General features: G+C 36.2%; 1 protein-coding gene across 4 annotated transcripts; it reads right to left on the minus strand.

Annotated features, from left to right (window-relative positions):
- Positions 1-6360: 6360 nt before the first annotated feature.
- On the minus strand, positions 6361-49421 carry LOC131077340 (protein SEMI-ROLLED LEAF 2). Of its 4 annotated transcripts, none has more exons than XM_059219884.1 (21): positions 48382-49421; positions 48277-48296; positions 48030-48176; positions 41387-41461; positions 41131-41246; positions 39594-39708; positions 39349-39477; positions 36264-36311; positions 35851-36053; positions 35547-35743; positions 35017-35309; positions 34593-34742; positions 33982-34455; positions 33695-33844; positions 32886-32961; positions 10283-10410; positions 9691-9888; positions 9383-9523; positions 9167-9295; positions 7095-7367; positions 6361-6971 (listed from the first exon to the last, which is right to left on the minus strand). In XM_059219884.1, exons 3-21 carry the CDS (start codon positions 48162-48164, stop codon positions 6795-6797), a joined length of 3207 nt encoding a protein of 1068 aa, XP_059075867.1. In that variant the 5' UTR covers positions 48165-48176; positions 48277-48296; positions 48382-49421; the 3' UTR covers positions 6361-6794. The 4 variants fall into 4 exon arrangements, with proteins under 4 accessions (XP_059075867.1, XP_057870804.2, XP_057870807.2 ...); XM_058014821.2 differs by having other exon boundaries at positions 6361-6578; positions 6762-6971; positions 48277-49421; XM_058014824.2 differs by lacking the exon at positions 48277-48296 and having other exon boundaries at positions 48362-49421.
- Between the last annotated feature and the right edge of the window lie 22668 nt (positions 49422-72089).

Here is a 72089-nt window from a genome sequence, read left to right on the forward strand (position 1 = left end):
TGGGACTTTGAGAAAATATTTTTGTTAGACCAGATTATGAGGCAGAAGGACCCCAATTTTGCAAAAGAGTTCAAAGATCATGGGTCTGGAGTGAGTGTAGCTCTAAAGGCTTTTTCTCTATGGTCAAAGGCCCCTAATGTCCAGAAGCGTATGGTTCTGCAAGGTGGACAACAAAAGATAGGGGATGCAATAATTAGGACCCTTGAAGATACCACTACATCAAAGGTCATAGCAATCACTTCACATGCAGTCCAGTTTGCTCAATTAGTAGTGGATGACCTTGAACAAAAGCATTTGAGATTAAAGGATATGCATGTAGCTCTTAATGCAAATTACATCAAATTATTCATTAAAAATTACGCATTGAAGGAGCAAATAAAGAGGGTGATTGTAGATTCTTCAGGAGGAATTAGGCCTGAAGAATTAGAAAGAATGAATAAAGAGTTACAGAGAGTTAAGGATGAAGCTGAAAATAATTACTTTGAAATCAGCAAAGATTCAATTTTGAGGATTTCAAATAAAATTATTGATAAATTGGATGAAGTTCATACTTCATATTTTTGGCATCTCATCTCTTGAGTCAACTGGATGAAATTATTTCATTCTTCTAACCAATAAGAGTCACTTGGATACCAAAGGGTCAACAATTGAAAGAGGTCATGCTGGTAGTAAAAAATGTGGCCCAACCACCCCAAATTGTAGGGGTCACTTGGAAAAATTATAATTTATTGACTGAGGAGTTGTCCAACATAGAAGAAGAAAAGAAATCATTGTTGGGAATTATCAATTCTTTCCAAGGGCTTAAAAAGTGGCACGTCCCCACAATTATGACAGATGATTGACAGATCAAAGGCCTAGAAGAATGGAGGTAAGGCTTCCAAGATGCAATCAATGTAGTTCTAACATCTTTGGCTACTGATCCAAACCAAGGGGATACCTTTTTTAATATTATTGATAAGATGATGGAGGTGGATTAAGATGTACCATAGATTTGCCTTGGGAATTGCAGTTGTACCCACCCATAAAACAAAGGAGGCAATGAACAAATTGCAAGGATTGAGGAATTTTTCTTGGCCAACTGATGAAATTGAAGCTCTGCACAAAAGGCACTGCTCCTTGGAGGAAGAGCGGCGTGAGGAAGAAGACTAGTCATAGTCTTTCTATTTTGTTGATTGTAAATTTTGTGCAGGTTGCTAATTTTGGGGAGAATTGATAGAAGCATTCAATCATCAAGGACCATTCTCCAAGTTGCCTACTACCAGGCGCCAAGGTGTACTTCAGATCCTGACAGAGGCATGTGTCAAGGTACCAGTTAGAGGCAAATTTTGCGAACTTGTAGTCCAAGGCTTCCAAGATGGTGACTTCCCAGCCACGAAACTAGGAAGATTGCATGCATGTTGACAAGGACAAGAATGGGCCTTATGGCAAATTGTAATGACTTGTACTTTTGACATGTGTCTTCTTGGCCTAAAGCTTATTTTGCTCCCTTGTGTTATAAAGGGAATTCAAGGCCAAGAAGAACAATTCTGAAAATTTTGCTTAGTATGTACTAGGATAGATTTGAAGCAATATATTGACAGATAGTCTTTTACAGATTTTTTTAGCATTACAATTTATCATGAATGTATTAATTTTATATTGAAAATCAATAAAGAGGACATTCATTTTTCTTGCTCAAATCTGTTGTATGGTTTTGTATGAGTTGTTATGTTAATGACATGTTCAATTTGTCTTCTCTAATGGAGAATGTGTATGTCTTGATAGGTTTCATTTCAAGTAAATGAATTAAATTTTGTCTTGAACACTGCAACATTTGTGTGAGAGGTTTTGTAAGGAAGTCGTGAATATATTATCAATCTGAGCATTTTAAGCAAGTCTTGAATGTTTAATATTGGATTCTAATGCTGATACTGTAACATTGTTTATCTTTAGACCTGTTATTTGACTTTGTATCTCCCTTGAACAGGCACTGGTCATACTTTTTTGGGTTTTAGGATCATTTCAACATTCTTATTTCACCTTTTATATTTCATTTTCCAGTTTTTCTGCATTAGGAGTAGAATAGATTAGAACCAGTTTTCAATGCAAGCAAAGTAGTACAAACTAAGGTTCAAGATAGAATTCGTAGTATATCATATGTTTCCTTGGTATATTTTTATTGAAAGCATTTGCTATACACTGCAATGTCTATCCATGTAAAGTTGAAATGTTGTGAAACATTGCAACAGGGGTACCCATCTAGGTCCTGTAGAGCCTAAAGAGTAGAAGATTGCAGCCTTTGTGTTGAATCTTGTTCGTTGGCCAACACCAATCCTAAGTTTGTCTATGAGTCAGTGGTTATTTCTCTAGGATCTAGGATATGTTGATTTGGGAACCAACAAATACAATTTACAAACTCTTACAGTAGATCGAGTTAGAGATCTTTGTACAACTGTCCTGCAGTGAATCTGGTGAAGGACTACTACACTATGCAACACTATCTGTCTTTGTTGTCTGCAACTCACACTTCACACACTGCTTCCTTAACTACTAACTCTCTTTTTCATATCTCATGAACTTCCTTAATCTCTTTCACACACGCATACACATCTTCATACTATGACATGACATGCATCATGCTACTACATGTGTGTGTGTGTGTACCGGAGGGCACAAATACAAAATAGTGTGTCAGCCAAGCCCAACATGTTAGCAAAACACTCATATCAGCCTTTGCAAGATATCTACACACTTCCCTTTACATACCTCATTTGCCAATGCATATGTTGAGATTACCAAAGTGGGGTAAGGTCATCCGAACCCAAGAATACTGACCCATTATAAAAAAGTTAAGCATAATATCTCCAAACTATAGACTCCACACATAACAAGGATACCGCAACACAAAAAATTGAAGAGATACTACCGATATGATCAAAATAGTTAATACTGGGACACATAACTGATACCAGGATCAATGAGAGCTCAAAATTCTGGAACAAGGATCTTCCAAAGACTACCACATTATATTACCTACATCATAACGTTTGTCCATAACAACATCTATCCATAACAAAAGAACTGCACATACTAACTGCATACAACATCCGAACCAATTCGGGCTACATATATTATCCAGTCCAAACCGGATAGCAGATTTGACATCAATGGCAACAATATCAACAATATTCACACAATTCTAATAGATAAGTTAGGAGGATGTGGCATGGGGAGAGAATGGGTGGGGAATTTTAAATTAGAGGAAATGATAGTGACGATTAGGCTTAGATTAATTAGGCTTAATGACAAGGATTAGAGGAAGGATTTGTAGGAATCGGGATATTAGTTAATTAATTGGGCATTAATTAACTAATTTGGATTAGAAGAAATGTCGAAGAGGGTTGGCTAAGGTTAATGATTAAAATGAATTTTTGGACGAATGAGATTTATATAATTAATTGATAAATTAACTATATGACTAAGGGGTAAAATTAATTAAATATAATTTGATTAATTTTAAGAAAAATAAAGACTAACAATATTAATGCAATTAATTATGCAAGAAGGGATAAATTAATTATAAAAAATAATTTAATTAATTTTAGACGTCTACACATTCAAATCCTACCTTGATGTTATCTATAATGAAGGTTTTTGAAAGCTAAATTGCATAAATGGACCAAATCAAATTCACTAATTTTTAATCTACAATAAATTTCCATTTAGTCTAACCTATCACTTTTAAAGTAATTCTTAAAAAGAGAAAATACACTTACATCTAAAGGTGGCAATATAAGGAGATCAATTCCTAAAATTCTTCTCTTGAATTGTGGGAAGCGTCACATGGTTGTCATGACCAGCAAAGATAAACAAATGTCTATTGTTAGGTGAAACTCAGTATAAATCTTGTAAAGTGATGTAACCGATTTGGGAACAATTTTTTTTGTTATCCATGTATGAGGTTTAGCTACTATACAAGTCCCTAGTTCACAATCTACAATGTAATTTTTTGATTGCCCTTGATCTTTAAAAAGGTAGAATCTAGGAATTTTTTGACCTACAACATTAACACAACAAAATAGTGATCCATTCTATACTTTTTGACATTATATATGGCACGGTTCTTAAAAAGAAATTGACATTATAAATTAAAGGTGATAGTACTTGAATAATGCCCAATATAGTTATGAGAGCATTTGAAGATTGAAACTTTTGTATAGTCAATAGTTTTGGACTGGCATATATCATATAGAGAAATGTCAGCAATTAAAATTCTAAACAAATATAATAAAAAAATGTTACTTTTAATATTGAATTTTATAGTATTTTGGGTATTCATTTTCTTTTTTTAATTTGTGAAATTGTTTTTCATCTATTAGTTGTTATGGATTGAGTAGTGTTTCTTCAATTTTGATAGGTTGATTTTTTATTTTGTGTATTTCATTCGATTGTTTAAACTTTTATTTACTTATTTTTATTAAGAATTTTTATTGATTGTCTTTGATCTATGGTGAGTCTTATATGTTGTCTATTGATGAAAGTTCAAATAAACGACATAAATGCACCAATTGAAACAAGTTGGATTTACAAATTGAAAGAGAGCACTGGCATTTATCTATAATTAATATTAATACTTAAAAGTTTGTATTAAAATATTGTGTATACAATCGCCTTTTATTTATATTATAGGATACTTAGATTTGACAAGGACTAGCACCTAGATGTACATTGTTTGATTGTATTAAAAAAAAAGAATGTTGGTTAACTTGTTCAAATTGACATTTTTATTTATATCCTATAATAATTAGATTTGACATGAGTCTAGAATTGTGTATTCTGTTAATGTATTTGAAAATAAACATGGGTTAACTTGTACAAATTGACATGTTTGGGAAATACAAATTAAATCTTAAATTGTAACAATGTCTGTTGGTGTTGTTGGTTGTAACCGTAAAGGGTCTTCTCCGCTTGATCTTTCTTTTGATGGTCCTAATTACAGTATTGTTTGGATTGTGGTTTGTCGCGAGTAGACGGGGAAGTCTTCCCCGCTCCCCCAAACCCCTTCTTGTCAAGGCTCAAGTGTTTCTTCCCATCCTTGATTTGGGTTTTGGGTTGTTGCTAGTTAAACAATTTTTTTCTCTTGGCATGTCCAACCTTGTTTGGTTCGAGGTTTGCACTCTTGTTTGGTTGTCTCTCTTGCCGCCTACAGACTATTGTATTAAAGGTCAACACCCTTGTCTTAATCAAAAAAAAAATGTATTTGTGCACTTTGAGGTGTTGGCGTTGCTGGTTGTAACCGTACAAGGTCTTCTCCGCTTGATCTTTCTTTTGATGGTCCTAATGATAGTATTGTTTGGATTGTGGTTTGTCGCGGGTAGACGAGGAAGTCTTCCCCGCTCCCCCAAACCCCTTCTTGTCAAGGCTCAAGTGTTTCTTCCCATCCTTGATTTGGGTCTTGGGTTGTTGCTAGTTAGACAAGTTTTTTCTCTTGGCCTGTCCGACCTTGTTTGGTTCGAGGTTTGCACTCCTGTTTGGTTGTCTCTCTTGCTGCCTACAGACTGTTGTATTAAAGGTCAACACCCTTGTTTTCTTAATCAAAAAAAAATTGTATTTGTGCACTTTGAGGTTAATATTTATGTATTTTATTTTTAAATGTGATATGCAATAGATACCTTGTTTTTCCATGCTCTTTAATATTTATGAAAAAAAATTATTTTAAAATTGATACACATGTTAAATAGGATTGCAAATTCTAAAGCATACAACTACCAATCCCATATGTCACATACTTGATAATGTTTTAATTGATATATGGAAGAAATATTAGCATTATTCTAAATACTATATGCATAATCACAACTACTATACAACTTATTCCAACACAATCATGCATAACTTTCAGGATAAGTGGATTTTAAAAAACATTGAATCATTTATATAATTAATAAAATCAAAATGGCATCAACTTATCTTGAATGGAACTCTAGAATTTGATCAAAGTAAAACTAACGAAATCTAACAAATATGGTTATACCTCTTGTACATAATAAAATTAGCTAATGTTAATGCTCTTTTATCCCTACTTCAAAACTTCGATACCCTTTATAGATCGTGTCACAACTTAATTAGACCTTGAAGAAGACAATGGGAGAGAATGACCAATAAACAATACTTTTATTTAAGATGTTTTGAGTGCAGAGAATTTAGTTTTACTTAATTGGGATAAAATTAGCTTTACTTCATTGTTTAAGGAATCAAAATAATTCATTCAGTTCAGTAAAAGAATTCACACATCCTATCGGTGTATCCTTTGTAACTAAAGTTGGATATTGTCAATGAGTACTTGCCAAACAAACAAATAAGCTATTGTTAAAGAGATAATTTAAAAAGAATCTTATTTTTTGGTAAGACTGGATTGTTTAGATTTTGGATAAATACAAAATTCCTGCCTTAAAAAGGCAGTGTCAATAAAAGGTGTATTACATTGTTGACACAAATCCTTTAGACTCGAATCAACAAATTCCTTTCATAAAAAATGTGAATAGAGCTTCTTTTCAAACTAAGCACGGTATTGCTTGCTCTCTCTTTTGGATGCTAGCCTGCAATCAATAAAAAAACCCAATAATACAATATATATATATATATATATAATTACAAAAGAATGAGTAACTCTCTGATATTTGCAGGTTTCCTGAAAATTAATACATCTTTCTTCCAATGCTTGAATTTGGATACGGCATGCATTTCCCCTGTAGAAAATTATAAAACACATATCTTTGAACCTGATATATTTGAAACAATACTTCAGGAGAATGTCAACAGCCAGCAGCTTTAAGAAAGTTGTCATATGGGCTAGACGGAGGTAGCCTGAAAGATTGAAAAGATTGCTGATATTCACGAGGCAAAAGTATTGTGCCAGGTGACATATTAAACCATAGTGGCTTGCCAGCATTCATAATAGCCTTCTCTCCAAGGACTGAATCGTTTTTAATCTGCAAACACCTCTAGCACTAATTATTAAAAATCCTTGAGAATGAACTTGACTTCTCATTCTGTTAGAAAGCCCAAGCAAGGACAAAAACTACAGAAGTTAATAATTAATTTCAGCCACCCACCTTAGCGAGTTCTTGAATGGATTCATTCATAGATGGTATACTTGAATCATTATTTTCTGTTAAAGGAAGCAATGGATCTTTGTTTCTCTTGAAGCTCGTGAGAATCGACATCTTCTTTTGCTTGCCTATTACTAGAGCCTCACATTGGCTTGCCATTTCATTGTAAGGTACAGGGGTAGTCGAAACAGAAATACTTGCAACATGGCGTGCAGTGTCAAGAACCTGCCAACAATTCAAACGTGAGGCTGTCTTCCTAATGATAAGCAAGACCACCTGACACAATACAATACTAAAAATTAAGAACTTCCAGTTCACATATATAACAGAGAAGCATACACAATAACTGTAAGTTAAATTTTCTTCTCTCTAGAACTTGTTGAAATCTCTACTTATTAAACCTGTAGTGATTTAAAGTTTATGCATAAAGCAAGCCTACCTTCCTCATGTTTTCCACAATCCATTTTCAACACATATAAGCAATTTATTTCAGTAGTTGGGATCGGCTACATGCAAACATTTATTCTATTTTATTGCCTCTACTGCCACAAATGTGTGAACAGTCAGAGACTTGTCATGATGAAACAATATCATTAACTGACAGCCCCGAACGTTATTCACAAATGGCACATGTCCACTTTACATTCAACAGTAATAGCTTTGGGATTTGGGAATGACCTCAACTCACTAGTTGGTAGCACTAACTTGTCAGTCTTGACCTGACTTTATTGTGCATCTAGACCAAAAATGCCGTTGAAATCCTGTTTCATTCCCACACTCATGCATAAACTCTACGTTTTGCTAGTTAAGATGTGTTTTCTGCATCCCAACTTCAATACTAAGTTACTGGATAATATGTGGATTTCTGTCATGTCCATAGTCAATAATATGTACCCAGGTGTGGATTTCAATCCTTCCTCTTATCCCAAAACAATACCTTAGTTCTTTTGGCCTGCAATAGAATCTGTGTTTTAACCATTTACGACAAAAGCCTTTTCTAAATCTACTTAGCTTAATTCTGCACTGCACTCTTCTTCAAAGAAGAATCAACAGTTGACACCAATGAAAATGAATGCACAGAGGGTACAGGTGTGCATTAGGTGTGTCCATTTTGAGGTGCACCCATATATCTATGAATTTACCCCATGGTCCCCAATGTACCTGGCTTAAAAGCCTGTAAATCCAAACAATATAACAGATGTCATCCAATTTTTTAAAATTATTGTCTACATCAAGTTGTCCTTGAACAGTACATCACACATTCATTAATGGCTGGAAAAGCATGACTAGTCAACAATTTTATGGTCAGAAATTTTAGGCTTCCATAGTCCATAACATTAGAAAAGGAAACACTGGAAAAAAAATGTTAGTTCCAACATTAGGCTACATATATCCTTTGATAAGAACACTTCCGAAAAAATGTTGTCAATTGCTTCATGGATCTGGCTATCTGTATTATATAATATTGACACTTCTTAAGTGCAAAGGGCAAATTGTAAGCTCATGGTTCCTTCACACCATGTCATACATTAGGTTCAAATGATATTTTCCAGTCACATTACTGTCACTGGCAGAGCCATGGATGAAATCAGGTAAACCTCAATTGTAAATTAAAAAATCAAATCATGAATTTGAAAGTTATTTAATCAAATGAGATTCTCTAGTTGTCAGAACAACCGTATCTCTATTTGTCTATATACATTTGCAAATACGAGAAAACATATGCATACAAAAAGCCAAGTTGTCATGCATTAAATCACAGATATTTCATAGGTGAGGTTTGAATGATTCCAGTCAAACACAACTTTCACTGGTAGGGCTATGGATAAATATCAGGTAAACCTTAAATTTGAATAAAAAATCATGATATTGAATTTGAAAGTGATTTAATTAAATGAAATTATCTTTTAAGTTCAAACAACAGTATCTCTATATGTTTATATATTTGCAAATTAGAGAAAAAATATGCACATAAAAAGCCATGTTGTCATACTCAACTTAAAAACAACAGCACTTTCATTTAAACAAAAATCAAACTACTTGTGATCTGAATTACTAGAAGGTATGGAGCATACCGATTCTAGTAGCTGACTAACACTGAGTACGTGTTTACCATCCACAGCGACATGATCTGTAGTCTTCACTTGTGTTCCAAATGATTCATTTACCGTATCTTCCTCAGCCATGAATGTTGATGGAGCTAGCTGATTACACCCAGATCCACATAATGTGTTAGCATGTTTTCAACAACAGTATCTTAAACAGTATACATCCCAAAGAATGGAGACAACCTCATGAAAAGATGAACTTTCGATTGTCTTGAATGGAGAACATGGCCGAGGTGTTTCCATGTATAGCTGAGCTCCTAGAGCAAATGCATCATCAGGTGAAAAGTTCTGTAGGAGTTCTTTCCTCATGCTAGAAGACTCCCCCTGCTTAATTAAAGTTTCATCAATACAAATCGATTCATCCCACATGAGTTGCTATAGAAGGGTTTGAGGAACTTTCATTATGCATATCATCAAAAAAACAGAAATAATCAAACAAAAATGCACGCCAAATGCCATAGTAAATTTGAGTGATTTCCAAACATTCTCACCTCTGACAGTTTTCCTAGATTGCTGATGACCAAGGATACTAAGAATTCTCTTGACTGATCTGAATTCAAAGTTACCACTGAAAGAGACTTCAATGCAGCAGCATTATCCTCATCTGAACCATATGCAGTTTTTATCTCATGGGGAGTGGAATTGGACCTGAGCCTATAATCATCTATCAACTGTAAAAAAGGATCCATCTGGTTCGCAACAAAACAAAGCAGCAAAACAGTAACAAGATTGTTAAAGTGAATTCATGGTTTGACATGATTGTCCCCATTGTTTTTCTAGATTAGTAAAAGTTTAGAACTTCAACACTGTCATGAATACAGCAGTTCAAGTTCAAAATGATATAAAAGATCAAGCAATTCTTGTCTTTGAGGCACATTAAATGGCTTGAGATATGACATGGAATTCAATTTTAAACACACTATCTCCTTATAACACATGAAACACTCTTTCACCTCAGTCCCTGACATGGACTACATAATGCAGTGAAAGAGATTCTACAATAGTTTACTCATCAAACATACAAAACAGACCTTAATATGGGTTGTTTTCAAAAGAAGAATAGTAATGTAAGAGAACACAAACCGTTTTATCTCTGAGTGTTGTCTTTACAGATGTAAGAAGAGAGGGGCAATTGTAGGTTTTGGCTGCAAAAACGAGCATTGATGTAGCCACTGTAAGAAGAGATCTGCGGCAACATGGTCGTAAATAGCCTGCACAAATGACATGCAACAGTAAGTAATCTGCCCCACAAAAAAAATCTAAAATGCCTTACATATTTATAAATTAGATTTGTCCATTTGTAGCAATATTAATCTGCAAAGGCAGATCTGATTTACTATTATGGAATTGTTGTGAAGTTTTCACACATCACCCCATTGCAAATGGGGACCCCCACTTTTTCACTTTTTAGGGTAGGTTTTTTTTGCTTAGGTTGTCTTAGTTTAGCAGTAGTTTCCTAGTTTTAGCCTTTGCTTATGAGAGGGTGTCAGTCAGAATGCAAATGGATGTTAAATTTGCTAAATGATCCTAAGTGTCAAGTCGCCTTAGCTTGTCAGTGTTGAATTTCAATTTTTCCTTAAAGCGAGAGCGAAAATGTTGCAAACTAATGCAAATTTTGTGTGAAAATGCTAAAAGTCCCTATAGGAGTCGTTTTTCCACTCCTAAGAGGTGAGATGAACCCAAAAATGCACAAAGTCCCGATGGACTTCTATTTTCCACCCTTCAAATAGTGGGAAAATTCATAAAGTCCCGATGGAAATACAATTTCCATTGCATAAATTGATGAAATTGGGTAAGTTTGGGCTTTTAAAGTATGAAAATCAACTTAGTCCCAATGGAAAACGTTTTTCCACCAAGCAGTTAAAGCATAAAACATAAAGTCCCGATGGGAGGCATTTTTCCACTAAGCCATGAAGATGAAAATGGACAAAATCTCGATGGAGGTCGTTTTTCCACTCTAGGAATGAGTTCACAAGTGATATTGTGGAAAGTCCGGATGATTCAGGAAATTTCCACTCAGGACAAAACAAAGGGCAAAATGAGTCCCGATGGAGGTTGTTTTTCCACCAGGCTTACAAGAATAAAAATGCATAAGGAAAGTGAATCCCGATGACGCACGTTTTCTCACTTGGAGGTAAAATGACCAAATGAACATTCCACTTGAGGGAAAATGATCAAATAATGCAAAAACAACAAGAACATTGAGTCCAGATGAAGGTCGATTTTCCACCAGGAGGCATTGGACTAAAATTTGTGAGGATTTTGAAAGGACAATCAGTCCCGATGCAGGGTGAATTTCCCCTTGGGGAAAATATGTAAAGGAAAATGAATCAATGATGAAAATCAGGTGTCATGATGGACATCAATTTTCCACTTGGAGTAGGGTTGCAAAGTGACGGTTGAAATTCATTAAAAAACAAAGTCCAGATGGCCATCGATTTTCCCCTTGCAAGGTTAAATGAAATTTTGAAGGCAAAATGAGCATGATTCAAGTGAAAATTAGTCCCTATAAGGAACAATTTTCCACCATTCCATTTGATGGACAAGCAAGGATGAAAATAAAGACAAATTTAATTGTCCCAATGCATAGCGATTTTCCACATGGCTGGTTAATGAGCTTTTTAATCCCACATTCACTATGTGGTGAAATTTAGAGGTAAAATGTTGAATAAAATCACACTTCCAGCCAGCATTATTATATTATTGAGTTGCTGATCGAACTCCAAGTGAGCTGGGAGAGGACATATTGAAGATAACTATAGCTGGAGAGGGGGTGCGATTTTTGCTTGAGGCATGAATTGCGCCACCATTGGAGGTATTTGCAGCATTGAAAGGAGGTGCCATTCCTGGTTGAAGACATCATTGTCAGCTGAGACAACATTTCCAGCTATCATTCCCAAAGGAAAAACATCATTGTTCAGGCTAAAACGTATCATTTTCAGATTCAGCGGACACAAGTTGTTCCAAACTTATGAATTGCACCATGAAGAGGATCACTTCCAGCCATTAAAACACGATTTTCAGAAATCGGACTCAAGACAGCGAACTGGGTTGCAATACCATTCATTTTTTGAGTTTTGAAAGGCATTTTCAGACTTGCACATTCAAATCAGACCTTTCTCAAGTCTGAAAATCAGGTTTTTGTGGGAGGTGAATTTTCCAGAATTATGTTACATAATTTCGAATTTCTGATTTCAGAGAGCTAATAAGTCTGAAAATCAGTTGAAATCAGAACCTAAGTTAATTCTGGAAAATTAATTGTTTGAATTACCTATCACAAGCTAGGACAAGAGTTGGGAGCAAAAGTCCCTATGAGGTTCAAATTTCCACTCCATCAAACGGTGATCAAATCAACACTAAATTTTCAAGGACAATGAGTCCCGATGGGGGTCGGATTTCCACTCGAGGGCAGAATTACAAAGGAAGAGCATAAGTCATGAGGAATGAGGAGTTCCTATGGAGATTGAATCTCCACTCCAAGGGTAAGGCATCAAAATGAAGTGAAATTTGCTAAGAGAAAGGAGTCCCTATGACTTTTGAATTTCCATCATAAGAAAATGATCGTGAAGACAGTGATAAATTTCAAGGACTGAATTAGTCCCTACAAGAATCGATTTCCTACCGAGGTTGGAACAAGGTTTATCTCATAAGTGTTTGATTCAATATTTGTTTGTTTTCCAGGTCTACTACAAGGGAAGCACGATGATCAAGGCTTGAGGTGAAAGAGGATGCAGCTTGCAAGGATACCAAGGGCTCAACACTTTGAAGCAAAAAATGATGAAGAATCAGCTCCAAGAGGGCAAGCAAGAGAAATGCAAGAATGAAGAAACTCAATGCTATAAGGAGGAATCAAGGTTCAAATTCAAGAAGATAAAGGTACGATTTGGAGAAAGACTCTACAAGCATATTGCAAGGACAGCATCACAAATGCGAATGAGGAAGATCAACATTTCAAGGATGGGAAGAGGATTTCAAAAAAGGAAACACGAGGACTAGCTCAAACATGAATAAAACTTCACCATGATGGTGAACAAATGAGGGAAAGACAGATCCAAGACATGAGCGCCAGAGATTCCACATTATGAAGTAGGAATTACATCAATCTTAATTTAGATCAGACTAATAGCAATTAACAAAATTAACACAATGATCACAGAGAACACAAGAATACCCTAGGAAAACCTCCCTCTTGGAGGTGAAAAACCCAGCAATGAATCTTAGATTATATTAGACAGTAATCAGTATGTGTCTTACAGCTTTGCTTCACCACTTGAAGCAATATGAACAGCAGAATAGAAAACTGAATTAGGGCATACCCAGTAGTATGAACAGCAGCATGTAAATCTGATCTAGGGCAAACTTATCTGCAATATCCTTGACTGAAGATGATGTGCTAATCAGAGAAGACAATTTGCTGACATGAAGATCAATTGCAGATCACAGGGATCATTCGCTGATCATGGATTCAGTTCGCTGATAATGAATGTGATTTGCTGGTCATGGAGGAGATTAGATGTCTCAGAATTAGTTTGCTGCCCTTAGGAATTAGTTCGCTGCCCCTTAGACAATAATTTGCTGCTCTTAGAAGATTCGCTGATGCTTTGTAGTAGAATTTGCTGAGTACTTGATTGCTTGAATGTGAAATAAATTGAATTACCTAAATGCATGAGTGAGCTTTGTATATATATGAGCTTTAGCCACCTAATTCTCCTTGGGTCGGCTTCACAAGGTAAACAAACAATAATAATAATATGCTCTTAGAATGGCACCCATTATAGGGTCAGCCCTATATGCATTTACAAGTTACATTGAACATTATAGGGTCAGCCCTATTTACAAGTTACATCGCCCATTATGGGGTCAGCCCAATTTACAAGTTGCATTTTAATTTTGCATATCAATGTGACTAAGGCCGATAGGCCAATTAGTCACCCAATAAGCTAGGTCGGCCCTAGTCGGAATCCAACCTAGCTACAAACATCAACACTCCCTCTTAGCTAGGGAGGAGTCCTTCTCAATATCTGAGTCACATAGTGACAACCACCATGGCTACTCCCAAAGGGTGGGTCCATCATGGCTAATCCCATGGATGGAAAACAAATAAACACAAGTGCCCGTCACGGAATCGTGATGTTGTCATCTCAACATGACGTGCACCATAGCTACTCCCAGAGGGTGAATAAACACAAGTGCTAGGTCATGGAATTTCTCCCATGACATCCACCATGGCTACTCCTAGAGGGTGGATCCACCATACCTACTCGCAGAGGGTGGAACAAGGGCTTTCATCTCAAACTTCTCTCACAGAGAAGAATTCATTAACAAGGGCTTGCACCTCAAACTTCTCTTGCAGAGAAGAATGCATTAAAGTACATCTCAAGAAATCACTGATGTTGAGGCTCCCTCTTAGCTAGGGCTTCATTCTCCACAACTCCAAGCATGTCTCGAAAGTACACAAACTTTACTCGAGCAAGAGGCTTGGTGAGAATATCAGCTGTCTGATCATCAGTGTTGATGTACCTCAACTGAATCACATTCCGTTGCACCATATCTCTAATATAGTGATACTTGATCTCCACATGCTTTGATCTGTCATGAAACACAGGATTGACAGAAAGCTTCACACAGCTTTGGTTATCACAATGAATAACTGTAGGCAACAATGATTGTCCAAACAATCCTGCAAGGAGCTTCCGAAGCCACACTGCTTCATGAAGTGCCACACATGCTGCAATATATTCTGCCTCTACGGTGCTCAATGCTACAGAAGATTGTTTCCTGCTACACTAGGAAATCGTAGCAGATCCCAAACTAAAGCAACAACCAGAGGTTCTCTTTCGATCAGTAACACTCCCTGCCCAATCAGAATCAAAATAGCCTTGCAGATTCAGGTCTACACTAGAAGAATATTTCAAGCCATATCCAACTGTGTCACGCAAGTATCTCAAGATATGCTTGGCTGCAACTAGATGTATCTGCCTTGGTTCATACATGAACTGACTAAGTGCACTCACTGCATAGCAAATATCTGGTCTAGTGTTAACTAGATACATCAAGGATCCAGTCAATTGTCTGTACATAGTAGGATCCACAAGATCTGAACTAGTTGCAAATTCACTTAACTTCTTCAAATTAGTTTCCATTGGTGTAGACATAGACTTACAATCTAACATTCCAAACCTCTTCAAGATATCAATGGTATATTTCCCTTGACTCGGAATAATCTCATTTGGCCTTTGCCATACTTCCAAGCCTAGAAAGAAATGCATGAGTCCTAGGTCTTTCATCTCAGATTATGAAGTCAACTCCTTCTTAGATCTAAGGATAAGATGATCTTCCCCAGTAAGAAATAAATCATCAACATAAAGAACTAAGATCAAAACTTAACCATTGAATACCTTGAAGTAGAGATTTGGATCAGCATCATTCTTGTAGAATTCCAAGCTCACCAAGCAGCTGTCAATTCTTTCATACCATGCACGAGGAGCCTGCTTTAGACCGTATAATGCTTTCTTCAATTTGCACACATGAGACTCTTTCCCATGAATCAAGAAACCTTCAGGTTGCTCAATGTAGACTTCTTCAAGTACACCACTGAGAAAGGTTGTCTTCACATCCATCTGATGTAGCTTCCATCCCTTAGTTGCTGCAATGGCAATGATGGTCCTAATGGAAGTGTACCGAGCAACAAGAGCAAAGGTTTCCTCATAGTCTATTCCTTCTTTTGAGAGAAGCCACGAGCCACCAATCTAACCTTGTATTTCTCAATGCTTCCATCAGTTGCATGCTTAATCTTGAATAGGCACTTAGAGGATACAACTGATTTTCCCTTAGGTCTAGGCACAATGTCCCAAACATAATTCTTGATAATGGATTGATATTCTTCATACATATCATCTTTCCATACTTGCTAATTCGTGGCTTCCTCAACACTGGAAGGTTCAATCTCAATAATGTTATACATCAATGCTGTACGGAAAGCCATGCGCGAAAAACGCTCTCCTATCGTCAATTCTAAGGGGATTAGCAAGCAAGGAAGTATTTCAATTTCAGTTTGTAGTACATTAAAATAAACATAGACAGAAGATTAAGATGAACCAAACAAAATAGCACCAGAGAAAGACACCAGATATACGTGGGAAAACCCTTACGGGTAAAAAACCCACCACCAAAGAGAGATCACTTTATTCAGTAAACAACACGATTACAATAAAGTTATCAGATCCTCTTTTCCGGACTCTGATCTCAGAACTTTGTTCTCACCCCATACAGACAAATCGACTTGGCTACTTATAAAACCATCACCTCCACATAGCCTTCATGCACACCCTTCTTTGCTTTGCTCATCGATTACATCTCTAGCAACCGCCATTTGTCCAACCAAACATTCCTCTGTCAGTTTGTATAACGGCCTTGGAACGTAACCGTCGAGTAACAACATGTCCTTTCATGAACTCGTGGAAAACATATTATCCCACATTCAACCGGAAGTCGGGTCGGTTCGTATTCAAATACGCCGACACAAACATTCCAAGTATCCGCCTACTAGTCTTTTGGACTTCGGTCCAGGCGACCATCCGATGTTGGATACTTCCCCATCGGCCATCAAAACGAGAACTGAAAAGTTACCCCGATATCCGATCAGCAGTAAATGACTTCATCGGACTTCGGCGTAACTTTCATCTAGTCAACCCAATCGCCGAAGGCGACCTCATCAGGTATCGGTGTAGCAAACAACCAGTTCTCCCGATCTCTGATGATACCCCAATCACCGAAGGCAATTCCATCGGGTCATCGGCAAGACAACCAAACAACTACCTCGATCGTCCGATCTTCCTTGATCTCTCTTTGCGCTTCGCCACGTGGCACCCCCTGATTAGCTCCGGGGTCCCTGCCCTGCCACCTTAGCACGGCCTCACTAACCGCCCGGAATGAAGCTCTTCTTTGTCACTGGGTCCCACCATGGTCACCAAGTCGCAAGGAATAAACTTCGTGCATCTCGCCATAGCGGTATAGCGACAATCGTCCAATCATCCCGGACTTGCTCACTCGTTAACTTGCCTAAGCTTCTCTCTTGCCGGGTCCCACCATTTGGTCGCCAAGCCGCGATGGATAACCTTCGTGCATCTCGCCATAGCGGTATAGCGACAATAGTTCGATCGTCTCGGACTTGCTCACCTGTTAACCGATCACAGGAAGAAGGTTCCATCAGCCATCGGCATAACTACGAACAAGCAATCCCGATCACCTAAAGTAGCTTTATCGGGTCATTGGCACATACCCTGAACTGTTTCCCCGATGAGCGATGCACTCCAAGTCAGAAGAAGTCGAACTCATCGGACATCGGCGTAGCTTCCAACTTGTTCCACTGATAGCCAATGACAACTCGATCGCCGAAGGCGACTTCATCGGATCATCAGCCAGAGTTACACCGATAGGAAAAGTCCACAACCCAATACCTTCCCACAAGCTGTTCCATCGGGGTAAGTTACACCGATCAACCCGAACACTGGTCAGGAGAATTCGAGGCATATTTCCAACAAATGCAACATAAGAGAACTTTTGTTGTCTTCTGCTTTCTCTGAATGTGCCTCTAAGTGCTGCAAACTTTTCTGCCTCCTGCACAGTGTTCCTTGCCCAAAGAGGTCTCTTTCGGTTCACAATAATATCTCTCGACCCATCAGTAGGATCCAATGGCTCAACTAGATCATCATCTTCTTCAGGTTCGGTAGACTCCCTCTGAATCTCAAGAGCATGATCAGTGTCCATGTCTTGAGGATTTTCATGAACTTCAACATCTATCTCCATGCATGAACCTTCGGATTTTCTGAATGAAACATCTTCCTCAAATGTAACATCTTTGCTAACCTCTATATACCTCTAACCTGGAATGTAGATTTTGTAGGCTTTAGAGGTTTCACTGTAGCCCACAAATATTCCTCTCTTGCCAGAAGGTTCCAACTTGGTCCTCTTATCTTTAGGCACATGAACATATACAGAACACCCAAAGATCCTCAAGTGACTGATACCAGGCTCAATCCCTGAAAAGGCTTCTTCTAGAGTCATATTCTGCAGTATCCGATGAGGACATCTATTCTGGACATACACAACTATTTTAGAAGCTTCTGCCCATAGAAAATTCTGAAGGTCTTGATCATGAATCATAGCTTTTGCAGCTTCAACAATGAATCTGTTCTTTCTTTCTGCAACCTCATTTTGTTGCGGGCTGTAAGGGACATAGAAATCCCTCTTGATCCCTGTCTCAATACAGAAATCATGAAAACTACATGAGGTGTATTTGCCTCCATTATCAGACCTTAACATTTTAATTCTTTTCCGAGATAAGTTTTCTACTAAGGCCTTAAACTCTTTGAATCTACTTAGGACTTCATCAGACTCTTTAGACCTTAAGAAATAAATCCAAGTCTTCCTAGAGTAGTCATCTATGAAAGTTACATAATACAAAAATCCACTTGGGGATGCTATATACATAAATCCACACAAATCAGAATGTACAAGAGCTAATATTTCTTTTGACCTACTTTCACTACTAGGAAATGGACTCTTAGTGTTTTTACCCATAGCACAACCTTTACATGTATCATCATGAACATGACTAAGTTTAGGCATACCTTTAACCATCTTCTCTAATGTTGGAAGAGCCTGGAAGTGTGGATGTCCAAGTATTCTATGCAACTCGCTTGAACTGGAGGAGTCATGAAGGAGAGCTTGAACTGGACGAATGGAAAGCTTGTTTTGTACCGATTCCCAATCACACGAGCAGATTTGATGTTGGATTTCTTTGGCCATGCAAGAACTCTCCCTTCTGAAAATGCTACTTGATAACCTTTATCCTCCAAGGCTGAAATGGAAATAAGGTTCCTCCTGATTCCCAGCACGAACAAGACATCACTGAGATGAAGTGAGATTCCAGAATCTAAGTTGAGAGAAGTAGCACCAAAACCTCTCACAGAATAGTGTGCATCATCTCCAATGATCACTTGGAGATTAGACTCCCTCTGCACCAAATCTGAAAAATGTTCTTGATAGCCGATGATGTGTCTAGAGGCTCCACTATCAATCAACTAGGTATCACTATCTGTGGGAACATTGCTTGATAAAGCTGATATGAAGAGGAATCCATTAGAGTTGTCTTCCGCTTCCTTCTGAGTTGAGACTTCATTAATGTTTGCCCCTTGTCACTTCGGCCTTGACAAACAATCTCTTGCGAAGTGACCATGCTTCTCACATCTAAAGCACTGAATGTGGGAGAGATCTTTCTTCTTCTTCTTTGAATCGGGTGCAAATTCCGACCTTTGATCTCTATTCCTCTTGAAGTTGTCTTTCTTCCAATTTTGTCCTTTCTTCTTGGTGGACTGGGTAGCAAGAACATGAGTGTCTTCACCATGAGAGCTTTTGATGATCCCTCTTGCAAACAACCTTGATTCCTCTTGGATGCAATCAGCACGAAGGCAATCAAACTTGGGAAATTTGGATCTCCCACTTATGCCTTGGATAAATGGCTCCCAAGAATGAGGAAGGCCATTCAATGCTAACATGACCAAATCCTTGTCCACAACTTCATCTCTAATGGCACTTAGCTGATCTCTCAATTCTGAAATCTTCATGAAGAAGGATATGACTGATTCTCCCTTCGCCATCTTGACTTGATGAAGTTGCTGCCTCAATGCAAGTGCCTTGCTTGTATTGTTGATCTCATACATGCCTTCCAAGGTTCTAAACATATCTCTGGCTGAAGACATCTTAGAAATGACAAGCACTAGGTGATCCTTCACGGAGTCAATTAGAATCTTCTTTGCTTTGATAGCATTCTTCTTGAACTGAAGTTTCTCTTCTTGATCTTCAGGGTCAAGCTGATCTTTTCCTTCCACAAATTGAAGGAGATCAATTTCTTCAAGGGTAAAAAGAATTCTGAACTTCCATGAAGTAAAATTTGAAGCTCCTTCAAGCCTGTCTTCAACCTTCAAACCGTACACCATTGTTGAATGTTGGAAATTGCTTGAAGAAGGTGAGGACTTTACTGCTATCAAACAATCTGATCACGATCAATTCAAACCTGCTATGATACCATGTTAGTTTTAAATCACACTGATAGCAATTAACAAAATTAACACAATGAACACAGAGAACACAAGAATACCCTAGGAAAACCTCCCTCTTGGAGGTGAAAAACCCAGCAATGAATCTTAGTTTATATTAGACAGTAATCAGTATGTGTCTTACAACTTCGCTTCACCACTTGAAGCAATATGAACAGAATATAAAACTGAATTAGGGCATTGTTGACGTGCATTTTGTACACAATCATACACAGAATAAAATACCCAAGGGTACCTTATCCTCTCTTGAATAAAGTCTCTGATTGCTGAAGATGTCGCAAAAAGGATCAATCAGGGTGACTCCAATGTTCTTTTATGTAGGGTCTCTACGTGTGGATAAGCTCTTTGTGGTATGATGTGATTTGCTGGAATCACAAGGGGACTTACATTTGATGCCTGAACTTCTGATTTGCTTTGAATATTGCTGGAACACAGGATTTTCACTAGCTTAGATTTGAAAAAAGGAAAAAAGACGAGGGCGAGGAGAGGATCTAATCCTAACACTAAGAATGTAAGAGCAATGAATGATCTTTGATGAAATTCTAACTAAGTCTTGTTTTGACATCATAGGAACATCTCCACAAGGTTAGTGCGATCTTCGAAGGAAAGCTTTATGATGTTCAAATCATCACTGCAGGCATAGACACCATCAGGTTGATGCATATCGATGAAGAAGCGACAATTGAAGTTAAGCTTAAGCTGAATGATTCCAGTTGACTACGCAAGGCAAGTCTGCAATCAACAAACTGCTAGTAGTATGGATATACGAATTTCACCATCAATCAAGCACATTTCTTCCACTCATCTAATCATAAAATCAAACATGAGAAGTATAAAGACCATGCAAATTGTCGAATCGACCCATAAATTTCACCATTTCTTCAATGAAGTTACAAGTCTTTTACAACAACATCTTGGCAACAATCTTTGCCTTCTCTCTCTACTCTACTCTAATTGCTATTCTCTCTCTATCTTCTAACTGCTCCCAACTATTCCTAACTATTCTAACTATTGCTAATTACCTTTACAAAATGAAATGCCAGGGCTTATATAGTGCCCTCAATACAATTCGATGGCTTAGATCAATTCGAGATCAATGGCCAAGATTTTACAATGAAAACCCTAATTAGGGTTTGTTACAACCATTACATAACATTTAATGCTTGACCAATGATAAAATTGTATTGCTTGGACACATGTCCTCTCTAGAAAATTCCACCAATGAATAGCCGGGGTAGGTACATCGAAGTTTGTGCCACCTTCCATGAGTTAGGTACATTGAATCTGGAAATGCTGAGGTGGACCACACTGACTGGAGAAGTGATGACTAGGATGCCACCTCGTCTGACACTTGTAACTTGGTAAATATTCAACTTGTCGTTGTTGAGAAGCTAGCTTTAATTAATTCATCTGGAACTATCTGCTTCTTCAACGAACCCTTGTTCTAACCTCTTGTGTCCTTGATTTGCAGGATGATGATGTACCTCGCCTTGAAGCGCTGGATTGGAGGAGGCCGCCCTTGTCCTTGCTTGATCGTCCTTGAGGAGACCGTCCTTGATCTGGCTTGATTTTCCTTGAGGAGAACCATCCGACTTGCAGATCCTTCGAGCTTGGAGTCGCCATCTTGATACCTACACAACATTTCAAAATTAGTAACATGATTTGCAACGTGGAAATATAGACTAGAAAGAGGATTTAAGTTTTAAATTAGGAAACCTCATGATAAATCTTTGAATTATCATTTCCTAAATTTAACTAAGCCACTTGAAATTCAAAATTCAAAATTCAAAATTGAGACTAGGAGAATCTCGCCACACCTCCACTTGAGAACTAAATCTAAGAAAAGATGCAAAACAAAGCAAGTTTGCTTAGGCAAAATGAAGATCAAAGTCTTCTAGCAAATGCGCCTCCTCTTTAACTTCACCACCCTTTGGGGTCTTCAACGCTTTAAGGAAAATTCGCTCCACCTCTAGCCTTCAACAAAGTTCGCTCTCCCTCTTGAATCAAAACTCGCACTTCTACTTGGATGAGATTTCGCACTTCTATTGCTCCTTCAAAATCGCACTTGGACAAATGATTGAATGATGGGTTAACATGCTCAACACACCCCTACTATATAGGCGCTCATCTTGATAGTTGCCCCTAGGCCAACTTGGAAAATAGGCCCAAAAAAATAAATAAAATTTAATAGAAGAGGGGGCCGACCTTACAAAAAACATTAAAATAATACCCAAGCGCTCCCTTTCTTAAATTTAATTTAATAATAATTAATTAAATGCCTTTGTAATTAAAAACTTCGATTTTTTAAAGGCTTTAAATTAATTATTGAATGTCCATGCGCTATTTTTAAATACCAATTTAATTAAATCTTTCACATTTTTATCGAATTTGGCATTTTAATGTAATTCGAAAATATTGGCGCCTAAGCATGGGAGGAATAAGGGATACTAACCATATCGCTCTGGTCCCTGGGAGAGGGACAGGAGCGAACCTTTGTTCCTTGTGCTCATCCTTGTTTATACCAACTTGCAACTGTCTTCACGGTGTAAAATGATGTTCCTTACTCCCTTTTGAACACTTGAAATGTGAGTGGCAACTTAAACTTGGGCACACTTGAACTTTTCGCTCTGGTCCCTTGGTGAGGGACAGGAGCGAATTTGGGCATTTCCATCACCTTTGCGGTCTTTGATACTTTACTTTCTCTCCGAGGCGTTCCAAACATCATTGCCCCTTTGTGTCTTAGCTTGGAGTGATTTAAGTTTGGAGGGAATATTAAATAACCTTGAGTTCGCCCTGGTCCCTTGGTGAGGGACAGGAGCGAACCTTCACTTGTAGGCTCAATCATGCTTTGCTAACTTTTAAAACCATCTTCAATGGATCTGCTATGCTTCCCTTCACTCATCCTTGACATGTAATTTGCTTCATCTTGGCGAGCGATTTGTCTAAGGAAGAAATCGCTCTAGTCCCTGGGAGAGGGACAGGAGCGCCTAGGACAATATGGGCTTCACTTGGCGTTTTTGCAATCTTCAAATTATCTTCAACGGACTCGTTACGCCTCCTTTGCTTGCCTCAAACTTAACACTTACTTGATCTTCGCCCAAAACCTGTCTTATAGGGAAAATCGCTCTGGTCCCTGAGAGAGGGACGGGAGCTATCACTTAAATTCGCCCTGGTCCCTGGCAGAGGGATAGGAGCGATTTTGCTTCTAGGGTCAATTTTCCTCATGATTGCGCTTTCAAGTTATATTCAACTGATAAAATGTATCTCCTTTGATCTTCTCAATTCGCGAAATCGTTCAAATCTTTCAAGGACAAGGCAATTTTGGATTTCAAGCTCCGGTCCTTCAGTGAGGGACAGGAGCGATTTTGTCCTCCAGGCCCAAATGCTTCACTTTTCACCATGAAATGTCCTTGCTAGGGAAGATATCATCCTGCTTCATGCTATGAATAAAAGTTAATGTCCAAAAAAAGGTCTAAAAATGTGTATATGAATAAAATCGCTCTGGTCCCTTGGTGAGGGACAGGAGCGAATTTACCTTTCTAGACAAATACTCCATCATTTCATCATCCTTAATCAAGTCTGGATGCTCTATCACGTTCATTTTGTCCTCCATCATGCCTTTGATGTCTCAATTTGTCCAAACAAGGTCAGGAATGACTCCACTAAGCCTTTTCGCTCTGGACCTTTGGAGAGGGACAGGAGCGCTTTTCGCTCTGGACCCTTGGAGAAGGACAGGAGCGAAATTTGACCTTTCGAACTCTCTATCAAGACAATTTTAATGGAATATAACATTTAAGTATAAGAAAGAAGGAAATGTCACTTATACTTTAAGTTATATTCCATATATACTTTCAGGATGTTTGAGAGTGGTTTCAGACCTCCAGGAGTTATATTGCAAAATCTAGTTTTTTGAGGTTTTTCAGTTTCCAGACTTAGTCAAATTTCAGGATCAGGACATTCCAGACTTAGCCAAATTTCAGGATCAGGACATCACTCAAGCCGGACTTGCTATCCTATTGATCTCCCCGACAGCACTCAAAATGCAAAGGCTAACTAACAAAACCCTAAAAGACCTAGAAAACAAACCCTAAAAAGCAAAAAACATGGGTCCCCATTTGCAATGGGGCGATGTGTGAAAACGTCCATCAGGCATACACAGTAGTATGAACAGCAACATGTAAATCTGATCTAGCGCAAACTTATCTGCAATATCCTTGACTGAAGATGATGTGCTAATCAGAGAAGAGAATTTGCTAACATGAAGATCAATTGCAGATCACAGGGATCATTCGCTGATCATGACTGTGATTCGCTGGTCATGGAGGAGATTCACTGTCTCAGAATTAGTTTGCTGCCCTTAGGAATTAGTTTGCTGCCCCTTAAACAATAATTCACTGCTCTTAGAAGATTCACTAATGCTTTGTAGTAGAATTCGCTGAGTACTTGATTGCTTGAATGTGAAATGAATTGAATTACCTAAATGCATGAGTGAACTTTGTGTATATATGAGCTTTAGCCACCTTATTCTCCTTAGGTTGGCTTCACAAGGTAAACAAATAGTAATAATAATATGCCCTTAGAATGGCGCCCATTATAGGGTCAGCCCTATATGCATTCACAAGTTACATTGCACACTATAGGGTCAGCCCTATTTACAAGTTACATCACCCATTATGGGGTCATCCCAATTTACAAGTTACATTTTAATTTTGCATATCAATGTGACTAAGGCTGATAGGCCAATTAGTCACCCATATACTAGGTCGGCCCTACAAGGAATCCGACCTAGCTACAATCAAGGGATCTCAAAGTCAAAGAACGTTAAGGAGGAAATAGTTCAAGGAGAATTCCCTAACTTATGGATGAAATGCAAAGTATCACAAGGAATTCCAAACATCATGAATAAGGTTCAAGACAAATTGACCAAGTCTACAAGGCAAACTGAGGTGGAATTTCAGTCGCCATTACCAAGTCAGCATTCATTCAAGGAGGGAACAAGTGACATGTGGTGCTACATTAAATATTATTTATCTTACCTATCCTCATCTCTCATTGGGCAATGTAATGGTGGTTGTAACAAACCCTAATTAGAGTTTCTATCTTTCAACTTTGGTCATTGATTGTGAATCAATCTGTGCCATTCATTGTAATGAGACCTCTATATAAGGGCTCAGTGCTCTCATTTGTCAAGGCTAATGTTAGAAGAGCTAGGAATTAGGGGATAGATAGGTTAGAAGTTAGAAGTTCGAGTAGAGTAGGAGAAGAAGAAATTGTTGCTAAGACTTGTAAATGAATATACTCTTTTCATTGAAGATATGGTGAAATGTGTTGTTTCAACAAGTTGCATAGTTTCTACTTCTCATTTGCTTTAATGTTGATTAGATGAATGGAAAATTTTGTGGATGATTAATGGTGAAATTTGCATATCCATACTACTAGCAGTTTGTTGATTGTAAACTTGTCTCGTGTGGTCAACCAGAATCCTTATTCAAGCTTAACTTCAATTGTTATTCACACATTGATATGCATTGTCTTGATGGTGTCTATGTTGTTGGTGGTAATTTGAACATTGCACTAGCTTAGAAGATTGCACTAGCTTTGCGGAGTTGTTCATTGATGTCAAAGCAAAGTCTAGTAGAGTCTCACCAAGTCATTCGCTACATCCTACATTCCTAGGAGTAGATTAATCTTCCTAAACCCTTCCCCCTTTTGTCCTTTTTTCAATTCAAATTAGTTTAGGAGAGAAAGCATCACAAGATTGCAATATCAAATGATCAAGTTCCAGCAACATTCAAGCATTCATGTACAACGTAAGTCCCCTTGTGATTCCAGCAATATCACATCAAACCATTGAGCTTATCCACAAGTCAAGACCTGACATTTTGAAACCTTGGAGTCTTCAAATTGATCACATAATTAAGAAACTGACTTGACAAATCACTTTCCCAGTGAAGTCTCCAAAGATTTTCCTAGATGTCTATCACCTAAGTAATTATGAGAATTTATAGCACTGTTTCGAGAACTGAATCTTTAATTGCCGACTAGAACAATCTTTTTAATTTTGATTAGTTCATAAATATAAAAAATAAGCAATTTGCACCAATCCTCCAGCTACACACACAAGAAAGTAATTCTACTAAATGGATATGAGATAAAAACAGCTTTATAATACTGTATGCTTGAAGAACCAAGGTTTCAAGCAGAGAAACGGGAATCACCAAAAATCGTCGAGTTTGGGCGACTTCCGAGTCGAGTCAGCCTTGGCAAGTCCAGGGGGCTCGGACTCGGCAATTTTGGCCGAGTTTGGCAAGTCCCGACTCCCAAACTCAGCCGACGGCATATAATTTTAAGTTAAAAAAACACAACTTCTAATATGTTTTGAATTGATTGTTTTTTGTTTATATTGCTTTGAGCCTAAAAGTGAACTTCATTTCATTCATTTGGAAAAATAGGAGGAGAAAGGTGAGTTGAGAAGAGAAACAAGGGTTCATTGAAGGAAAACCAGCAAGGAGAAAGCTCAAGATTTCATCCATAAATCACATTGGGGCTGCATTATACTTTCATTTGGTGCATCAAGAGTTAGAAAGTAAGAGTTTGCATCTCATTTCAAGCTTGTTGTAAGAGGTAAGATTGATTTTTTGAGTTTTTTTTGTTTCTTGTAAGCAAAAATTTCATTTTCTATTCATTTCATTTGAAAGTTTTACATTTTCTTCCAAAATCTAATGTAGGTAGGATTTGTAAATTTCTTTAAAAAAAAAAGTAGGGTTTGAAATTTTGATCAAACCCTACATTTCTTTTTTTTTAAATTTACAAACCCTACCTTAGTACCTACATTAGTTTTTTGAAAAAAATGTACAATTTTTTTTATATTAATTTATGACAATGCACAAATTCTCAAAAAAAAAAAATTTGTATTTGTAGTAATGTCTTATTGCAGCAACCTTGACTTTTTTATTTGCCTCAATTTTCACATTACAATCATACAATGTACTTATAGACCCCCAGTCAGAAAGGACCCCGCTTAGAAATATCATGAAGATTTTCCTGGGCAAAAAAAGGACAGACAAAGTGTAAATATTGCAAAACAATATTCCATGGAGGCATGTATAGATTAAAATACCATCTTGTCAGCGTACGTGGTCATGATGTCGAACCATGCACTTTAGCAACTGTTGAGGCTACACGTGAGTGCTATGTGGCAGTTGAAGCACTTGAAGAAAAGAAGGAAATGGCGAAGAAGCAAAAGGAGGATTTGGCGGCCATTGGTTGTGTTGGAGGGCCTTCTTCCATGCCTCCATATTGTCCAAATGCTAGTGCTTCTAGCTCTGCTTCTGCTAGTGCTCATGGTCCTAACACTGCCAGTGGTAGTGGGAGTGTTAGCATTGGTCCTAGAATTCGTAAATCTAGGTTGGATTTCTACTTTGAGCCTCGCACTATTCCTGGCTCCCAACCGTCGCTTGAGAGCATGGGTTGGAACAAGGAGGTCCATGAGGCCGCTAAATTGGCAATGGACAAGTTTTGGGTCTACTGCATTGTTCCATTCTTTGCAGTCAGGTGAATATTTTTTGTTTGATTGTTTTAATATTTATAGTTTGATTCTTTGTTTGATTTTTTGTTGTACATAGTACATACTTAACTTATCTCATTTAATTTATTTGTGACAGGTCTCCTTATTAGCAGGAAATGGTTGATGTCGTTACCATATGTGGGGCGAGGTTCAAAGCCTCTTCTGAATTTGATTTAAGGGGACCAATTTTGTCATATTTAGTGTGTGATGTGAAGGGTGAATTAGAGGATCAATGCCACATATGGAGTAGGACAAATTGCACCATCATGACTGATGGTTGGATAGATAGGAGAAATAGAACTCTCCTTAATTTTCTTGTTTCTTCAGCAAGTGATTAATTAATTTTAATTTCATTTAGTCATTAATTTTTTTTTAATTTTTATTTAATGATTTATTGAATGATCATTGATCTTACTTTATTTTTAATTTCAGGGAGCACTATTTTCCAAATCCATTGATGCCTCTACACACTGCAAAAACGCCACATACCTATGTGAAAAAATAAAGGAGGTGATACATGAGGTGGTTGAGGAGAACGTGGTGTAGGTAGTCATTGATAATGCAGCAAATTATGTTGTTGCAGGTAGACTTTTGATGGAGAGGCACCCATCTATAGTTTGGACTCCATGTGCCGCCCATTGCATTGACCTCATGTTGGAGGATATTGGGAAACTCCCATGGATTAAGAGATGTGTAGAAAGGGCAAGAAACGTTTGCAAATTTGTATATAATCATTCATGAGTGTTAGCTCTTATGAGGCAATACACGGAGCAGAGAGAGTTATCTCATCCTGGAATCACCAGATTTGCCACTAACTTCATTACATTACAGTCCATGGTTTGGTGTAAGGCATCTTTGAGACGTATGATTGTTGGTGAGTAGTGGGCTTCCTCATCCTATGTTGCTACCGCTGCAAGGATAGATATGGTAGATTGCATTTTTGATGAGGGAGGCTTTTGGACCCCTTGTGCTGAGATTGTGAAGGTAACTTTTTAAAAATTCTACAATTTAAGTTTCTGTTTTATAATTTATTCATCATTTTCTCTCATTTGCTCATTTTTATAAATTACACAATATTTGCAGTTTGTTAAACCCTTGGTGGTTCTCCTGCGAGTTGCGGATGGGGAAAAGCCTGCAATGGGCTACATATATGAGGGCATGGATAGGGCCAAGGAGGCCATTAGATCCGTGTATGAAGGAGATGAGAGTAGGTATCGTCCTATTTGGGATATCATTGATAAGAGATGGCATAACCAACTTTACAGGCCCATCCATACAGCAGCATATTATCTTAATCCGACATTCCATTTCAGCCCTACTTTCAAGGCAGATGAGGAAGTTCTTAGTGGGTTGTACTCAGTCATAGAGCGGATGGCACTTGCTGGTTGTACTACTACCGAACTTATGTGAGAGATACAGTTGTTTTCTAATGCTCAAGGGGAGAACTTCTCTCGTCCTATCTGCAAAGAAAGTAGGACAACTATGATACCAGGTAAAAATATATTCTAAGATAATTTCAATTTTATTATATATTGTTAAATGAGAGTCGAGAGAGATTGATTTTTATTTTTTTTCTCATTTCAAATTCAGATAATTGGTGGAACTTTTTTGGCCCAAAAACACCAAATATTCAGAAGTTGGCCATTCGCATTTTGAGCCAACCATGCAGCGCATCTGGTTGTGAGCGCAATTGGAGTATGTTTGAGCACATACACTCCAAGAGGCGCAATAGATTATCTATGGAGAAGTTGAATGATCTTGTCTTTGTTCACTACAACCTCCGCCTCAGACAGAAAAGGAGTGCAAAGAATGATATCTCCCCTATCATTCTAGAGGAGGTTGATCCTGAAGCCAAGTGGATCACTAAGACAGAACCTACCTTTAGTGACGACAACATTGATTGGATCGACCAGGCAGATGCAGAGGTTGAGGTTGTAGCCATGGCAGAGGAGGAGCAGAGAGCACGAGTAGAGACAATAGAGCCAGAGGCAAACAGTGACACAGATATTCATATACCTGACGTTGGTGAGGGTGGCATGGTGTCACAGGGAGAGGCTATGGCTGCCGAATCATCTAGGACCTACCTTAGACGCCTTCGTAGGGAGGATGTAGGCTCCTCTAAGCCATAGGCTTGTAGTTGTTTTTGCTTTTGATATTTATATGGAACATTTGATCATATGATGACATGGATTTTTATTCCAAGAGTTTTGTAATATTCAATATTGTATACATTTGACAATATTTATATATCTATGTTTGTTATTTCCTTCAGCTACAATTTGCGTTTATGCTTATGTGATTGATGTATACTTGTGTATGTATTCAAGTTAGCTTCTATTTGATGATGTTACTGTGTCTTTAAGGTGTATTTAATAAAGGGTGCATGAAACAAGTTTTAAATCTTTAAAAATCTCTAAATTTCTTAATTTTTTCACTTTGCTGAGTCCAGCCGAATCTGAACAGAGTTTTTCTTGCCGAGTCCGAGTCCCGAGTAGAGTTGGCCTCGCCAAGTCCGAGTCCCGTTTCTTTGGTCTCAAGGCAGTGTGATTTGTGCATGTGAAGCCTTTGGAGCTGAAAATGCAAATATTTACCAAAGATCCCTTCTGTCATGTATTGAAGTTTGGCACTTCAGACAAAACAAAGCTACAGATCCTCAAATGAGAAAAATTCTTCATTGCTTCTAGAATTTTAACTTGCTAAAGTTGCCAGTTCAGGTATGGGGTTTGGGTATGCCTGTAAAGCAATTTTTTCCCTGGATAAGAATATGGGTGTATATGTAATACTACGGCAATTTTTTCCCTGGGTATAGGTTTGGATATATACAGGGGATACAGGATTAAACTATAAGAAGAAAGTTGACAGGGAAAAAATCAAGTATCCAAGTGGCTGTCTAAAATTAAACTTCAATGGTGCCTCCTATGGGATATCATCAGGGGCAACAGCAGAAGATTAATTCATACAATATCAAAAAAATTGCAATCAGGGACAGACAATTATGTCAAATTTCAAGCACTATTGACTTGTCTAAAATTGTTAAAATCCAAACATAGTTCCGATATCGACATTGAAGGTTACTCGTTGATAACTATTAATACCATTTTGAAAAGAAACACTTCAAATTGTAAACCAAATGGTATTCTCAAGCAAATTCGACCAATTCTAAATAAGATAACAAACTACACTACCCAGCTTGCCAAGGGTAGTAAACAAGCTAGCAGACTTGCTAGCCAAGCACAGCATTAAACGATCGGAGGAATAATAAGTGCGGCAATCCAAACATTTTGGGATGGCATAAGCCTTGCAGAAGAACCTGAAATGATTGCCCCAGCACAGTGAGGACTGATTCAACAAATTGGGAATTAACTTCTCACATAACTGTAATCCTTGGTTGTTACAGAGAGAATCATGAAGCCATGTGGAAATGAGTTTAAAATCAGAGATTTCCTATTCATTCATGCCAAAAATGGATCATCAGATCTATCTTCCCAAGAATTCCTGCAATTGTAAAGATTCTTCCATTTAAAAACAGCTTGACAAAGTTTTTTGCATTGGTTCACGGCATACTTTGGAGGCAATCAATGCCATTATTGGAAACTGCTAGCTGGATGGCGTGGGAGAACATGTGCATGATCAAGCATATATCAAAATCTTTCTTTTTTATAACAAGGATGTGCCTTGTGACAGGTACATCTCAAAAATTGTAACAGTGAATTACATCCAATAAAAATTCAGAAAACGAGCCTTCAATGCCCTTGAAGATTATGATGTTTCCAAAACCAACAAAAACATTGGTGGGTCTTTCCTAAGGAAGTGCTCCACAACAATACAGAGATGAAGATAGTGGAGATTGCATGTTTATGGGCTGTTGCATATTTTTCTCTAATATCTATACAACGAGAACTACTCCCCATGGCATCAACTTGCTTATATATATATATATATAAACCATATATTACATGGATTGTCTGCAGTGTAGAACTGTAGAAGAGCTATCTAAGACCACTTGTCCCATCTAATTAAAGTCTGGCATTGTGGGTCTCACTATTGGACCCATTATGGAGATAACATTTGAAATTGGTGCCTGAGAGATATATTTTTAAAAAATCCTATAAAAAATGATAAAGAGGGTGGTGGGAGTTGGATTAGCATAAGAAAATAAAGGTATAAAGGCAAGTAAAGGGAAGGAAAAGGATAAGAAGGAAGGTAATAGTGGAAAGGTTAAAGACAACTAAATCAAAATCTATCAATCAATCAATTAATAACTGAATTTAAAATTCAATCCAATCTTATCTGTCTAAAATTTGAATAAGTCTGTGTAGTAACGACTGCCAAAACATTTCTGTCTGCAAGATAAAGGAAACAGCACTATTTTCTTCCATATATTGCTTTACTAAAAATGTATGAAAAGGAATAGTAAATGACATCATAAATATATTTTTATCGGGAACTTGTTGAAAGATGTCTCATAATGGTATATCTCAAGTTAAATAATCCAATCCAGAAATAGAACAATCCATCATCAGGTAAGAGAAGCATCTGCACTCATTAAAAAACATCAATAGAAAAATGTAAAATCCTATTCAACCTGAGAGTGACACAAAACCTTAAGTGCGTGGTGTGACAACTTTACATTGAAATCTTAAAAAGAAAAACATGAGTTAAACAAAATAAGGACTACACTGGTGCAATGATTAAACCCTTTGAATCACATTTTCTACTGCTTAAAAATACAAGATTGCTCAAATCGAAGACAAACATAACATTTGTGTGCCTGTTTGAATTAAAGCACAACAAATATTTTATACATAGTTCATACATGTATTTGTAGTTGCATGCTGTTGCTGTTCACTAAACAATTGGATGGCATACTTCTAAATAAACATGTCAACCATATCACAGAAATTATGTGTGCCGAATAGGTCTATCAGCAATGAAGTGTATTTTAGGTTTATAAAAAAAATCCTCAAATAACTAAAGCAGTTTGGAAACAGATACTTACTTTCATTATCGAGGGCAATGCTCCTTAATGTGAAAGCAAGCTGAAAACTTCGAATTAGTGTACTGTGATTTGAACTCTGCAAGCATGTAGGTTCCAAATCTGAATAAGTATGTTGTGACAAGGCTTATTGACAAGATGTAGCAGCCATATCAACAAACAAGGAATCCTGCCTTCTTCAAAATAGTACCACAGTTCCATCTACATCCACACTCATTAAGCAAATAAAAAGATGTCTTTGCCTTAGTGAATGCAGACAAGTCAAACTAATATTCAACAAAGGTTAATTGAAATCAGATTGCAAAATTTAACCATAATGCAGTACTCTTATTTCGGCACTTAATTGTGCCAGTGGAAAAAAATGGTATTCCAAGGAGTGAAAATTTCTAAATAATCTTATGGGATGGGCACAAGGACAATATTCTGCATCTCTTCTTCAAGCTTATACATATATCATATACTAATGATACAGGTCAACACTCCACAAAAAAAATGAAAACCTTTATTGATGAATCCCACCCATTGTAATCATTCACTCACATTTCCAATTTACCATCAATTAGCATATAACAACTAGATATCCATTTGCTTTGACTTGACAAACTTGACCCTGCCTGTACAAGGTTGTGATAAATAATGTAATTCCTAAGGAAGACATTTTCCATGATCCAATTTTTATCTCCAGCTAAAGAACTGCACAATATACTTGGGCAATAAATTGCAAAGGAAAACATGAGCATTTTAACTTCCTCAAACAAAGTGCTGAAGCAATTAAACAGCAAATTAGACATGTAACTTAGAACATAGTTTACCTTGACACGAGAGAACAGTAGTGCAAGACTATAAGTATTGGCAACTGCCTCAAAATTTGCTGGTGTGTTTTCAGGATATATTGCCTGAGTAAACAGTGAGGAAAGTAAAAGTGCCATTTGATGTCCACTCAACCTTAGAGGACTTGTTTCCTGATATTTTCAGAAGCAAAAACAAATTTTCAACCCTAAAATTGACTTTCCTTCCACACAATACAAATGGGCAGAACAAAGGTTTTTCAAAGAGATGTAGAAAGAAATTTAATACATATAACACAGAATATACTAACCGCATTCCTCATGGTTTCCCTGGAGAAATTTCCATCAGTTATAGCACATAATGCAGGAAGCTTCAAGCTATGGGTTTGGGTGGGACTTGGATAAATTGTACAATGCTTAATATCAACATCACTTCTTGGTCCATCTTCCTCTCGGAACATTGACACTGTTTTCTGCATCTTCTGAATATCCTTCATATCAATTTCTTGAGTATTATCTTTACTTCTGTCTCCATGCAAAGATCCCTTTTCCTTTCTTAGCTTCTCAAACAAAGAAGATGCTGAAGAAAACACTGATGCAGTTCTTGAAAATGTCCTCTTCAGGCCCTGCACTCCTGGTGAATCTGGAGAATGAGACTCAGACCGAGGACTCATAGAAGATGGCACAAGGACAATTGAAAGAATTCGATGGGCTCCAACCCTTGTTTCATTATCTGGATGTGCCATAGCTTGCAATAACTGATGAAATAGAGCCTCTGGAAAAGCCTAAACAAGAGAGACAATGTGTCTTCAGAAACCCTTGTGCCTCAATTACTAAAACATGAAAAGCCCATAAATAATAAAATTTAAGTAATTATCTAGTGATGCTAGCAATAACCAAGTATAAAGGCACAAAGACCTGCCTTATTATAATATGAATGATTTGGTACAGATGATATGATATGAGCAATGAGATACATTGCTGCAATTGTTGTTCTAGCCACAACAGTGGTTGTAGAGAGATTCTCCAATGAGACAGCAATCATGTCAAGAATTGGACCAGCATCACCAACCTGAAAACCCAAAAGTAGATCAAAGATGTCATGATATGCTCCTGTAGAAAAAAAAATGTAAAGAAATTATTGTGATGAAACTCCTTTATTATGTAACATTTATATTTCCCTGGAAAAGACTCCACTTTCCTTATCTATAGGCATTTCTTATTCTTTTAGAGAATTTCTTGGCACCCCTTTAGGATTGTATCCAAACGTATTGAAATTTGCAGTTATATTGACCAACTCTAGATATTAATGGATATTTAATAGTTCTTTCATTTGTTTCTATCACCTTTTTTGCAAATTGCACCAGACACTCTTCAATTGCAGCCTGAAAAGACTTGTTCCAGTTGTTTATATCATCACTGAGATTCGAAGCCTCATAAGTACAATGCATGCTCTTGCGCAAATGCCTTGCCAGATCAGACATGGCACCAACCATTGCTACAGATGCTTGTGATTTTGACTGTTGTGCCAGGATAGCAGAAATTTCAATGATATTAATCTGCATTTGAGGTTGCTGCACCACATTCTTGTGATCAAGATGTTTAATAAGCATGGACAATAGCAAATGAGTAGAATGGCCTGCAAATTGACCAAAAGAAAAGGCATAAATTATCATAAAATCAAAAGGTGAACTTGCCATATGGAAATAATAACTGAAATATCGATAATTGCACCTAATTGTAACCGAAGTATTTTGAATTTGAAGTTCAAATAAGTAGTTATCATATATAAACCATAGAGATGTAGCCAATGAAGTTTGACTTTTACAAATTGCACTTCACAACATGGATTACAATTTGTGATTATAAGTGCTACCTGATTTCTCCATTAAGCGTTGCATATCGTATAGAACACATAGAGCAAGTCCATTCTGAAGCGACCAGTGTTTCCCACTATCAAAAAAACGAAACATAGGTTCAAGTACACGCCGTATCGTAGTGGCCTCCTTTGCTAATTTTGCCATGTTTTGAAGACAAATCTTTGACCAAACTTTGGGATCCTCTGCTTCCTCCCTGTAATATTATTCAACCAGATTAATAAGAAATAACAAGAATAATCCATGAGAACACCATTAAACATTACATTGCACAAGAACATGAAATATGTCTTATGCATATACCCTGTAAGACTATTTTCTCCTTTTAAGTCTACTACCTCCCTCCACGAAGGAACTCTAGTAAGACCATCAGTCAATGCTATAATACGACCTTCACCTCTGAGTACTTCCTGTACCCAGTGGCCATAGGTATTCCCATTGACTTGATCCGTAGTTTCCAAATTCATTGGAAAAGAATCATAATTATCCAACATCACTGCAACAATCTGAAAAATAAAACAAATTAAGTGCTAGAAAATTATTATAAACTACATCAATCAGCAGACTGAAATATGATACTATCACCAATGTCAGGAAGAAATACAATTCATTTCAAATGAAGGTCTCAAGCTAAACGTGTGTCAGATAGTAAAATCTAATATAAAAAATCATAGTGCTTAAATGTTACCTAATTTACAAACATAAAGGAATCTTACATCATCAAAATCCATTGAAATATGTGAATGTTCTCCCATGAACCACACCTGCACATTGAAAAAGCACATAGAATGTTAGAAAAGGAATGTTTACCAATGCAAAAAACCTCAAAATTAGGCATGAAATCCCTAGAGAATTCCAATTAGTTTTCTTTTTAAGTTAAAACAAGAGCATAAACCAGATAACCAACTAAATAACAAGAAATTGTAAGAAACAAAAAACACTCTGTTAAATATTGTGTAAAGAGATATTAATTTGAGTCATGATTGCATTAAATTGTACCACAAGAGGAGCAAGAAACTGCATACAAAAACCAGAAAGCTCACAAAGAAACAGCAATATCAAGTTCAGCTATAATTGGAAACATGCAACTTTAGTATACGATAGGGTATTGCTCCTTTGCAATGTCCATCTCATGTTTTTGCACTCATTTTAGTGCACACTCCCCTGGTATGTTTAGGACTACTTGTCACATGTTTCTGGCTTTCCCAGTGATCACAGGAGGACACTGCTATCAAGGACCCTAATGCCCATGTTTCAATCTGAAAAAACAAAAGATTCCCTCTCTGTTGTCTAGGAACTTAGTAAGGATTCATATTAAAACCCATTTTCTCATCCAAACTCTCATTATGTTATCTCAATGTACAAATAGAAAACATAGTAAGGATTCCCTCTCTTTTGCGCCCTAATTGTTGTTGGGTTTCCAATTGTCATTTGTCTAAAAACTTAGTAAGGGTCCATATTCAAGCCTATCTGCTCATCCAAACACTCATTATGTCCACTCAATGCAAGAATAGAAAACTTAGCATCTCTATCTCCTCTCAACACACAAGGAATTGAAGGAAAAAACCATTGGAAGTCATTGCAGTAGAAAATTACAAATTTGAAGTACACAAGCTTGGTGGAATATTCACCATATCTTTTCCATGAATCCTTTGTGAATCTTTGCTTCTTCATCCCTTTTTTCTTTGCATTTCTCTTCTCCCACAATTGAAACCCATAGAACCCTATCTTCTCTTATTGTCTAGAATCCCTATATAAGCTCATACCTAAAATCTGAAACTTCTCCATCATTTCTCCTTTGTCTATATCTCTCGTGTGATCCTCCTCAAACCTTATTTGAAGTGATCGAAAACCAATTTCCTCTTGCATAACCTTCTTAAATATGCATACACACTATTTTGTCATCATCCTTTAGTCTAAAGCTTTTGATCACCTGCATATCCAATTGTGACAACCTTTCCACCTCCCATTTGACTTCCATCGCAAGAAGACACCATTTCTGATATTCTCATCCCCCTAGGAATTTGTTGTTTTGAACAACATTATTGCACACATAACAAACAACAAGTACCTAGGTTTACGCACACATCCAATTTGTCAATATGCTCTAGTGGAGGTTCAAATATACCAAATCGGGGACTGACTAAGGCAGTCTCCTGAGCACAACCATTTCTGTTGACCCCTTAACCTTAGATTCTGGAGTGACAGAGCCATCCCACAAGAGAAACAGGACCAGCAGACAATCACAAAGACGCCTTGATAATTTCAGATCCATACTTACCAAGGACCTTAGCACCCAAGGTTAGGTGCAGCTGAACCCCTATTAGAAAAAGTTTGCCAAAACAACTCCAAATTCACCCCAAAAGCAGTATTGCACCTCCCAATTTCATTTTCACTCTCAGAATTCACATAAATAAGGTGCACACTTTCCAATTTGGCATTTTCTTTCTAATAACCATTTCCATGTATATTTCCCAAATTTGTGATACAATTTATCTTTCCCAGCTCGTTGTACTAGATGCTTACATATTAGATTTATTGCTTATTTCTGTTATTATAGTACTTTAAGCTTGTTTAACTGAATCCAATGTTAATTAGTACATTTGAAAGATTCAGATCCGTAATTGTCAAGGATCTTAGTGCCCAGCCTGTGGTGCTCTACAGCCCAGGGTAGGGTACAGCTGCACCCCTGTTACAATAAGTTTGCCAGACGACCTCCAGATTCACACCAAAACCAGATTGGGCCTCCCAGTGCTGTTTTCAGTCTCAGAATTCACAGAAACAAGGTGCAGAGTTTACATTTTAGTATTTCCTTTCTAATTTTCATTTCCATGTACATTTCCCAAATTTGTGATACAAATTATCTTTCCTAGACAATTGTAACAGTTGCTTACATATTGAATTTATTGCTTATTTCTGTTATTACAGTAGCTTAGGCTTGTTTACCTGAATTCTATGTTAATTAGTACATTTCAAAGAATTTGTGTCTCTATATGGGTTCATATACACATAGGAGGTTCCCAAATCCTATCTTTCATTTAGTCACCAATATGTTTGGAAATCCATATATAGTAATAGAAACACATGACAACATGCCCACAAGAAGTTCAGTGTTGTGTGCACAAATATGCTACAGTACATTTCTGTTAAATGGACCATAAGTTTCTGTTAAGTAAAATGTGTTATAAATTCTATCGAGCATCAGCATAAATACATTGCCATGTACAAAAAACTATGGAACCCCTATTCCTAGGGGCTAAGACCATCAACTGCTTTACTTGAATAATCCTAAATTGTTTGCAATCAACGATGCACTTCTTGAGCAAACACAGTCCAATCAACCATAACTGCCTCAACTAACTCGACTAATTATGGAAAACAAGGTGCCATTCAGATTATGATAAATTAGGCTGCAACAGTTCCCTGCTGGACCTCTGTCATCTATAACACATTGACCAGTCATGATAAAAATAAGGTACTAATTAGTGATATGAAATTGTTCATCACATTTAATATTCTATTATTCTTAAGTAGTTAATAACTTAATACATCTTTCCTTCAAAATCTTTTAAAAGTCAGTTCATACTGTTTTCTTAGGTATAACAAAATTAGTTTTATCTCAAAAGTTGATTGAGTTTCCAGCTCAAGAAAGACATATTGAAATATCAGTGAAGGCCTACTATAAAGACGAAGGAAACAAACTTTAGAAATTCAATCTGAAAGAGGCATCATATTTGCATAGACATGTATAAAGCAATAAAGACATCAAAATCCCAGGTTAATCAAACAACAAAATCATACCATAGCTGAAAGAGCATGAAGCCCAGCAGAACGTAAACGGCAACATCTTCTTTCATCTCCCATTTCTTTCGAAAGTCCACAGAGTTTGGGAATAAGACCTTCCAAGTTGAACATATAAGTGCTATCCATCTGTTTCCAAACAGTTAAATACTTTCTAGATCAAAATGTTAAAAGGCATTGGAGGTTTAATACAGTCCTTCAAAATAAACAAGAAGAGAACAATGAAAACAAGATAGAAAATATACCTGGCAGTTAATGAAATCAGCAAGAGTTTGACATCCTAGGATACGAATTTCATCTTGTCTCATTTGATCCAACAGGGTACGGATAATAGTCAGCAAGCTACTAGCAAATAGTGGCCTGCAAGCAATTATAGCATCCACAATGTGAAACCTATCCGATAAAAATTGCAGTTTCCTCTTTGGTAAAATCAACTGACCATTTCAACTTATTTTTATATTATTGAGTGCAGATAATGTTATAATCAGAGTATAGGATACATCTAATATGAAAGGAAACAACATAATAATTTCAGTATATATATCCCCTTATTGATTCCATAAAGACATGTTTGATTGGGCATTATTCCACAATGTCCCCTTCGCGCATATGCTGAAGAGTCAATTTCTTGTGCGAGGAAGCTTATGGAGATTGTGCTAGGGCAATGGTGGTGTTTGGTAGTTGAACACTCGGCAATTTTGGTTGCAGGGTGTTTTATATTTGCAGGGGGTCAGATGGCTAGCAAATGGAGCTCATGGAAGTGTAAGGAACCAAAGCACAAAGGAAATGTATCAAACAAAACGATTAAACAATTTTTTTCTTGTGAATCAAATGTTACACTATGATTTGTCAAAGGTGTACTTGGTGAGACAGGAATGGAAGCAGAAAATATGATAAAGGCTGTGCTTGGTGAGACAGGAATGGAAGCGAGAAATATAGCAAAGGCTGCATTTTACAGCAATTTTGTCTCTAAACTAGCTTTGGTTATTTTTTATGCTGATTTAAGATTGTGGCTGTTAAGGCTTTTTTACAGGACCAATTCGGGGAGATGAAAATGGTCAAGGATGAACAAGGGAAAGGTTTTTAAAGAAAATAGCTGTAAAGTGTTTGGAAGGTGCTGAATCAGTTAACTCACTGGCTCCTAGGGATGGCAAACAGTCTGAATTAGAAAAGATGTGCAGGGAGCTTGGCGTGCTACATGCTTATAGCAGCAATGTGGGAAAGGTACTTGCTGGCCTGCATGTTTCACACAACAATGGCAAGGTGGAAATGGGAAGTGACTTCAATATTCATATTTTCTATGGTGGTGTTGTACATCATGCTCATTGTCGTAGAGTATTATGTCTAAAAATTCAATTCCCCTCCCTGCCAAGGGCAAATGAGAGCAACAGGTCTTGGGTGCAGCCGCAGGAGTGGCTGGTTGGGTGGAATAAGTGGTGGAGGTGGTGGGGGAAGACAATGCAGGAAGGGGGTGTAGGGGAGTAGTTCAAGGAAGGTGGCAGTTGTCAGATGTCTATGGGATTGTCTTCTATGTTTGCATGATGGATGTATATGGTTTTGTTTTTACAGTTGTTTGTCCATGCTGTAGACCAGCACTACTTTTTGAGTGGTAGTTGCCTTGAGCAATAGCACATAACATTTAGTAGTTGTTGTTCTTAAGGTTATATTATGCTTTGTTTATATTGTAAGGTGATGCTTATATTTGGGTATATGTAAGTTACTGGGCAGGGGCTCCAGTAGGAGTCCCAACTAAATTATCCCAAAAAAGCATATAGTACTCACATTTGTTCTTTACACGAAAATAGCAGTTTACGATAAATATGCATGACGACTTTGGCTGATCCAAAATGCTCAGCTCGCAACTCCTTATAGCACCTCTGCTCCAGATATTTTGCAATCTGGAAAATAATGCAATGAATATTTCCAGCCCAAATTCAATAGATAACAGAAGAGAGAAATTAAAAAAGCCTTGGAAAACTATTTGAAAGTTACAAGATCTATCTCAATAGACATTTTTGCATTTACTAATGTATATGACCTTGGGAATCCGCATTGGATTTTTTGATGCATATTCACACAACTTGCCAATCTTCCGATCATTTGGTTCCTCATCCTGCACAAGGAAATTATTAGGGAAGTATATTTGCAGGGACCATTGAAAACCCTAACTAATATAATACTATATTCCAATGGGAGGTCTCTATGCTTTCTCACAAACTGGTTAGACCTTGTTAGGTCTAACATCTATCCAACAGTATTGTCAATTCTTCCAGAGATTCATTATTTCTGAAAAGTGATTCTCCAAATATGAAAGAGACAGGTAGAAAAGTCTACTGTCAAATATATTTGCACTGTTTAGGGTTAAGAAAATTCAGCACATGTAGACCTGGCAGTAATTTTTTTAGTATTTATTATTTCTATACTTAGCATGGAGGACCTCTTGCAATTTTCAGCCATGAAAACAGCAAAATTATTCATCATGTTGAAAACTTGACACTTAGACCTAACTCACTGTCAATATCTCTAATTTGCATCATCAAAAGGTCAAAGTGAACCAGATATGCACTACATTTCTGAAAGATATTGCCTGTACATAACTTAAACCAACAAACATAAAGAGCGATGCTAAAAAGTTAAAAGGCAATGAAAATATCAAGCAGATCTTTTAGAATTTGCATTAATGTATTTTACCAGCAGAAATAATATAACACGCATTTCCAAGAAAAAGAACTAATGAAACTTACATTTGGGATATGCACGAAAAAAGAAAAAGAAATTAGGTTTGAAATAATTTACTAAAAACCCAGAAAATTGGTGGCATCTCTAAACTATTTACTAGAAGTCTAAAAACTAAGTTACTGCATATGTGATTAGGAAAATATTTGATTGTGGGTTTCAACGGCCACTTTTTAACTAATAGAGATGCATGTAAGAGCATATTCTAGAACAAAACTGCAAATTTAACACACGAAGGTGCATAAAGTGAATCCTGCCTTACAACTAGGTTACAAGCTCCTGCGACATAAGCAGCAGAACACATACCAACCAAGCAAATGCATTAAGATAGATCAAAATAAATCAGCATTTGTGGAAACAGATGGCACTATTTCTCTAACTATTGACAACACAAGCATGTCAATTCTGCCAGGATTACCTTTTCCAAACTACATTCTGTACTCTCAAAATGAAAGCATATTGAGCAAAATATCCACTTCATTTAGCGACTGGCAATAGAGGTGTTATGAATAGGAGCATTTTGCTCTCATTACTAATGAGCTTTCTACAGCATTTGATGGATGGATAGTCATCTGCGTCAAGGCCCTCCCATGGAATCGACATTATCAATATTTCATCTTCACTTCTAATAGATGGTTCAGGAGAATGTTGGAGATCATGTAGGTAACCTACCTTTATGTCTTTGTAGGAATTAATTTATCTGAAGAGACTTTGCTTCATTTTTTCATGATGCGTGTGCTGGTTTGGAGAGTTTTGCAACCCTACAAACCATGATTATTATCATAGTTACCAGGAGACCCAAATCCTACCCAGGACACTTCTCCAAGAGACGTCTCTGGAAACTTCTTGACGCATAGGGTGCTTTTGGCTGCCGTCTCCAGAGTCTCCCGACCAAAAATTGATGTCTCTTGCTAGAAAACATAGGGCAAAATGCAATAAAAAGAAAAATAAAATAAAGCAAATAAATAAGATAAGCTTGCAGCAAAGTAAAGTCATAGGGAAATGACTAATAAGGAAACCGTATCGCAGGAAGACAAAAATCCATGCAAAGTTATAGTGATCGGATCTATTGACAGTGTAGACTTTTTGAGAGGACTGATTTCTTGTCATTGTAATAGTCTAAAGAGAAATTGCCTTTACTATTTAGCCGACAATATTGAGTGTGCTGCTCAACATCTATATTACCTTACTTTCATTAAACAATTTAGACTGGCTATGGTATCAGCAGTATAAGCAATTTTAATTTCAATTTTGATCAATTTTAAAGTTAATGTTAAACTTTATCACTGTTCATGTTTTCAAAGTTCTCTATCATGATATTTTTTGGAAATTATTAAATTATATTTAAAAAAATTGGCATCTCCACGTACGCATCTCCTATTTTTGAAAATTAGTCATATCAGTACCGGTACCAGTCTCCGGAGTCTCCAAGTACACCCGTCTCCTAGTAACCTTGAAATTTATTATTCATAATGTTGATAGCATGGAGTGATTAAATTATCATTCAAAAGGTTGCTTCAAAATTTGATCATCAACCATAATTGGGTCTTATTATGTTTGGGAGAGATTATTTTCGAAGTATGACTTGTCAGTTTAAGACTGATCAAAAGACGGTGGTGGCACTTTGGATTTTGAATGGTCAGCTATGGCTCCTCGTAATGAAAGTGTTCCCAACTATTCAAATGATGTCATGTTTAACAATTGGAAAAATCCTACGTGGGACATTCCTACCTCTTGGGGAGGATGTTGGCTAGGGGAAGGAGACTACCTCATGTTGTTCCAGTTAATGGGGTCAGTTTTACTCTCGTATGTGGATGGGAATCGGCTTCTTTTCATTGATGAGTTATCAGAATATGTGCATCATTTACTAGGAAAGATGCAGAAGATGCTCGACTTCAAAATAGTGAAGAATTGTAATGTCCCCTTTTTGTAAATGCCCTAGTTTTTGCCCTAAATCACAATTTCCAAATAAAACAAGAAATGGAATAGAGTTAGTGACATCATTTACTTGGTTGAGATCCTGCAAACATGTTAGGAAATCATTGAAGCATAACCATAAAATAGACCTTCCTTATTAGAAACATTATTTTAAGTCAAAGCATAGATCTTTCCTACTAGGGTTAGGAGCATTAACTTAATCATAAGATATATCTAATTCATTGATGGAATTCAATCATAGGAGAGTTAGGATAAGGGTACATATTAGTGTGCCTTAAATGATACTCTACCCTAGGCCCAAGAGTGGATATACCATCCATCTTGGCCATCGCGTGGCCCTTTGCCATTCATATGAGGGGGTGTGCCTAGCGAGGAATCCTATAGATGTTCCCCTCTTCTTGTCATCCTTATTCTCCTTCCTATGATAGGAATTTCCTTAATCCAATGGTCAACCATGGTAGAGGTTTGGAGAAACTACAATAGGGTGTCCGGAACATCCTTCCCTTCTAAGCCCAAGGATGAGGCACTCTTTGCACCCACTTGGCCTCATGGGACTATCCATCACCACCATGAGGTGGCGTTCTTAGAAGAGGACCTCATAACTGTTTCCCCTCCTTGTATTCTCTTACTATCCCTATCATGGTTGATTGCAGCATTTAAACAGACATATAAAGAATTATACATTATTGCCTATATAATATATTCTATATATAAGAGATCAAATAATAATATCAGATTCCTAGATTGCATACATATTGATCATAAGTGAGTAATTATAAATAATATTCATTATGCTGTCAACCACGGAAATTATGACTTCATACCAAATCACAGTTATAATATTAAACCTCTGAGTGCCTGAATTTGGCTATCTATATCTGATCTGATCCTCTTCGATGTCCTTCCTTGGATGCTGAGTTTGTTCCTTTATACTCCTTCGATGGTGGAAGGTCATGCCCCTTCCTACGGTAGTGATTTTTGTAGGAGAGGTGCCTCTTTGCTGTTAAACGCTGTCCCTTCATAACTTATCCTCTGTTTGAGACGTCTTGTCCCACTTCATTAGACCACTCCCCTCTAATCATCATTCTTAATTCTAATTAATCGCTTATCTAACTTGGATGAAATTGCTGTCAGTAAGGGAGGCGAAAGCAAAGTGATTACTGGTCAATACATATAATAGTTCTCATTTTGCAGAGATGTGGATTGTTGCTAGCACCATGACTAACAATTGAGAGGAAATTGTGAAGTCTTACTTATTGCAAGAAAATTTCCCGATTGTTAATAAGATCTTGCTCGATGTTGAGTCTACTGTAATTGCGGGGGCATGACAAGAATTCTGAAAGAATCAATGTCCTAGATTGCAAGAGTTGCACATGCTGCCAAAAGGTCTCATTATGGGAATGTTGAGGCATATCTTTTTCAGAATATTGTCTTCAAAGCAACCTTTCTTTTTTCCCCTCCTGGTTGAGATATAGAGGGGTGATAGAATGTGCAAAACCCATCTTGTTGGATCCCTTTAAGTTATAAACACTTGTAGTATAGCATTGGGTTACTTGTTAATGCGCCTACATCGTAATGTATATTTAGTATATTGGGTTCAATGCCTTATTGTGTTAGACTACCCTTGTGCCATAGGATTGATTGGTGTACAAATAAATACTCTGACTCTCCCCATATTGTGAAATTCAATTCAATCTGTTCTTATATTATAAAGTGATTCTTCCTATTGGTGTCTCTTGACACCTCGACATATTGGTGTTCATGTTATTCGTTATAATTGTGGACTTTAGAGGGGTATATAAGATGGATCTAATACCATATTGGAATAAACAACAGAACTATTCCAATTCTGTTAATATCATCCTCATCAAACTACTTTCCATATTCTCAAAAAGAACTCAAATCTATTCATGAGAAATTGATAGTATAACAAAATGATAGATCAACTCTATAAAGAAACATGTTAATTCCTTTAAGAGTTGATAGAAGCCTTAACAAAGTTCTGTGGTAATACTATCCCAGCTCCAAGCTCAAAGCTCACTCTTAAAACTTATGACCATACATTGTATTTATAACTGGCTTGAGGGGAGTTGGTTGGGCATCTTTTGACCATGTGCACACATACGTTGCCAAATCTGACTATGGTTGTACATGAGGTGACAAATTTGACTATGTGCACGTATGCAGAAAAACTTGACAACGTGCAAGTGTGCAGATGTGCAAACTTGAGAGGGCAAATTGCAAGTTACCTATGCCCATGCCTAACCCTACCTATCCACATGCATACTCGAACTCAAGTGAGACTGACAAAGGGTAAACTAACAACTGTTAAGATTACACAAACTAAGCACTTAGCTTGCAATTAGGTTTGCACCAACAATTTATCTGGCATTAGGTTGTGCGATAAAATAGGCCTTATTTATATCTAGTTTATATAGTTAATAAAAAAAATACAGAATATTATATGGGGTGGTTAAAAAAATTAGCACAATGACATGCCAAAAAGTGAAAGAAGATGAGGTTTGCCTCTACTTTATGATATGTATACCATGTGACTATGCTAATACATATCGATTTGTAAGGTTAAGCATCTTACACCATGCATTTCACTTGGATCTGTTCCTTCCAAGGATAAGATGGATGGCATTCAATTCATATCGTGGTTATTAAAATAATAAAAAATGCAATATAATGTAGATAAAAAATTATGATGCAAATACCCCAACATGAAAGTAAGAGAGAATTCAAGTCTATGAGCATTCTAATTTCTCGTATGCAATACATCATAATGAGTACTCCTGCATAGGAGATTAGCATTCTTCTTAATCATGTTAACTACGCCATGCAAATACATTCAGGCATGTGAGATTAGCATTTGATTAATAAATGTGCTGCTGAGAAATTTTAGGAATACCTACACAGCAATGTGGTTCCATGCTAAGTTATATTTTCTGTTCTATCACAACATTCTCATAATTTATAAAGAAAATTTCTCATCAGAACTTCCATAGGAAATTATAAAAAGCTTGTGAAATGTATGGAATTTGGCAAAAAAATATCCTAAAATTTCCTGGTGTGCACTGCAAATTTCTAGGGCCCTGCTTCTTGTACTCCCGCAAAATCCACTTCCTATATGATAGCCACTCTACATTTCGAGGATTTGCAATTTTTTCTTTCAAACCTTTTACATAGCTACACCTGCTCAAAAGAATGGCATAATGTCCCCCTCAAAACTTATTTAGACACACCAAATTCATAAATTCACTGCTGACAAATTATTCAGCATGGAGTACCTGCTGATTGCATCATAGGATGAATCAACCTACCCCAGTGAATATTAGAAGTGCGCTATTCTCATCTCTGAATGCCCAGGAAAAAGGGTTTTCCCTATACAACTCAGTATCAGCAGAGACAGCGATCAAGATCTCAGTTCCAGTAATATCATAAAGGCCAATATAAACTAGGCTGTTGAACTATGTGAAAACGCGTAATATAACTAATTTGCTGAAGTGAGTAAATATGCCAATTTCGCAAATTTCCAAAGGAATTGCCCGTGCACCTTCAGAAACCGTTTCGTCCATATCTAATGGCCATCGGAATCGAAGAGATCTTCTTTCAGTGCGTTCCTCTTAAGTAATTATGAAGTTTTGAAAAACTATCCAAGAAAAAATATGAATAACCTCTAACACAAACTATACATACGTATTTGCAATTTTCCATTGGTTCTTCAGTCTCTGACGTAGAACATGTCATATGGCTTTGGAGGCCATCGTAGTCGGTCCATTAACCTAGATGTCTATCGAAAACTAACGCGTGATTTTCCCAGATGGCTCTAGGCGATACACCGACCGTAAACCAGAAACAAGACTTCAACTACCGTTTCGTAAGCATTAAAAACGTAGCAGATAAGAGTCGAAACAGAGAAATCCCAGATAAAACGATTACGACCCTAGACAACCTCTAATTTGATATCAACATAGACAGACCATTGTAATGCAATTGAGTACCTGTGATTTGGGAAAAATGTCTGACAAAAGTTTCTTGTATCTCTTAACGGGCTGTCTGGAACGCGCCCTCAAAGAAGGGCAGAAAAAGCAGAGATTGCCACAAATGGGCAATACCCTTCTCGACATAATTCCCATCTTGAACAATCCCTGCAACCCAAATTTTTCGAATTAGGCCCCTCTTGCACGAACTCAATCAAACACAGCGACTTAATTTAATATTGCATCCAAATATTTATTATATATTTACCTGTAAAACAAACCGCTATTATGATACGCCAAAAAGGGGTTCGAATCCCGATCTTTTTGAGGTTGTAAAAAATTCCACACTCTACCTTTTTCAAAAGTCAAATGAATGGAGCCCCGTCACAACAGCTCAAAAGAAAAGCTTCTTCATTCCTCCGCCAAACTAGAACCTAAATATAGCGCGCCCAATCCGACATCCGTCCACGCCTCACGCCCCGGCCTCTGACGACAAACTTTATCGCACAATGCTGTGCCAGCGAGAGCGTACCTGTGCTTAAAAAACTCCCGTCTGTAGACGACAATTAATTATTCATCTAGCAGCGCCATCGTCGCATTTAAACTGCGTTGCGCAAATCCTGAGAAGAGTCGTAATATGAGGGGCACTGTGATAATGACAAATTCAACCGGCGACCACTCTGTCGCCGACGTCAGCGGCGTCTGATTGAAAGCAGGACACCTTTAATTACAGTTGAATTTAGTGCCACTCTTTCCTGGGCCGTCAGCGCTGGTCATCGGATGCGCTTGCCTCTGCCGGAATAGTTGAAAAGTATGACAGTGGGACCTCCGAATTTGTGCAGCACAATCAGACGCGGAATTGTTCTCAAAGTTGGCACTGTGCAGTAAATACTGGTTTGAAAGGGACAATGGGACCCACGGACCTCCGGTAGGATTACCAACACATCGCCTTCCCAGGTGAATCCCCTGAATGTCAACTGGGTTTCGCTCAATTTACAGGCATAAGAGACGGTCTGGTTTCATTCCAGGCAATTTGGAATGAATCTGCAAGAGCTTTGGCCAGCTCCAATGTCAACGCCCAGTACCAATCACGAGACTTGAATTCACAGTATTCTAACTTTTTCCTGGGTTAATAAACAAACCAGGCTGAATGACAGCGGGATCTTTTTATGAGGTGCACGGCTAATCCCTGCTTCCTACCCTTGGCCCTGATCAATCCGTACTCAGTTTTTCACTTTCCATTGAATATGGTCGAAACCCACCTCGGAACGTTAATCATCTATCTCCATTGACCATTACAGAAAAAGGATTTGGAATGTTGTGATAGTCCTTGATGCACGCCTTTGGATTCTAGTGATTCACAGCCGAAATGCTCCCCTTTCTTGTTCTTTTCAAATCGATACGTCCTCTTGTCTGCATCTTTTAGTCTTAATTGAAAAAGATGAACGATAATAGCATGATTTGGTAAAAGTTGTATTCTTAAAAAGTTGGCAAAACTTACTGATTGATATGATTTGAATCTAGAAGATCAGGGGTCCCTCGTTTCCATGCAATGTCACTTTTTATCGGGATGTTGTTTGAGGTTAATTTAAGATCAGGTCCCTCTTTTCTAAAATGTCACTTTTATTTGGATATTGTTTGAGGTTAATGTACAATATTAAGGGTCCCTCATTCAACAATGTCACTTTTATTATTGGGTTATTCAATTTTGTTTTTATTTTTAAAGGGTTTGAATATGATATTTTAGATGTTTAAATTATGAAAAATTTGTCAAGTTATTAATCATAAATAGAAGAATTCATTATTATCTTTAAAGAGATATGAACACAATACAAGAGATCCGTTACATATATAATGACAATTTATCACTACATTACGTGTTAATATGTTGACTTCTTGGACATTTAAGAGTAAAATGTGTGAAGTACATGAGACCTCGTCATTTTCCTTGAAGAGAATTGAACGTAACAATACAAATTGTCAAACTACAACAACTTACCACTACATTGTGTGTCAATAAGTTAACTCCCTATAAAATTAAGAGTAAAATGTTTGAAGAACAAGGGAGTTCATCAGTTTCCCTAATTGAAATTGAACATAGCGCCATAAGTTCTCAAACGTGTCCAAGTTAACACTATACCACTTGCCAATAAGTTGACTCCCTAAGAATTAAAGACTAAAATTTGTGAAGACCTTTCTTCATGACATCTAAAATAAAATCGTAAGGTTTTAAATAAAGCAAATAGTTCCTAACACCATTCCACAAGGCATTTGGGAAGCATTCAAACAAGACAATAATCCTTGATGTGTTGTTAATACTTCTTGATTTTATGCATTTTTTATTATTTTATCATCAAACAATGATTTATATTCCCTCAACCTAAATACCTATAGTGTAGGATTTTTAAAGACTTTCAATATATATTCTTTGGTCGCTTTTGTTTCATGGTGTAGCTCAAACCAATAACTATTTGTTGTCTTAGAGCTCACACTTTTATGATCCTAGATGTTGATATTATATTCCTATGAGCCAACTTTAAGATGTGAAGAGTAGGTACTTTAGGCAACATTAGTAGTTCAATTGAACATTGACTCTTCTTATCATCATTAGACTAGTGAAAAAATTAAGAGTTAGTCAAATGTTAGAGGAGCTTGTAGTGTCATAAATTGTATCCTGATACAATTTCATACTCATTTGGGACTCACTTTGGTGTTTCTCCATCCTTGCCCCCAAGATTGTCTGATTTTGCTCAAACAATGCTTGATTTTGGAAGTTTAGCACCCTGTATCTACTTTCTAACTTTGTTCCTAGCCCAAGAATGACTAGACTAGGGTGCCTAGCACCATAATCAAGACCCAAATTTGAACCCTCCAATGGTTGAAAAATGTTGATCAGGAAAATGCTCCTGATGTTAGCCTTCTTCAAAAATTTCAACACGTTTCATGAGGATGAGTATAAAAGCAAGTCTTATCCCCTCATTTGAAACATCTCTCAATCATCTCGCATTGAAGAATTCAATTTACATCAAGCAATTCAAGTGAGCAAGCAATCAAGCATTCTTAAGGCAATGAAGTAGAGGTCAGGTATTAAGATTTTCAAGCATTCAAGATGGTATTTGTGATCAAGTTTATGTGAAGGAATGCATGATCTTCCACCTAGCAACATCAACCTTCATGAAGAGTTCAAGGCAAGAATATTCATAAAAAAAGGTATAACATTGTCAATTCAACATTTCCTTTAAGGTTCCAACCTCTGCCCTTCAAGGGTAAGCTCTCTTTTTTCTATCTATCATTGTTGTAGGGTTAAGTCCAACCTAGGGTTTGACTTAGGAAAACGCCTATATAGCCCAACGTCATTTTTCCTCTTTCATGTGTGCAAGTTTCAAATCTAAGAATACATAATTAAAATTACAAACTAAGACAAAAAGATTCAGACTTTGAAGAAGCAAAAAACCTTAGACATTGTTCAAAAGTCTGAAGTGTCTAACACTTTTTTGACAAAATTTCAAGGAGATAATCTGAGCGACATAATCCAAAATTTGTTCATGATATATTCATCATACATCTTTAAATCTAGGATGCCTGGCCACATAGTCCAACACTTTTAGACTCAAATTGTAGAAACGGGTTCCTTTATGATCCCCAATTCTAGATTTGTTCCTAAAGTTTGGATATTTGTTCTATAACTTACTGTTTATATTGATTACTATAAATTTTACATCTTTAGACCTAGTTATTGCATTTTATCATTCTATCTTATCCAATCATATCAGTCACTCAATAAGGAAATGATCAATTCGTGTGCCTAGCTCTCCCAAGGGTTTGTAGTTGGGCCTATTAGTTATTTCCCTAATGCATGTTAATGTGAATAATTTTGATTCCTAGTTTGCATTTTTAGACTAGTGAACCCCATTCCGCTCATCAATAGATCTACATAAAATGTATTGGTCGGATCAATCCACTTATGGTAAATCTAATCACATGTGAGCCTTAAGATAATACCTTTTGAGGAATTATATAGAAAAATATGTATAATTACCATGAATTGTGATAAAATAAAGGATAATCATCAAGGGCCAAGTATTTTGAAAAAAAAAATAGATTGACAAGTGAGACTTGTTAGATAAAGGTTGATGGAAGTAATTGACACATAAAAAAATTATTGCATGACAAGAAGAGAAATTTCCAACAATTTTTAGTAGCTGGTAGATTCTTCTTAAGGAGATAATTTATAAAAGAATTAAATCATTTTTCAAAAAGTTTGTGTTGTCACAAAAGTTTGCACCCTTGTTGAACACTTGTGCTCAACACCTTGTGAAACGTGAAAACAACCTACAAGTGTGGGACCTTGCACAATGTGAGGTTGAATCTCCGGAGAAGGTTGTCTTCCTTATCAATCAGAGTCCAGTGTTGGACCAACCCAACACTTGTAAAAACTAATCTAAATATTCAGAGGAGAAAAGGGGAGAAGGAATTTTGAAAGGGAAATGTGAGGTTAAGCACTATCACGAACCATATTTATCTATAATTATTATATTAGGAAAATAATGCTTATTTTTCATTTATGAAATTGAAATGAAATGGAAATGGAATTTTTAGTGAAATAAGATGATAATGAAATAGGAATTCAAATGCAAAGAAATGATTTGCATTACTTTATTTATGTAAATGCAATTGAATGATTAGTATTAATTTTATTATGAAATGGGGGGTCATCATTGCTAATGAGAAATTGAGTGCAGGAATAGGTGAACGTGGATGAAGGCGAGAACATGGTTCAAGTAGAGTTGCTTTAGCTCGTGGACTTCGCTAGATTAGATGGAATTTCACACACCACTGTAGTATATACTAATATATGTGTGCATTTGTTGCATGATTTGAGTTGTGATTGAAATTGCATGAGTGATGGCAAAATATTATGTTTTATTGTTCTATGAGAATGTAATTTGTTAGTGATTTGAAAATGAATATTGACCCTATGATTACACGTTCTTGTGTGTAGATATGTGTAATTGGAGGAAATATTGTACTTATGTGTTCACTTTTGTATTTTGATAACAGTGTGTGTGTGTGTGTGTGTGTGTGTGTGTGTGTGTGTGTGTGTGTGTGTGTGTGTGTGTGTGTGTGTGTTTGTGTGTGTGTGTGTGTGTGTGTGTGTGAGAGAGAGAGAGAGAGAGAGAGTTTGAATATCGATTCGATCATATACATGTATATATGTATATAATTATAATATATATATCTAATTATCATGAAATTGAATTACTTGCTTCATGAATTTTGTTTATACATATTCATAATCATTTGGTATATATATATATATATATATATATACATAATCGTTTAATAATATGTATATATACATATACATAATCAATTGATATTGTGTGTGTGTGTGTACATACATATATATACATACATATACATATACAATATGTGTGTGTATATACATACATATACATACATATACATATACATATGTATATGTATGTATATATATATGTATGTGTATATATACATATACATGTATATGGATATATACATATGTATATGTATGTATATATATATATATGTATGTGTATATATGTATGTATATGTATATATACATATACATACATATATACACATACATATTTATACATATATACACATACATATATATATATACATACATATATACACATACATACATATATACACATATATATGTGTATATACACATATATATGTATATATCTATACATATATATGTATAGATATATACATATATATGTGTATATATACATATATATGTGTATATACACATATATATGTGTATATATGTATGTATGTGTATATATGTATGTATGTGTATATATACACATACATACATATATACACATACATACATATATATATACATATATATATATATGTACATATATATATATATGTACATATATATATATATATATATGTACATATATATATGTATATATATATATGTGTGTGTGTGTATGTATGTGTATATATACACATGTATATATATACATGTATATATATACATGTGTATATATACACATACATACATACATACATATATATGTATATATATATATATACACATGTGTATATATACATGTATGTATGTGTGTATACATATATATACATATATACATGTATATATATGTGTGTGTATATGTATATATGTATATACATATATATAGCAGACTTATTAAATAAACATGTTATTAATAACAAAGCATATCGCATAGTGGAGTCAATGAGAAGTATCGATTATGCATTATAACAAACACATTATGTTTGTTTTGAACAAGGACTATCTCATGTAACCAAAAACACCTTGCAAATGGGAGTCAATGAGTAATGTCGACTATATAACAAAACAGATACACGGTGATCAAATTGAACACGAACTTTGCAAAGAATAACAACCATGTTGTGTTTGAAAGGTTTATAGACTATGTTGTAAGCATGGTCAATACGTGGAGTAAACCATTGTAACAAGCCCTATGTGGTATAGTCAAAGGCCAAGTGTCATATTGTAGCGTCCTAAAATTGCGACACTTGCAATTTCAAATGCATTTGGGTCTTCACGATGGCGGCGCAACGTTGAACCTGAATGGAGACCCCGAAACCTGTTTATAACACCAAAAACTGCATTTTTCTACACCCTGGCTTGATCCCTCCTTGCACCCTGCTGTCCCGGGAGGTGGGACCATGGCGCCCAGCGCCCTAGTCCCTGGCCCTATTTTGGGCCCGGTTTCTTTTGGGCATCGGGTCTTTAAGTTTGCAATTCGGGAAATAATGTTTCCTGGTCGGCCTAAGGTCGGAAAAATCAGTCTATCAACCCTAATTGACAAGTATATAAACTACATTTCCCCTCCCATTTGAGGAGGCGAGAAAGAGGAAGACATATATGTGCAAAGGATGCGGAAGCAATATTCAAACATTCAAACATTCAAGCATTCAAGCATTCCTTCAAGCAATTGAGCATTCTAAGTCTCCATTCAAGGCTAGGTGTTGCATTCAAGACAAGGATTCAACCATTGAAGAGGAGATCACATACAACATACAACATACTACATACATTACACCTTCGCATGTAAGAATACAAACATTCTTACAACAAGGTATCAGTACTTGTTTACATTACAAACATTTACATTTACAACATTCTCATTTCTTGGTTAATTCCAAAACCAGGGTTTGACCTAAAGGCAAACCCCTCATCCCTAACCCCCCAATCGTCCTCTCTTTTCTGTGTGTAGGTTGCAGGTACGCAGCTGTAATTGAAGATCTGGAATCCTTGTGCAGAGACGAACAGATCCCCCTTTGTTTCGCGGATTTTTCGGAGGACCGTGTGCACGCCGGGCGCCATCGTCCCGTCAACTTTCGCTCAAATTTGCAGAACAGCACCGTCTCGACATTTTACTACTAATTCCAGGTCCGCAGCTTCATCCCATATCCCTATCTCTGTTTATAAGAGAATCCTTCCTACTTTACATGCATTCCTAGTTCAATCTTTCTATCTACATTCTTTACAAAAGAGGGTATCCTTGATGTCACAACCCTTGAAACTCATTTAGAATCCAATCTTGCATTGCGTGGGATTGGATCTTGTGGGTTTCAACCCCTCTTTTGAATGTAAAGTCTCTCCTAAGTGAAAACCATCAACCCTAGTGACTCTCCCTTCTCTCTCCTTGGAGTTGGGGAGGGGAGAACAACTAGGGTTCGATTTTTCCGCTTTACACATATGAACTGTTAGACGTGATGCGTAGGTGGTATGGGAAACAATAATGGCAGTGGGGTGTAAGCCCAAAATGAGGAAATAACATAGCATGCGACTAGCATAAATAGAGACGGTTGTTTTAGAGAATAGGAGGAGAAGAACATAACGATGGTATTGGAAATAGTGAAAATATGTAGATAATAGAGATGATAGAAAATAAGAATAGAGAATGGAATGAAGAATAGCGAATAGAGAAGGGAGATTAGAGAATAAAGAGGAAAGAACACAAAGGATTTGAAGAGCATAGAGGAAAGAAGGCATTGGAAATCTAGGAGTATTGTAGACAGAATTGGAAGAAGATTAGCATTGATCATATTAGAATTGGCTTAAATTCAAAGGTAGGCTCTTTAACGAGCAATAGCTTATTATATAATTAGAGTATAAGAACATAATTATATTGAGATTTGTTTGTTTTTAGATCATTAGTGAAGAAAAGAGTTAAACTTCTGAATTAGTTCCTTGCAATAGAAGTCATTATGATTATTTGAAATTTCATTTGAAAAAGTCGTTTAGTTATGTGCATTATAAACTATCATTTTATTTGATACCCATTATGGAAAAAATACTAAATTTAGTTAGATGAAGTCATAAATCATGGAAAACACATGTTAGTATCAAACTAAATCGGTTATTCGAGAAAAGAATTAGATAATAAAAAACATGTAGAAAGATAAAGAACTTATGCATTTTAAACTTGGAAATTTGAAACCATTGAAAATAGAATACAAGTTAATGTATGTTTATGCTATTGGACATTATGAGAAATAGATAAAAGAATGTGTACTCATAGTTTTTATTTCTGAATTTTATTTTTGTCTATATGCTAAATATGCATACATGTGTTACACCCTCTTATTTTTAATTCTTATCCTTGATTTACTTGAAAAGATAAGAACGAAAGATTGTTTTCTTATTGGATATAATTGGTTGTAAATGAAAGATTGTTTCTTCTATATCTATTTAACAAAAGATTGTCTTCTTTTATATTCATTTTTGGATATCATATGAACGATAGGAAAGATAGATATGATGTGTTTGTGGAGAAAGTTACCTTCCGAGACGGGTGCCCAATGTGGAATTATAGAGAGAATAGTTTGCTTTTCCAAACTATATTTTATTACTACGCATGGCAGTATACTCGACCGAGTAACATATTGACCATTGAAATAGATGGATATATTTATGTTCTCTACCATATCCTTGATTGATCTTGCTTGTTTCTTGATGGAATTAGAAAATTGAAAATGCATGTATCATTCTAGGCACGCACCAGATTCCATCTTGTCTATCGAATTCTTTTTGCTAAGCAATTCGTGCAGGGTCGGGTATTCTTGATTGACCAAGAATTTCGGGGAATTGTAAGATTCAAGGTTGGGTGGAAAAAGCACCTGATCTTGTTCTCATCTTCATTATAAAGATTGCATTGAAGATAGCTTTGGATTGCAGATCAATGGACGCATCTCATCCTTTACTTTATATATTTTTTGTTATTTGAACTTAAGGCATTTGAAAGGCCTAAGTATTGTATGTAGATATGATTGAGATACTACTCACATACTCTTATTGAATATAAATCTTCACCTCTTTATAGAAATCTCATGTTTATTGTGATATGATTGGAATGATCATTTAGAGCTAAGGATGGAATAGGGAGGTAAATAGACTTATTAAAGGAATTATGAGTTTATTTAAAAATAAAGAATATTTCATTTTATTATTAAATTTAGAACGTTTTACGTCTTTACGTTTTGCTATCAGAGCATGGTTTATAAGACTAGGGCCTATGACTATTATGCTAAAGAAACATTCCTTGATACAAGAATTGTTAAATTGCAATGGGTTCTAGAACTACTAGAGCTGGATCAAGTAACGATAATGAAAGACGTGACCAAATTCTTGATCTTTTGAATCAACAAAATGCTAGGATGGATGGAATTGAACAAGAAGTTCAAAGAGTTGGTGAGGTTCTAAATGAACAACCTCGACAGGAAGAGCAACCTAGAAATGAAATTCCTAGAGCTGAGGAACAACCTGATCATCAAGCTAGGATTGAAGGGGAGCTAGCTAAAGACTTGAAAATGATAGCCCAACCTAAGTTCGATGGTAAGACCATTAGTGATTGTGCTAAAGCTTGGGTAATTGAGATGGAGAAGTACTTTAAACTTCATAACATGTCGAATGAAACTAAAGCAGTATGGGCTGCTTATCAGCTTAATAGAGAAGCTGCAACATGGTGGGACAATGAGAAATCTGAGAAGAAGTTGCATCCTGGTGATATTACTTAGGAACTATTTTTGTAATCATTTAGGAAGAGGTGGCTTCCTCATTTATTCTTCGATAGGAAGATGACAGAGTTCCAGAATCTGACACAAGGTGGTATGACAGATAATCAATACTGGGAGAAGTTCACCAATCTCCTAAAGTATGTTCCACAATACCAGATGGATGAACAATTCTGCATTCAAAAGTTCATCTTGGGTTTGAAGACTCACATTGGAGCAGAAGTGGATATTCATAATCCATTGACTATGGATGATTTTTTTGAGAAAGCAACTAAACAGGAATAGAAGTTGCAACAACTGGCGAATTTCTGAAAGATTGTGAATACCAAACCAGGTTTTGGGAAGAGGAATTTTCAAAAAAATGATTATCAAAAGGGCAACTGACAAATAAGAAATATGAAAAGATGACCTAATACTCAGGAGAAAGGAGGAGTGGAGGAAACAAGAAAGTGAACAATAACACCAACTTCACTAATCCCAATACCAGTCGGAACAGATCAGGTGAACACCCAAAACCTAGATATGGATGTTACAATTGTGGGGAAATCATTATGCTTCAAACTGTCCACAATGTTCCATAGCTCAAAGAGGAGTAAATCAACAAGGAGCTTCACAACATCAGATTCATGCAACAATTGACAACCTCCAGGCTGATTTTCAGGCTTCACCTATCCAGATGACAGGTAAGATTTTTGGTCAATCAGTTTCTATTTTGATAGATACTTGAGCTATTGAATGTTTTATTGATTCTAAAGTAGTTTCTAGATTATCTATTAGACCTGGTTATATGTCAAATGCATGGATGGTTCAATATGGAAATCGAGTAGAGAAGAGGGTAGATTCATGTCTATTTTGCAGTGATTTAAAGCTTCCTAATTTCCAAACTCAGGTTAATCTATATGTAGCACCACTGGGATCATATGATGTGATCTTAGGTATCAATTGGTTAACTAAGCACAAAGTTGTAGTAAACTATGAGGATAAGATTGTTAGTTACATAAATGATTTTGGAAATCCGGTTGAGATTCTTGGGTCCCAAAAGCCTCTTGAATTGAGACAAGTCTCAACTATGCAACTTAAGAAAACCCAAAGGAAGGGATGTTCTATTTTTGTTGTCATTGTAAGTGACTTGGATAATGCCAAGAAGAGTCCTAAGGATCATCTAGTTCTTAGAGAATTCTTGGATGTTTTTCTAGAAGATCTTACTAAGTTACCACCAAAAAGGGAATTTGATTTCTCTATATAACTCTTACCTGGAACCGAGCCACAATCCAAGGCTCCATGCATAATGACTACCACAAAATTGTATGAGCCTAAGGCTCAGTTTTAGGGGTTACTTAGGCAAGGTTTCATAAGACCTAGTGTATCCCTGTGGGGTGCACCAGTAATCTTCGTGAAGAAGAAGGATGGTACCTTGAGATCATGTATTGATTATAGGATGCTAAACAAGGTAACCATTAAGAACAGATACCCTTTTCCTAGGATAGATGAGTTATTTGATCAAATGAAGGATGCTATAGTATTCTCTAAGATCAATCTTTGATCAGGTTATCACTAGCTAAGGATTAAGGATGAGGATATTCCTAAGACAACATTTTGAACTCGGTATGGACACTACGAGTTCATGGTCGTACCGTTTGGTCTAACCAATGCCCCACCAATGTTCATGAACCTTATGAATAGCATTTTTACAGATTACCTGGATGATTTTGTGCTTATATTCATTGATGACATATTGATCTATTCCAAGAATGAAGAGGATCACAAGAAGCACTTAAGGATAGTTTTGCAACGATTAAGAGATCGAATGCTTTTTGGTAAGTTTTTGAAGTGTGCTTTCTTTCAGGAAAAGGTACACTACTTAGGTCATGTTATATTTATTGAAGGAATTACAGTTGATCCTGCAAAGATAGAGGCAATTATAGAGTGACCAACACCTCAGAGTGTTACAGAGGTTAGAAGTTTTATGGGTCTTGTAGGATACTACAGGAAGTATGTGGAAGGTTTTTCTAGGATAGCAACACCTATTACTTCTCTTCAAAAGAAGGAAAATAAATTTGAATGGACTGAGAAGTGCGAAGAGGCATTTCAACTTTTGAAGCAAAAGTTGACAACAACACCAGTCTTGACTATACCAGATCCTAATGGACACTTCACAGTGATTACATATGCCTCAGGTGAAGGTGTAGGAGAAGTGTTAAGGCAGGAAGGAAAGGTGGTTGCTTTTGAATCTAGAAAACTAAAGCAATATGAATTGAACAATGCACCACATGACTTAGAGCTTTTAGCTATTGTTCATACATTACAAATGTGGAGGCATTACCTTCTAGGGAAGGCATTTGAGCTGAAGACAGACCACTTAGGACTGAAATACATCTTTACACAACCTAACCTTAATGCAAGACAAAGAAGGTAGCTTGAATTCCTAAGTGAGTATGATTTTGGTATTGAATATATCAAAGGAAAGGAAAACAGGGTATCAGATGCTCTCAGTAGAAGAAGACATGTATCTGTTATGATTACTATAAGGTCAAACTTGAAGCAACAAGTGTTGCAGAATCTTTCTGAAGATGAGCATTACCTAAGAGAAAGCCTTGGGGGTAGATCCTTCAGATCACCGATTTGATGGATATGAGTTGGAACCTTATGGTATTTTGAGATACCAAAGAAGGATGTATACTCCTGAAAGTGGAGACTTAAGGAAGTTAATATTGCATGAGGTGCACAATACAACTTATTCAGGACATCCTAGAGTGACGAAGATGGTAGCTGAATTGAGAACTTTGTATTTCTAGCCTAAACTCAGGAAAGAGGTGATTGAGTATGTGGCTCAATGTTTGGAATGTTAGCGAGTGAAAGCTGAGCATGTTCATCCAACAAGACTTTTGTTTCAACATGTCATACCTGAGTATAAGTGGCAAGTAATCAGTATGGATTTTATCCAAGGGTTACCTATGAGAAAGAACAAGCATGATACCATCTTAGTAGTTGTTGATAAGTTGACAAAAGTTGTACATTTTATACTTAGAAATCTCAAAGACGGATCATTTATTCTTGCAAAGAAATTTGTGCAAGAGATATTCCGATTGCATGGTGTACCAGAAACCATCATATCAGATAGGGATACCAAAATGACATCTAGATTTTGGACAACATTGACGGCAACTGTGAGAACCAGACTGAATTTTAGTTCAACATATCATCCTCAGACTGATGGCCAAATGAAAAGGGTTAATCAAGTTGTGGAGGATCTTCTACGAATGTACTGCATGAATCAACAATACAAGTGGGAGGAATATTTTCCTTTGGTTGAGTTTGCATATAACAACTCCTTTCATGCATCTTTAGGGATGGCACCTTTTGAGGCACTCTATGGATGAAAGTGTCGCACACCCATTAGTTGGGATAGAATGGAAGATAGGATCATTTTTGGTCCTGATTTGCTCAAAGAAATGGATGAGAAGATGAAGTTGATCAGGACAAGATTAGCTTTACCACCTACTCTAGCTCAAATACATAATGTCTTCCATGTTTCTTTGTTGAAACCTTATCATCCTGATGCATCTCATATTCTTGATTGGCAATCTTTACAGGTACAGGAACTGGGGGTTTTGCTAGTGGAGCCCATCTGAATCCTAGATGAACGTAGCATGAACCTACGTAGCAAACATTTCACTCAATATGAGGTTCAGTGGGACCAATATTCTGAGGATAGTGCTACATGGGAGGATGTTGAGATGATTGACTGTCATTTTCCTCATTTACTTTCTTAGAGTAGTATATGCTTATTGCATGAGATACTTTGATACTCTGATTTGATTCACATGTTGTGAACTTAGATCACATGGATGCTATTGTTATAGTTTATGTTCTGATTTGAGACTATGATTTCATGATGTTTGAAATACTATGTGCTTATTGATAGAATAATAAGACATCGAGACAATGTCTCTTCCAAGTGGGGAAGGATGTCACGAACCATATTTATCTATAATTATTATATTAGGAAAATAAAGCTTATTTTTCATTTATGAAATTGAGATGAAATGGAAATCGAATTTTTAGTGAAATAAGATGATAATGAAATAGGAATTAAAATGCAATTAAATGATTTACATTACTTTATTTATGTAAATGCAATTGAATGATCTGTATTAATTTTATTATGAAATGGAGGATCATCATTGCTAATGAGCAATTGAGTGCAACTAAATGCAAGAATAGGTGAACGCGGATGAAGGCGAGAACATGGTTCAAGTAGAGTTTCTTTAGCTCATGGACTTCGCTAGAATAGATGGAATCTCACACACCACTGTAGTATATACATATATATGTGTGCATTCATTGTATGATTTGAGTTGTGATTGAAATTTCATGAGTGATGACAAAATATTATGTTTTATTGTTCTATGAGAATGTAATTTGTTAATGATTTGAAAATGAATATTGACCCTATGATTACACGTTCTTGTGTGTAGGTATGTGTAATTGGAGGAAATATTGTACTAATGTGTTCACTTTTGTATTTTGATATATATATATATATGCGCATGTGTGTGTGTGTGTGTGTGAGTTTGAATATCGATTCGATCATATACATGTATATATGTCTAATTATCATGAAATTGAATTACTTACTTCATGAATTTTGTTTATAAATATTCATAATCATTTGGTATTATGTATGTATATGTATATATATACATATACATATACATATATGTATATATACATGTGTATATGTATATATGTATATGTATGTATATACATATACATATGCATATGTATATGTATATACAGATACATATACATATGTATATGTATATACATATACATATGTATATGTATATACATATACATATGTATATGTATATACATATGCATATGTATATGTATATACATATACATATGTATATGTATACATATGTATATGTATACATATACATATATATGTATATATATATATACATGTATATATATATATATATACATGTGTATATATATATATATATATATATATATATATATATATACATGTATATATATATATATATATATACTTATTAAATAAACATGTTATTAATAACAAAACATATCGCATAATGGAGTCAATGAGAAGTATCGACTATGCATTATAACAAACACATTGTGTTTGTTTTGAACAAGGACTATCCCACGTAATCGAAAATACCTTGCAAATGGGAGTCGATGAGTAATGTCGACTATATAACAAAACAGATACATAGTGATCAAATTGAACAAGGACTTTGCAAAGAATAACAACCACGTTGCGTTTGAAAGGTTTACAGATTGTGTTGTATGCATGGTCAATACATGGTGTAAATCGTTGGAACAAGCCCTATGTGGTACAATCACAGGCCAAGTGCCATATGAACTGTTAGATGTGCTGCGTAGGTGGTATGGGAAATAATAATGGTAGTGGGGCGTAAGCCCAAAATGATGAAATAACATAGCATGTGACTGGCATAAATAGAGACGGTTGTTTTAGAGAATAGGAGGAGAAGAACATTATGGTGGTATTGGAAATAGTGAAAATATGCAGATAATAGAGATGATAGAAAATAAGAATAGAGAATGGAATGAAGAATAGCGAATAGAGAAGGGATATTAGAGAATAGAGAGGAAAGAACACAAAGGATTTGGAGAGCATAGAGGAAGGAAGGTATTGGAAATATAGGAGTATTGCAGACAGAATTGGAAGAAGATTAGCATTGATCATATTAGAATTGGCTTGAATTTCAAAGGTAGGCTCTTTAACGAGCAATAGTTTATATATAATTAGAGTATAAGAACATAATTATATTGAGATTTGTTTTTTTTAGATCATTAGTGAAGAAAAGAGTTAAACTTCTGAATTAGTTCCTTGCAATAGAAGTCATTATGATTATTTGAAATTTCATTTGAAAAAGCCATATAGTTTTTTTTTATTGGTAAACGGCCATAGCCAAATCATTTTATTAAATTTTAAAGGCCTAATACAACCCAGCTCACTAGGGGCACTAGGAAAGAGCTAGGTAGAGAAAACCTCCAGTCTAGCCCCAAAAATAAAATACTTAAGAGATTACATAGCATTTTCATGCGGACAATAGAGGAGCATTTACGGATACTCTTCTTTATGTTAGGTCCTAGGAAGGACAATTGAGAGGGGGGGGGGGGGGTGAATAAGTTGTTAACCAGTTCTCAGAAAATTATAAACCAAAGGATAATTATTCCAATTTAAACTTAATGCCAGTAAACCAAATTTAAGTGTCGGTAAAACAGTTTAACAGTTTTAGCAATACCGGTGAAACTTAATGCATGAAACAGAAAGGGAAACAACATCCACAACACATAACATAAAGATTTGTACGTGGAAACCCGGTAAGGGGAAAAACCATGGTGGGAAACCTTACCCACAATCAGATGATACTACTGTAGATAGTATGTGTATTTAAATGGGGTCTACACATGCAGAAAGGCCAACTGCCTAGAGCTCACTGCTCAATCACAAAAATAGGAATTACACCGACTACAATTGGATGGTTAAATCCAATGATAATGTACTGCTCAAAATAGCATCTGCAATGTTGGATTCAGTACCGGTTAAGCTCTGAACATGAGTGCCAAACACCTTCATAACCTTCCTTCAACCTTCAAATAATGTCTGCATGATTCGCACAGGGATCTGCTTATTATCGCTCTTCAATATACACTCATACCATAATTACCATGATCTTCAATAAGATTTTACAATCATATATACAAAACCTAAGACCAAATGTATAGGTTGACTCACTAAGGAAATTACAATTGAATAAATTACAAAATGAGTCTTGATGTGATACAACATGTCAGCTCAATACATTTACCACATTAACCAAAAACAATCTCCATAACGTGTCGTGCTAATCTGGAATAGATAACATGTACTGGTCCATAACCTAGACCTATCTGTCAGTAAAGGCAAATCTATCGAACCGATTAGACCAATAAGAAAAACACCAAAACCAAACTTCCAATCCATGTCTTCGACATAACCAAATGATCTCCAAGTTATCATCATTGTTGGTGAACAATTTAACTTGCTAGTGAACATATACCAGTGACTGTGCATAAGCCACTAACCATGTCGGTGAACATATTATGTCGATTCAACAACGTACCAATATAACCATAGTGCCAAATCAACAATGTAGACCTCCAAGAAGATAAGTGTTGACATCAATAACAAAATCAATGCAACACATGACAAAGTCATCCATAATACCAACAATCTCCCCCTTTGGCATTAATGGCAACACTAGATGGAAAAACATCTAAGTGCCAAAAATAGAATGCCAACAACCAATAGACCAACAATCTCCCAAAGATAGATCAATAAAAAGTTTGTTACAAAGTTCTGAACCAAAACATAAATCAAAATACATCTCCAAAGAGTATATTACTCCCCCAAGGAATAATGTTTTTCCATAGATATCACTCCCCCTTTGACATCAAATGCCAAAAATAGTTAAGAATTTAAAACATAACACTCAGCCAACTACTCCCCCTAAGAAGTAGCTCTCCTCTATCAAAGCCGGAAAAAGATTTTTCTGTTTCGTCCCTGTCGGTTTGATGCCAATCTTCAACATCTAAGTCTCTATTGGTGGGGAAATTACCCCAAGCTGCTCTCTGAGATATTCAAATGTTTCCTTAGGTAAAGGCTTTGTAAAGATATCTGCAATTTGCTTTTTAGTATTCACATAAACTAATTTCACTTTATTTGCTTCAACATTCTCTTTCAGAAAATTATACTTAATAGAAACATGCTTTGTATTAGAGTGAAATACGAGATTCTTTGATATATCAATTGCTGCTGAATTATCACAATAAATGATTATTGGTTCGTTGAATTTTACCTTTATATCCTTCAACATTTGATTGATCCATAATACCTGAGTATAATTGGTTGCTGCTGCAACATATTCTGATTCTGTTGTTGATAATGATGTCAAGTCTGCTTCTTGCTGATCCATGAAATCAATCTGCTACCAAGAAAGAATGCACCACCAGTGGTACTCTTTCTGTCATCTACATCTCCTACCCAATTAGCATTGGTGTATGCACATAAATCAAAATTTTCATCTTTAGGATACCATAAACCAATATTTGTTGTGCCTTGTAGGTACCGGAAAATCGTTTTTACTGCTGATTCATGATTTTCTTTAGGATTGCTTTGAAATCTAGATACAATACATATTGCATTCATTATATCAGGTCTTGTTTGTGTCAAATACAATAAACCTCCAATCATAGATTTGTATCTTGTTGGATTAATAGGAGCTAAATTATCCTTCAATGTCAATTTATCAGTTGTAGTCATAGGAGTACTTACCGGTTTGGAATTTTCCATACCAAATTTCTTCAAAAGTTCCTTCAAATACTTTGTTTGACATAAGAATATACCTTTATTTGTTTGTGAAATCTACAAACCTAGAAATTTTTTTATCTCTCTAATCATAGACATTTCAAATCCCTTTTGCATCTAGTTAGCAAAGTCTTTACATAATCCATCTTCACCCCCCAAAATGATATCATCTACAAATACTTCAATAACTAAAATATCATCATTGGTAACCTTGTAATACAAATTGCTATCAGCATTACCTTTTGTGTAACCAAGCTTCAAAAGATATTTATCCAATCTAGCATACCAAGCTCTGGGAGATTGCTTCAATCCATATAAATCTTTCCTTAACCTGCAAACCATATCCTTATTATCTATCAAAGAAAATCCATCAGGTTGTTCAATGTAAACTTCCTCCTCAAGATCTCCATTCAAAAATGCACATTTTACATCCATCAGATAAACTTTATAGTTCTTATGAGCTGCAAATGCAAGTAATAGTTTAACTGCCTCGATTTTGGCTACCGATGCAAATGTTTTATTGTAATCTATTCCTTCTTTTTGTGAATAACCTTTACAAACTAATCTTGCTTTGTTCCTGATTACTTCTCCATCCTCATTAAGTTTATTTCTATATACCCATTTAGTTCCAATTACATTTTTTACTTTAGGTCGGGGAACTAATGTCCAAGTATTATTCTTTTCAATTTGTTCTAATTCATCTTCCATTGCTTTTATCCAATGTTTATCCTAACATTCTTCAATAACAGATGTTGGTTCAACTTGAGAAATTAAACATACCTCTTCATTTGTCAGTCTTCCTCTAGTCATAACACCTTGATTCTTGTTTCCAATTATCTGATTCTTTGAATGATTCAATCTTACATACCTGGGTTTGTTCTGATTAACATTCACAGGTTGCTGTTCTTTAGTCACTACTGAGATTTCTGATGATGTCGGTGTGAGTGGATCTCCACTCTATACCAGTGCAATCTGTGTCAGTCTATCTATAGTCATTTCAACTGTCGGTTCTACAGATCTTGAATCTCCTCTAAAATGTTCATCTATCTTCACATTAGTACTCTCAATGATTTTCTGTAACCTTTTATTATAACATCTATATGCCTTGCTTTTAGATGAATAACCAAGAAATATTCCTTCATCACTTCTAGGATCAAATTTTCCAACATATTCATCTCTTCTAATATAACATTTGCTTCTAAATATTTTTAAGTACTTAAGACTAGGAATATGACCAAACCATAGTTCATAAGGTGTCTTACCGGTTTCACTTTTGATGTGAACTCTGTTGAAAGTATAAACCGTTGTATTCACTGCTTCTCTCCAGTACACATGAGGTAGATTTGCTTTCATTAACATTGTTCTTGTTGCATCCAAAATAGTTCTATTTTCCCTTTCCACAACTCCATTCTGCTGGGGTGTCTGGGGTGTTGATAGTTGTCTTTTGATTCCATTCACTTCACAGAATGCATTAAATTCTCTAAATGTAAATTCTCCTCCTTGATCTGATCTCAAACATTTGATTTTCTTGTCGGTTTCATTCTCTACCATTGCCTTGAATATCTTGAATCTTCCAAAAGCTTATGATTTCTCCCTGAGAAAAGTAACCCAACACATTCTAGAATAATCATCAATTATTAACATAAAGTATCTATCACCTTGTAGACTTCTTGTTCTTGCTGGACCACACAAATCAGTATGAATTAAATCAAGACTATTATTTGATTTCTCAGTAATGCTCTTAAATGATGTTCTAACTTGCTTTTCCATTTGACATTCCTTACATACCAGATTATGAGGTTTCACAATCTTAGGTAAATCCCTTACTGCCTTAGTTGAACTGATCTTTATAATACAATCAAAATTCACATGACAGAGTCTTTTATGCCATAACCAACTTTCATCTATATGTGCAATCAAACATGTCTTATCACTGGTATTCAAGTGAAATATATTACCTTTAGTCTGATTACTAGTTGCAATCTCCAATCCAGTTTTGTTTATGATTTTGCATTTTCCATTCTTGAACCATAACTGAAATCCTTTTTCCACTAACTGACCAACACTCAAAAGATTATGCTTTAAACCTTCTACATAATAAACATTGTCAGTATTGTGCTTACCATTAAAAGATATAGTGCCTTTTCCTTTGATTAAACAAGCTTTATCATCTCCAAACCTTACTAGACCTCCATCAATTTCCTGAAAAGATAAGAATTTAATTTTATCACCAGTCATATGATGTGAGCATCTGAAATCTATAATCCATTCATCGTTTTCTTCAATTTTTGTTGTCAGTGCCTGCTCTACTGGTTTAACAGTAGGTGACGGTTGTTCTTCTTTTATAGCAACAAAAGCCCATCCATTATCTGCTGGATCTTTATCTGAATAGTCTGTAACACCTTCATCTGCATAGTAGCATGACTTATCTCTGTTTTTCTTAAATCCATATCTTTGATATTCAGGGTTAGGTTTATATGATCTTTTTGCTTCCTCCCTTAATCTAGCATGTCTATCAGGACATCTAGATGCTATGTGACCAACTTTATTGCAATTAAAACATTTAAAAGGCAATTTGCCTTCATACTTACTCCCTACTAGACCTTTAGGCATCTTCCTTGCAAATAGTGCTTCAAGTTCTTCAAGCTCTTCATTTTCTCTCCTCATATCTTCAAGTTCTTTTGCATACAATGCTTTCCAATCAGTTTTGTCAGATGATGATGATGTTGATGCTTTGAAAGATAAATCAGTCTTTATAGTAGCAACAAGACCAAATTCTTCAAGCTCAAATGTAGAAAGTTTTCCAACCAAGGTATCTCTAGAAACTGAAGTATTAGGCATTGTTCTCAACTCATTTATAGCAGTCACTTTCATTTTATATGCCAGTGGCAATGCTCTTAAAAATTTAGATACAATTTCATCTTCACTTAAGGATCCTCCACAACATTGTATTCCTAAAACAATTTTATTAACTCTTTCCATAAAAGAAGAAATTCTTTCATCTTCTTCTATTTTCAAATTTGTATACCTGACCCGGTAACATTCCAGTTTTGCAATTTTGACAGTGGTATCTCCTTCATTTAGTGTCTCCAATTTATCCCAAATAGCTTTAGCAGTAGATCGGTCTGATAATCCCATGATTTGTTGATCTGATAATGCGCTTAGAAGTGCTTCTCTTGCTTTGCAATCATTATCCATGTCCTTAGCCAATGTTGGTGGATGAGGTTGATTCAGAATAGGAGCAACATAGCCATTCTTTGTAACATCCCATATATCTTTTCCAATGCAGTTCAGATGTGTTTCCATTATGATCTTCCATATACCATAGCTAGTTCCATCAAGCTTCAAACTGTCCTTCCTAAAAATATTTGCTGCCATAGGATCTTCTCAAGCTGTTAGGCTTCTGCAAAAAGAGAACTAGGCTCTGATACCAATTGTTAGGTCTCGGGAAGGACAACTAAGAGGGGGGGGGGGGGGGTGAATTAGTTGTTAACCATTTCTTAGTAAATTATAAACCAAATGATAATTATTCCAATTTAAACTTAATGCCGGTAAACCAAACTTAAGTGTCGGTAAAACAGTTTAATAGATTTAGCAATACTGGTGAAACTTAATGCATGAAACAGAAAGGGAAACAACATCCACAACACATAACATGGAGATTTGTACGTGGAAAATCGGTAAGGGGGAAAACCACGGTGAGAAACCTTACCCACAATTAGATGATACTATTGCAGATAGTATGTGTATACAAATGGGGTCTGCACATGCAAAAAGGCCAACCGCCTAGAGCTCACTGCTCAATCACAAAAATAGGAGTCACACTGACTACAATTGGATGGTTAAATCCAATGATAATGTACTGCTCAAAATAGCATTTGCAATGCTGGATTCAGTACCGGTTAAGCTCTGAACATGAGTGTCAAACACCTTCATAACATTCCTTCAACCTTCAAATAATGTTTGCGTGATTCGCACATGGATCTACTTATTATCGCTCTTTAATATACACTCATACCATTATTATCACGATCTTCAATAAGATCTTACAATCATATATACAAAACCTAAGACCAAATGTATAGGTCGGCTCACTAAGGATATTACAATTAAATCAATTACAAAATGAGTCTTGATGCGATACAACATATCGGCTCAATACATTTACCACATTAACCAAAAACAATCTCCATAACATGTCGTGTTGATTCGGAATAGATAACATGTACCAGTCCATAACCTAGACCTATCTGCCGGTAAAGGCAAATCTGTCAACCCGATTAGACCAATAAGCAAAACACCAAAACCAAACTTCCAATCCATGTCTTCGACATAACCAAATGATCTCCAAGTTATCATTGCTGTCGGTGAACAATATGACCTGCTGGTGAACATATACCAGTGACTGTGCATAAGCCACTAACCATGCCGATGAACATATTATGTCGGTTCAACAACACACCAATATAACCATAGTGCCAAATCAACAATGTAGACCTCCAAGAAGATAAGTGTTGACATCAATGACAAAATCAATGCAACACATGACAAAGTCATCCATAATACCAACACTTTACAATTTGTGCTAAAACCATACATACAAATTCCCTTTTGGGTTGTTGTTACATGAAAATATATTTGTAATATAATGGAGAAACTTGTATCAAGATAGGCAATCTCCATCGACCCCTCCAATTCTGGCACTACCAAGCTTGTAAGCCTGACTACTTGCAACCTGCACATCTCACAACCGACAATTTCCATATGTCTTGTTTTCCATGTTAGCTCCTTATTTTCCACTTAAAAATATAATCAATGGAGTATCTTAAGGGAGACGATTCAACACAAAACAAACCAAATAGGTTAGTTCCACGGTATAGTCTGGAACACAATGTTACTTACTACACCTACATACTAAAGGTAATTATAGCCATGGATGGCCACATAGAAAGTGCCATACCTGATAAGTCATATCTAAATGCTAATACATGAAAATTGCCACTAGAATATATGCATTAATGTAAGATGTGTAAAAGGAGATGCCCTGATTATGACAGAAGCTACAACAGTATATATATATATATGAAAACATTATCAGTATCCTTATCCTTAGTTATCCAAACTAGAACAATATCAGTATCGTTATAAGCATATTTATGTGTATTTAGTAGATCCAAGTGAAAACATTACCGAGGGCATAACAGGGCATCCCCATTATTGAAATGAAAATATAACTAGGGTTTGGCATATAGTTTATAAACTATAGATACTTCCATACCTATATAACAAAGCTAACTATATAGGCACCTCCCAAAGCCAAAGTCATCTCCGATTGAAAAAACCTTGATATGAGGATATCCGTATCCCTCATTGTCATCTCTGACTTTCGTACTAGAAGCCTGTGGCTTTGCATCACCCATGTCATTGGGATTTTTGGCCTACATCGGAGCCCAACCCTCATCAATCATATAATTTACCCACCATTCTCCTTTTGACTCTTTTACCACACCAAGCCATTGCTTGGGGAATATGATATTCCTTCTTATATCTAGTTGTCATTGTAGAAAGGATTTATGATCCTTGATAGTGAGAATGGGCCTCTT

Source organism: Cryptomeria japonica, chromosome 4 (genome assembly GCF_030272615.1).
Source record: "Cryptomeria japonica chromosome 4, Sugi_1.0, whole genome shotgun sequence".
Classification (NCBI taxonomy): Eukaryota; Viridiplantae; Streptophyta; class Pinopsida; order Cupressales; family Cupressaceae; genus Cryptomeria; species Cryptomeria japonica.

Coding starts and splice junctions, on each gene's coding strand:
- LOC131077340 (XM_059219884.1), bottom strand. CDS start 48,164: ATGGGAATTATGTCGAGAAGGGTATTGCCCATTTGTGGCAATCTCTGC. Junction 36,312..39,348: donor TTCATGCTCTTTCAGCTATG/GTATGATTTTGT, acceptor TTCAATGTGCAG/GTGTGGTTCATGGGAGAACA. Junction 32,962..33,694: donor TACTGTTCTCTCGTGTCAAG/GTAAACTATGTT, acceptor ACATGCTTGCAG/AGTTCAAATCACAGTACACT.